The sequence below is a fragment of the Hermetia illucens genome, chromosome 1, assembly GCF_905115235.1.
Source record: "Hermetia illucens chromosome 1, iHerIll2.2.curated.20191125, whole genome shotgun sequence".
Classification (NCBI taxonomy): Eukaryota; Metazoa; Arthropoda; class Insecta; order Diptera; family Stratiomyidae; genus Hermetia; species Hermetia illucens.
In genome coordinates, this window is record NC_051849.1 from 108389159 (window position 1) to 108446239 (window position 57081).

The 57081-nt window shown below is 42.3% G+C and overlaps 1 protein-coding gene across 1 annotated transcript; it reads left to right on the top strand.

The window, feature by feature from the left end:
- The first annotated feature begins 12278 nt into the window (after nucleotides 1-12278).
- On the top strand, nucleotides 12279-43798 carry LOC119647240 (xanthine dehydrogenase-like). Its single transcript, XM_038048103.1, is given in 10 exon segments — nucleotides 12279-12394; nucleotides 12450-12622; nucleotides 23715-24440; nucleotides 40603-40836; nucleotides 40924-41031; nucleotides 41033-41128; nucleotides 41130-41375; nucleotides 41377-42864; nucleotides 42942-43419; nucleotides 43482-43798. Coding segments are annotated over 10 exon segments (3771 nt in total). The 5' UTR covers nucleotides 12279-12354; the 3' UTR covers nucleotides 43664-43798.
- Nucleotides 43799-57081: the final 13283 nt, after the last annotated feature.

The window sequence follows — 57081 nt, forward strand, 5'->3', positions numbered from 1 at the left end:
TCTCGAGACGGTTGTTGATGTCGAATGGTCTTGAGAGTGATCCTGCTGCTTTTATCCCGCCTCGCACATTGGTCAGGGTTGGCCTAGTCAGTCTTATCAATTTCGTCGGGATACCGAATTCTCTCATGGCCATGTACAGTTTTACCCTTGCTATACTATTATAGGCGGCTTTAAAGTCGATAAAGAGATGGTGCAACTGGTGTCCATATTTCAACAGTTTTTCCATCGCTTGCCGCACAGAGAAAATCTGTTGCTGATTTGCCTGGAGTGAAGCCTCTTTGGTATGGACCAATGATGTCCTGGGCATATGGGGTTATCCGGCCTAGCAAGATAGTGGAGAATATCTTATAGATAGTACTCAGCAACGTGATACCTCTATAATTGCTGCACAGTGTGATATCTCCCTTTTTATGTATGAGGCAGATAATGCCTTTTTGCCAATCGTCAGGCATTGATTCGCTGTCCCATACCTTGCGCGCAAGTTGATGAACCACTTGTTGTAACTGATCGCCTCCATATTTAATACGTACATATGCGAAATTGGAACGTAATACATAATAATACATAGTACGTTTTTATTTTCCATATCTATACCTGTTTAAATAAAGTTAATAAAAGTATATGACCATATCCAATATAAGTATAATTTAAAGGAATTGTCTGGGAACCCCATTAAATTTATTTTAGAATCTTGAAGTTTTGCAGTAAGATGGGCTATACTATAGGGCACGATATTGTCAAAGTTGTATTGAAACCGCCCTATTACTAGCAGAGTTATAATAGGTCAACTTTGTCACTCTTGTGCAAATTCATTGCATTCAAAAACTTTGAATGTTAGTATCATGCTACGTTAAAGTGAATATTCTGACAAACTAAATGCATACACATAAGGGGCTAGGTACAAATTCGAAGATATTTTCGCTAATGACGGAAATCACTTCTATGGTGTCATCTAATCAAATCCTCAAAGAGCGTTTTTGAAAGAAAAAACTGAATTTTTGAAATTATTATAATTATTTCGACAAAATTCAAACAGACTGAAAAGCCCGCTCCATGTTGTGTGACGTCACACTCGACCCAAGAAACTTGAGTAACTCGGCAACTGGCAGTTACTCATATATAAAACTGTCAATGTTAATTTCCCGTATGAAATGCTACGGAGGACGATGCAAGATTGTTTCGTGCCTTGCTGCACAAATAACTCCATAAAATCCCGCAGAAAGCTTTTTGACTGTTCCGAAAGGAGATTTTTGGAAGACGTGGATCGCCCAGTCCAGTTTCTTTGGAGTAGAGTTTAAATTGTGAGGATCATTTCAATGTGAATTAACGTGTTTTAAACATTAACTCTTATCTTAATCGATACGTTGGAATTTTGTGACATTGTTATTCAAATTCAAATCAAGTCACAAGAATATTCAACGTGCCTAAGTTTCGAAACCCGCCCAGGTTTTTCTTGTGGCTTGTGAATTTTTCAGAAACGTACGTTTTACTATCGTGCAGGTAAAAATGTGAGAATTTGCTATATAGCTTGTTACCAAGGAATGCCCATTCACATGTCAAATTGAAAAGTAACAAGTAACAAATACTAAACTAATCAAATTGCTCGCTCTATGAGCTCAAAGTGTCTTCTTTTCCGCCTTGTGAGAATTCAATTTTTAAGCTATTATAATTAACAAATGGGCATTGCGAAAATTTTATTCATCGAATAGAGTCATGTGAGGTATCAAATGAAAGGTCTCAATTAGTGCTTTCGGAATCTGATATTAGTTTTGCCGTGAATTGCAAAATACATGAGTGAGGAGTCAAAATGTGCAGTCTTAAAGTGAGACAGGACTCAATTTCGGAAACTACCCAACCCAACAATCCGAAAAAAACCAGAAATCTAAGCCTCAACAGATGTCCCATTCAGATATCTTTTCAAATAAACTTACTAATAGTATATTACCAACTTTTAGAAATTGGCTGAAAAACTTCCCTGAAGTTAATCTTAGCAGCACCAAATTTTGCACAGGCATGGAATATCGTGCATATGCGTGCTAAGTTTCATGAAAATCCGGCTATTAATGTCAAAGTTATAGCAGTTCAAACTTCAATGTGCATGAATTTACCACATCCTAAGCTACACAAATAAGATGCTAACGTCATAATTAACGAGAATAATTGACATTCGAGTAAAATATAAAAATTCCATTCATGAGGAATCTACTACGCAGCCCGTTTTTGTACCTAGTGTAGGTTAAATTTACATGATAATGATATTAAATTCCGAGTGTGAAGCGTATGGGGTTGACTATTATCAATGCAGTGCATTCCATCAAATGATTTATTTTAATTGCTTTCTACAAAATAGAGGGAAATGGGATTTTTAATTATGTGACACACTGTCACACTGTCATGCACTCATCGCTTCTTACATCTTTTACTTGTTCTTCAGTCTTTGTCCCGTTCGGGGGCTCGGCATGATCGGTTTCGCTACTTTATTTTATCAGATGCCAGATCTGGATTCAATTTCGAGGCTTTTAAATCGCTCGGCCTTTTGATCGCTTACAATTGACTTTGATGTTCATAGCAATCTTAGGTAAGTGAATTCTCAGTTAACGCGAATTACTTGGCCATACCAACGAAGACGCCTTCCTCGGTGTTTCTCCACGATCGGTGCAACCCCATATCGATCGCGGATATCCTCATTTCGGATGTAATAAAAATGTGTCTCGCCACCAGTCCAATGCAGCATCTTCGTCTTCATTACCGCAAGACGCCGTTCATTGTCTTTTATAGTCGGCCAACACTCAGAACCATAGAGGGCGGCAAATGGACGACATTTTAGATTTGAGACGTTCGCCGAAACGTCGATGACAAAGAACACCAGTTGTGGAATGCTACTTCATCCAGGTCGCATTAATGTGTGAAACAATTTCACTACGCAGTCTTCCATTAGCTGATAGCAATTGAACCGAGATATTTAATTCCTCAGTTCTGGACAGGTTACTGCAGCTGACAGCACTGAGCAATTTAAATATCTCGAGTCAAGCTTTCCGGTTTCCCGACTTGTTTTTTCAAATCTCAAAAAATCGAGAGAGAAGGGAAAAAACGAAAATGCAAAAATGTGGCCTTTCTCTCACTTAAATATTAAGTAACCAGTTTTTCACTATCATTTTTAAGGATGTGTTTGCAAAACAAAACTTTATTAAAATCAGTTCAATGTCTGTCCGTCTGTCTGTCGCCGGCACTTTTCTCGGAAACAGCTATTCCGATTGACACGAAATTCGGTGAGAAGATGGGAATTGTGAACGCCCAGACATGCGATGAGTGATATCCTTCTATGTTGAGATTTAGAGGTGGCCCCATATATGCAAAAGGGGGGTGCACAATTTTTTTTCACCGAATGTAGTCATGTGGGTATCAAATGAAAGATCTCGACTGGTACTTTTCGAAGCCGGTATTAGTTTTGATATTTGTTAGAAAAGTGGGAAGTGGGAGGAGTGCAAATTGATGATTTCTTTAACGGACCCATTCTCGGAAACTACCCAATCAACAAATCTGAAAAAAATCATGAAGCTGCCTCTATATGATGTCCTACGCCTCAAAATTCTCTCCATATCGATATCTGCTCAAATTAAATTGGAAAATTGAGAAAAACCCCCCTTAAGTTTATCCCTAGAGTTATAAAAGTTGGTGTGTGTGTCTGTATGGTGGGGGAGAAGCTACAGCTTCTGATCACTCAGGCCGTGTTGGCCCATTGTACTCGCCTCCCCCGTCTAACGGAATATTCCAGATTCGTTAACGTATCGCAGAATTTCCGTTAGTGGATGTGATGCTACCCGTCGCAAGTGGAGAACATCGGCACCAAAAATCTGATGCCTGATGCGTCCATAGGACGGGGCATTCACATAGGAAATGCTCCGTGGATTCCGCTTCCTCACTACAGGAGGGACACGCATCATCTTCGGTAATTCCTATTCTGAACATATGCCCAGCTAGTGAATTGTGGCCTGTCAGAATGCCCACAATACATCTGCAAGTCCTCCTGCTTTTCGACAGATAAACTATGCGGTACGTATGTTCGGTTCTGGCAGGGAAAAGTTTGGTGTGCCGAGCAGCATTTAGGTTCTGCAACCTGTCATTATGGGAAAAATTGTTCTCAGTGTTTGAAAACAGATTTAGTCAATGCTACTGATACTCCAATTGCTGGCTCCGGTCCCGGCATAGAGGAGATTGACCCCTATTTCGCTAAAGCGTCCGAGATTTCATTTCCCTCTATGCGACAGTGACCAGGTACCCAGAGTAGTTCCACCGTATTGAATCGAGACATAGAGTTCAAACGGTTTCTGCATTCCTGAACGATTTTCGAGGTGATCAAAGGACTGGCTCAATGCCCTCAACGCAGCTTGGTTGCCACTGCAGATTGCGTTGCGCCTGCCCTTCAACCGCTCGTCAATCACCCGGTTTGCCACCCTTAGGATCGCATAAACTTCGGCTTGAAAAACCGTTGCATATTGTCCCAAAGGAAAAGTCCACGTCTCGTTTTTATTGGAGAGGTAGACTCCGGCTCCAGAACCCTCTTCTGTTTTTGAAGCCATCGGTGTAGAAGACTTCCGTATCTCCCGCCACGCATTTCCCCTGGGTCTTCCCAGTCCTCTCTACGTTTCAGGGTAACTTCATATCTTCTACCAAACAGATGTATGGGGACACGAGAATCGGAAGGCATTGTAAGAATTGGATTCAGTCCTCCCAGTAACTCTTCCAATGCTCTGTGGCCCCGACATCCGTTGTTTTCCCATAGATCTAATCGAATTAGTCTATGAGCTGCTCTCATTTCAGTACTTTGAATACATATATTCAGGGGCTGCAAAATGAGTAGTATATTCAGAGCTGCGCCGGATGTCGTGCTCATGGCACCAGTGATACCCAGACACAGAGTTCTTTGCAGTGCGGCTAGTTTACGGCGAAAGCCTTTTTGTCTCACCTTAACCCACCACACTACGGATGCATATGCGAACATCAGCCTAATGATGGCAACGTATATCCACATTACCACATGAGGCCTGAGTCCCCAAGTCGAGGCAAAGGTCCGTCTGCACAGCCCATAGGCTGTGAGAGCTCGTTTCATCTTTACCTCTACATGTTTGTTCCAAAGAAGTTTTTTATCTGGAGTGACTCCCAGATATTTCACTTCTTCGAAGAGTTGAAGGGTAGTACCTCTTATCTCAGGGAGGCAAAGTCAATCCAGTTTTCTCCTTTTTGTGAATAAAACCATTTTGGTTTTATTTGGATTAACTGACAGACCATGTCTGAGGCACCAGCTGTCTATCAAATCAACGGCACGTTGTATATTCCTACACACCGTCCCAAGAGCCCGATCAACAACAAGCACAGCCACGTCATCAGCATAACCTTGAGCGTGTATTGGCAAATTTTCCAGTTCGCATTGTAGTAAGTCGATCAGCATACTCCACAGAAGCGGCGATAGCACACCTCCTTGGGAGCATCCCTTCGCTGCTTCTGCAGTCAGGTAGCGATCGACCCCACCTCAGCGCACAGCAATCTCTGCGCTAGCATAGCATAGATCCACTTAATTAAAGCATCATCAATACCATGCGTTCTGGCGGCATCACAAAGTTTTTGAAAAGGCGCGGAGTCAAAAGCCCCTTCAATGTCCACGAACACCCCCATCGCGTACTCACCATTCAAAGCTGCATCCTCTATCTTTGTGACCAAAGAATGAAGAGCAGACTCACAGGACTTTCCACGTTGGTAAGCATGTTGGTTTTCACTAAGTGGGTGTGACCTAAGTGCGTTTCCACGAATGTGACGCTCCACCAGTCTCTCCAAACCTTTCAGCAAGAATGAAGTCAAGCTGATCTGTCTGAAGTTCTTTGGATTAGAATAGTCATCTATCCCAGGTTTTGGTATGAAAACTAGCTTAACCTGTTGCCAAGAAGAAGGCACGTAGCCCAGAGCAAGACATCCTAGAAAAATATTTCTTAGAGGTCGCTCTAAATGCTCCATACCCTCCTTTAGCATTGCCGGATAGATACCATCCATGCCAGGTGCTTTGAAATGTCCAAAGGGACAGTATGGCAGCTTTCACCTTTTCATGGGTAACAACCTGCTTTCGCAGTGTTCCAGTTCCCCTTGCAGCAGCTACGTGTTGAAGGGGCTTGCAAGAACCGTCAACTCTCCCCCTACCACTTCTCTCACCCGTTCTCCGGGGTGGTGTACTCCCAGGAGGGTCTGTACTGAATCCAGTCTGGAGCTCGTCAAAGTACCGTCGTGTTTTCTAAGAGAATCCAACTTGGCTGACTCATCCCTTTTGTAGGACTCTGCACAGCTTTGAAGTTTCTCTTTCGCCTTCCAGTTTATTTATTATTTATGCTGCTCACAGTATACTCTAAACGAGTCTCGTTTCGAACACCTAACGAGCCTCTTATATTCACTGTTGTGAGTTCCTGAAATTTAGCCAGTCTTCGTTCTTGTTACTTTTGCAAGCATGGTCTAGAAGTCGCCTGGTTGATTTCCTGAGTTTTTGCAGTTCTCGGTTCCACCAAGGACCCGTCTTACCGCTTTGGCCTCGGGAAATAGGACAAGCCTCTTGATAGCACTCTAAAAGTGTGCAGTTCAGAGTTTTCAATTCATTTTCCAGCACCAAAGGAGTCCTTAGTCACCTAGGGCAACTGTACTTTATTGCCAAGAAGTTCATTGAACTTTGCCCAATCCTTTTCCTTAGAGTTCCGTCTTTGTACTGCAGACTGTTCGCTCGCAATAGTCAGATTGAATTCTAGATATCGGTGATCTGACAGTGAGACCTCGTCTAGTACTCGGCCAGTGTGTAATCAACTCTAACAATTTTGGGGTGCAGATTGTAAGGTCAATTACTTCGCTTCTTCTCGGTCCCACGAATGTAGGGACGCAGCCCTACATTTGCAGGTCATAAGACCAGCTGAAGTGATGATATCAAATAGCTTCTCTCCTCTTGGACTGCATTTGCTACTGCTCCAACAAATATGTTGAGCATTCGCATCGCAACCTATTAAGAGTTCGAGACCACTTGATTCTGCATACGCCACCAGATCCCTAAGCTCTTGCGTCGGTGGAGGATACAATGAATCATAGGGTAAATAAGCGGAGGCAACTATGATGTTTTTCCTCTCGCCATTTATTTGGTATTGTATGATGACCGTAGCTAAGTCCTGGGAAAAATATTGTCTCAGCATAGTTGCCTCTAACCGTCTTGACATCAGGACGCAAGCTCTCGGTCTTATGGATATTTCGTCGTAGAAGATTCTAGCCCCCTTTACTGATCCAATGCCAGAGATTCTGTTAAATCGAACCCACGGTTCTTGCACCAGAAAGATATAGGGGAAATCCTGTAGCTTTGTCATTCTCGCTGCCAACAGGTAGGAGGGAGCTTTGGCATGCTGCAGGTTGATTTGACCAATCTTTATGTTTTTCGACATAAACTTAGTCTGTTGTTTTATGGAAAACAGTTAGAAGCGAATGCGGCAGTCCGCGTATGACGGGGTTGCCCCCACACCGTACCGCCAGAGACTCGATCCCCTCGTGATTGATTTCTCTGAGAAAAGCCGTACTTGGAAGTACCGCAGTTTCCATGTTCTCATCCACGAAAGATCTCATCTCATCCCGCAGAGCATTCGTCTGTTTTCCACTTAGCACCTCAATTGGTTTGCGATGTCCGGGTTGCATAGATTCGATCACTCGAACTGGCATCAAGTCAGTTCCGTTCACGTTTCTTTCTTCTCTTCCTTCCGCCTGTTCCTTGGAAGGTGTAGGAGAAGTTACTAGCAGGTAGGATTCACTCTGTAGTCCCTTCCCCAGTGCGAGCCCCCATACGTGGGCTCCGCCCCTGTATGTACTATCCTCCGCGCACCTAAGATGCTGCAATTTGCTCTATGTTGTGTGAGCCGAAGACCATCATTGTTCTTCGCTCTCAAAATGAGATGATGCCCTACAGTTTCTGATATGACTGAATTTCAGTCTATATAGGAAAAAGTGGAGCACCATATGGTGACTTCCCCTGAGCACATTCAGACTCCGTTGGTCCAGTTCGAATACTAAGTTGAAACCCTCCACGTTTGTAGATTTGTCCTTCCTGGCATTCATGAGTGCCCAAAGAACATGTCCGGGTTCTGTTCACCCAGCATGCAGATGATGTCCTCTGTCTTCCTTCGAGGACCCGGTAGCCAACATCCGACATATTCTGTCCTCCGTAGCTCAGTGTTCACAATAGTGAACTTGGGCCGACCGCCGGAACTCAAAGTTGGGATTACCTGCAGGAGCCACTTTAAGGCAGCCTCGTCAGCGCACTCCAAATGGAGAAGCCCATCACAAAAACCTTGATTGTTAAATCGTGGCTTCGTTCCAGGCTCCTGCATTTTTTATCACAGGCGTTCCCGGAGGGTGGTAAATTGTCCCTCTGACATTTTGCCATCCTTGGAGAAAACTCCCACGGCAGCAGTCAGAACAGAGGCTGCAGCTTGCGCATACGTCCTCTTCCTTCCCGCCTTCGTGTTCGTATTCCTGTGGGGGGACCAACGTCATTGAGATCTCTCTCGCTGATTTGATCACCTCCCGGCACACCGATCCTAATCCCCGCGAGACGCGTGGATATAAGCCCTGGTGCGGAGCACAATAAAGCGTTGGCCACAGGAGATGTGTTGGTCTTACGTTTCTTGCGCGCATTACCGCTGACAGATGAGTCTGGTGCGTCCAGTGTGGATCTTACCGGGGTTTCCAGTTTATCCCCACCCTCCGCAGGAGATTCCGTTTCCTTGCGTCGGATTTCTCTGGGCGTCACCGCGCCTAGTGGTACAACACGTCCATGTCCTCATTCCCAAGGTACTTCATCTTCCTTCGCAGTGCTCCTGTTTTGCCGTCGGCTTAGGGCCTTTCCAGGTTCACGGTGTCCGGACCGCTTGAATCCATTTCCACATACTGGCGTTAAACCAGTAGCGTACACGTCACCAGCTTCCCGTTCTTCCCCTCTTCCCGGTAAGGATGAAGGAGAAGTTTCTGACAGGCAGGATTCAGCCTGTAGTCCCCCCTCCTTGGTGGCGGAAGTTCCCTTCTGCCGGGCCTTCCTCTTCCGTTTGCGGGTAGATTTAGGCTGTAGTACCGCGGACGGGCCGGCGTAGTTGGATTTCCAGTTTCTCCCAATTTGAGAGTTTCCGTACTTTCCTTTCTTGCTAACTTCGCCGTAGGCAGAAAGCAGGCCTTCTACAGATTGATCTATAGGCGAGTATGAATGTGGTGAGGCCTCCAAAATCCGCGCCCCGGTCGCGACATGATTGCTCATGGTCGCGGGTGGATTCAGTCTGTGACTTCTTACCACTTGGAGAGTTTATATCCTTCGTTTCCATATTCATATTTTGGACACCCTTAGTGTAGTAGTAAACTACTACAGGCTCCCCCACCACGACGAAGTGGTGTCCGAGGGGGAGCTAAAAGTTGGTAGTAGTATAAAATATAATATGAAGCACATTATCTCAAGTTTGATCAAAATTGCACTATTACTAACAAAGTTGCAGTAGCTCAAAGTTGACTTTGCCATGTAAATTTACTGCAACCAAATGTCAATATCACACTAAAGTGAGTAGTCAGACATGATAGATGCATATACATAATGGGCTACGTACAAATGGGATAGTTCTGCACTCAAATATACTCACAGAAGAAGCAAACAAAACCTTTCATACCTGAAGCGCCGAGCTTCCGATTTCCCGACTTGTTATTTTTTGAAGTAGTTTTGAAGAAGTCGGGAAATCGGAAACTGCGCGCTTCAGGTATGAAAGTTTTGTTTGTTTCTTGTGTGAGTATATTTGAGTACAGAACTATCCCATTTGTATGTAGCCCATTATGAATATGCATTTAGCATATCACATTTAGTACTTCGGGTTATAAATTTACACGGTAAGGCAACTTTGAGCTACTGTAACTTTGTTAATAATAGTATGATTTTGATCAAACTTGGAGATAATATGCTTCATATTACATTTTATACTACTAACAGCTTTTTTAACTCTGACATAAACTTACTTTTACGTTTTACTCAATTTATCCACAAATACGGTAATATACTATTATTAACTTAATTTGAACAGATATCGATATGGAGAGTATTCTGAGGCATGGGTACCGTATAGAGGCAGCTTCATGATTTGTTTCAGATTTTTCGGTTGGGTAGTTTCTCCGATATGGCTCCGTTAAAGAAATCATCACTTTGCACCCTCTCCCAATCCCCACCTTTTTAACAACTCTCAAAACTAAGACCGGCTTCGAAAAGTACTAATCGAGACCTTTCATTTGATACACCACATGACTATATTTGGTGAGAAAAGTTTTTACACCCCCCTTTTACATGTATGGGGACCCCCCCCCCCCCTAAATCTCAACGTAGGAGGATATTACTCACGGCATATCTGGCGGTCCACAGTTCCCACCTTCTCATCATATTTCATGTCAATCGGTATAGCCGTTTTTGAGGAAAGTGCGAGTGACAGACAGACAGACGGACAGACAGACAAACAGTCCACGGGGCTTGGGGGGAGTCGGGGGTGGTTTTAGTGGGTAAGAATCACCACACGCTGGCGTGTCCAGGCCAGTGTCTTTTGAAGATTACCACCTGCTCCAAAAAAAAAAAAAGACAGACAGACAGACGGACAAACAGACAGACAGATAGACATTGAACCGATTTTAATAAGGTTTTGTTTTACAAGCAAAACCTTAAAAACGATTTTTTTCTGTAAAAATAAAAAAAAATTGGGGTGAATCACTACGCTCTATATCCACCAAATCTTTAGGATTTATTACAAGGGGTTAAATACATCCTCAAACCCTCAAAGGCTTCGACTTATCTTCAATTTATATGCGAAAACCAGGTTTTGCTGTTATTGATTTTTGTATCAAAAACTCAGGTAATTCCATTATTTTGCTCACAGATCCGTTATTATTTACCCCACTGACTTCAATCATACCTTTGAAAGCCTTTTAAAGCATTTTAAAAGACGTTGAGATCGATTTCCACCAAAAGTTACTGATTTTGCATTATTTGACCTTGAAAATATTAATTTTTATAAACGTTACGAATTTATGTTCGACGAATCATAACACTGTTCACCATTTCAACATAAAATGTATGGTTTTCGAGGTATTTGCGAAAAACCATTGAAAACATGAATTTTTTCGATGAAAAAAAAACGGCAATAGGAAATGAACATGAATAACTGGAAAACTATTACTTGTAGGAAAAATTTTCACTAAACATTTTTTGCTTACAATCGATCATTTAATCGATTTCTGTGATTATATTGAAAAAAAAATAAATGTCCACCCCGGTGGAAGGGAGGCTTGCGCCCAATAGCCCTATACAACTTTTGCTTCTTGTGCCATCTTCTATCCCCACCCCAAATTTCATGTCAATCGATCTTGACTGAAAGAATTCGGATGTCGCACCCGATTTTAGGTTTAAATGACTGGGACTAATACCACGAACAAGGACGGGTATGACAAAAAACAGCAACGGACGGACAGACAGATATCGAATCGATTTCAATACGACTCTGTTTTGTACAAAACCTTGAAAATAGCAACAGGTACCTTAGTTCTAGGCACCAAAGCCACTAGTTGCCGTAAACCCTGCTCTTTTAAAAGTTAACATATTATACTTTTCTTGATATATTATTTGAAAATCGAATTAGTTAGACAGAAATTTGATAATATTACCTATTTCTTTAAATAAGTTGGTATGTGGCTCTTCGCCCTTTTGGCGTTGCAGGTACTAAGATAAACTTAACGCTTATGAGTTCTTTAGTTTTTACAAGGATTGAGACCGAAGTCAAATTTTTGTCAATTATAGGTTAAACTTGGTTAAAAAAATCTAACGATTTTCAAACTATTCAAACTAATCATTATTCCAACCAGTGATTACATCCATATATCTTTCCAACTTTAACTCAACTCAGAAGTTGATTATAAGAAAGGCTGGAACATGAATTACGCAAAGGTACTTACCGGCCTATTGATTTCAATTTTTTACTTACAGGTATAATGTATACATATGCACATAGATATATTTCGACAATGGTCGCAGTTTTCATTGCAGTGAGTGAAACTGCTGCTATGTCATTAAAGTAATTGTATATGATCTTCTCCCCAAACTGCAGAAAGATGCCGAAAAATAGATAATAAACAATAAATTGGGCATTTGTTCAGCGACAGACTCATGATCCACTGTTGACCGAAATGTTGGATCAGTATTGAAACTTATTTCACCGTGTCCAGTAGAATTCGGTTGCACTTTAGTTTAGTCAGTGGTTGAGCGCACTTAGAGCCCCAAAAATGTCCATCGACTTCAAAATTAATGGAAAGTTCTACAAAGGTGAGGAAGTCTAATGATCCCAAAGTTACAAATTTTATCAAATTTCTCACTGTAGTTTCGCTGCAGAACTATCCAGTGGACATAACGCTCAACACGTTCATTCGGCAGCATGCAAAGTTATCAGGAACGAAGTTCATGTGCTTAGAAGGTGGTTGTGGGGCATGCATTTGTGTTATTAAAGGACGTCATCCAGATACTAAGGAAATGAAAATGTGGGCAACTAATTCTGTGAGTACAAGTTTACATCATATACATATGTAGTTCTTTTTTGAGTCAAGTCAAGTACGATGTCATAATAGTTTTCTCGATAGAGAAAATCTATAAAGCATGCATTAAATTCGCAATCAGATATTGAGAACTAAATTATGTTGATTGAAATTTTATGTCAGCTTGCTAAAACTCGACTCAGGCTTTTTAGGGGAAAGGGTCATCCCGATGAATGCTGTTCTTTCGCATTTTTGGGAATTTTGGTTTAGAAGAACTGAATAAAGATGCAAATGCGAATGTTTCCCCATATAGTATATTTATTATTATTTATTTTGGGCATACGTAAAAGTTTTTTCAGTCTGATATCATCGCTCATTATTGAAGTACATGATAACTTATCCACCCATCTCCAAAAAAGTGTTTTTCGGGTACCACGCTTGAGGGTTCATTCTAAAGGAAAGAAGTCGGGAAACCGGACACTCGGCGCTTCAGGTATGAAAGGTTTTGTTTGCTTCTTCTGTGAGTATATTTGAGTGTAGAACTATCACATTTGTACACATTTGTATATGCATTTAGCATGTCTGACTACCGACTTTAGTGTGATATTGATATTTAATTGCAGTAAATTTACACGGTAAAGTCAACTTTGAGCTACTGTAACTTTGTTACTAATAGTATGATTTTGATCAAACTGGCGATAATATGCTTCATATTATATTTGATACTACTACCAACTTTTATAACTCTGGGATAAACTTAAGGGGGGTTTTACTCAATTTCCTCAAAAATATGGTAATATACTATTATTAACTTAATTTGAACGGATATCGATATGGAGAGTATTTTGAGGCATGGGCACCATATAGATGCAGCTTCATGATTTTTTTAGATTTTTCGGTTGGGTAGTTTCTGAGAATGGGTCCGTTAAAGAAATCATCAATTTCCGCCCTTCCCACTCCCCGCCATTCTAACAAATTTCAAAACTAATACCGGCTTCGAAAATCACTAATCGAGACCTTTCACTTGATACCCCACACAACTATATTTGGTGAAACAAAAATTTACACCCCTTTTGCATGTATGAGGAGCGCCCGTAAATCTCAATGTACAACGATATCACTCACTGCATGTCTGGGCGTTTATAGTTTCCACCTTCTCCCCAATTTTCGTGTCAATCGTTATAACCGTTTCTGAGAAAAGTGCGTGTGACGGACAGACAGAGAGACTTTGAACCGATTTTACTAAGGTTTTGTTTTGCAAACAAAACCTTAAAAATAAGCGGCATTTAGACGTGCGGAGCATATCCCGGTTCGTGAACTAAGATTATTAAAAAATGTCGAAAGTAAAGCTTGTTGAACTTTTTTTAAACAGCATTTGTTTGGTGTTTTTGTTTTTAGAGTATCGAAAAATCACACATTGAGCATATTACTAAATGGAAGGTTCCAATTAGCACTTTCCGAAATGAATATCGCTTCTGAAATGTTTTCTAAAAAATGCTCCTCGAGGAATTTAAAGCGTAAAATACTATACTCGCCATCACTAAATATCGAAAATCAATAAATAATGGTTTCGTCCAGGGGAAAAGAAGTTCATTATCGAGGTGATTGAAGGTGGTCACTAGGCATTTGTTGCTCTCTTGACAAGCAGTTGAAAGAAACAAGACTTCATTGAACTCGGGAAATTGTCTACTTGCATGTTTGTCTATTTTTTGTCTGTGTGCCCGTCTGTCTTATATAATATATAATCATGCACGGTATCAAATGAAATGGTTTGTGTACTTTCTAGAATATCAGATTATGAAGAGAAGTAGTGCGGGTATTAAAAATTGATCATGTTTTCAAAGACCTATTCTGTGAAGCTACTCAATAAAAAAAGTTGAAAACAATCATGGAGCCGCTTCTCTCAACTGTTCAAATCAAGGTTTACGATCTAATATTATGCAGGGGTGGAGCCCCAATTCAATCGTTTTAATGATAATTTCCTATTATTTCGATTTTTCATAAATACTCGTCTTGGTCTCATTAGATTCACTCGGCCGACTCGCTTTCATTTAGAATTTCCTTTCATGGAACCACACATTGTTGTGTTCGCTGCGCGCTCTTAATATTAATATTAATATTTAATGCCTTCTAGATAATTACTTTGATATAACCATATTATTCAGTTCAGCTAAAATAATAATCCAATCCAATTGGATCAGGGCCTTGAAGGGTGTTAGAGCATCACTACATTCAAGGCTGTCACGGTACACTACAGGATTTCCAGTACTCTATAAGGCGATGAGGTTAGTATTGCACTCGCTCGAGTTTATTACCTTATTTTGACTTAGGTACTCATTCACAGCTGAGTCCATTGGTATTCGGAGTCAAATTACGATACAAATCCTACTGTCATCAGGGAGATTTGATTTGCGACACTAAGTTATCCGGGCAATACCAAAAGAGAAATAATCATTTATGTGGTTGAAAAGACAGACGGCAACAGGTGCTCTTGGGGAAAAAATTGGGAGCACACAAGAACGGTGAAGAGCGCATAGTCGATTTTATGAACGCTCACGACCTTGCCAATACATGGTTTATCAAACAATTGTCTCATTTTCCCATATTTTATCGTGGGAACAGTAATAAGCGAATCGACTATATCCTCATAAGACTCAGGCATTTTAACAGCGTCACTGCAGCAAACCCGTTGTTTTTGAGACCATTGGACTTTAACATCGCTCGTTGCTCGCTCGTTTGTGAATCAATTCACCTATGAAACAACGTGAGAACCGCACTGACCTGCCCCGAATTATGGTAAACGGTACTGATTTTGTAAGAAAATTGAAGAAATGGTTTCAGTTAAGCCATCGATCATTACAAACATCAAACAAATCTAGCATCTAGCTAAAAGTCAGAGCGGCACAACCTGATAGACATTATATCAACTGAAATTCCTGGCTTTGGAGAAACGATGTCCAAATGAAGGTATTTCTGAAGAAACGCCTCTACCGTGAATTTTTCGTTGATAAAACACTGGCCAATTGGTAAATTATAAGAATGTCAGCCGGGAGACAACGAAAGCGATTGCTGTTACCCGAGCACTGTAAAGATACTTACGATAAACTGGATATTCGGGATGTCGAGAGAGATCTCCCGTCATGTAGTTTTTCCACTTGCCAAACGCACATAAGACATCGAACACTTCCGTTGGTTTAATGTCAAGAAAGGTGTCTTGTATTCCGATAACCGAGGCGCAATGGATAGATGGCGAGAATATTTCGAAGCAGCTTTCAACGGAAGAATTCACTCAATTCCACCTGTCAGCACCACTGATGTCGGCAGGAGCAGTCAAAGAAGTGAAATTGGAGAAAGCAACAGAACCTGACGACATCACAGATGAGTTCTGGAGAGCCAAGTGCCGGGCTCCAAACACTGTAATCTTTGAATTGAATTATTGAGGACAGAACACTATTTGACTGGAAAAAACATAATAATTTGAGTATGGAAAATGAAAAGCAGTCTGGCAGAATGTTCAAATTACCATCCGGTAAAGTTGCAGCGCCATTAAGTATTCTTGACAACCCGACGAAATCGTTTAAATAACAGCGACCAAGCTGGTTACTCAAGGAGAAATACCGTGAGACGCGTCTCATTCTCTATAATTTCCCATTTTTGCATCTTGAGGAGATGTTTGACAGTGTGCCACCGAAATTTCTCTGGCATACTCTACGGCATCAGCTAATGTCAGAGGAACTAATGCGCGGTGAATTGCTCTATCTCGAACTGGAAAGTGAAAACCGAAATATTTTCTTTGTGTCAAGCTAATTTCAAGCAACATTTCAACAAAATAGAGTGATCGCCTCATCTAACACCTTCCCAGACTGAATCTAAATAAAACTATCAGTGGCAGTCAATGCTATCAGCCAATGGTAATGTGAGTTATGAAATTACTTCACTCATTAACGCAACTTATATGAAGTGGCTTTTCAGAACTGACGTTTTTAGTGATCAATGTATCAATCAAAGTCACAAACTCAAATTTAGCGCAATGTCGTTCGCCCTGTCACGGTTCTGTATGTTAGCCGACTATCAAATGCAATGAACGGACCTCACGGCAGTGAAGACGAAGATGCTGTGTTGGACCAATAGCCACATACGCCATGATCACATCCGAAATGAGAATATCCGCGATCAATACAGGGTTCAGCCGATGATGAAAAAAGTACAAACGAGGCGTCTTCGATGGTATAGAGATTTATTTAGCCCTGATAAAAACTCACTTGCCAAGATTAGTCTGAACATGCAGGTCGATGCAAAGCGACCGAAAGGCCACTGGATGATGGTTTGGAAGTGTCGCGACTCCATCCAGATCAGAACAAGCAAAATAGCGAAACCAACTACGGCGAGCTGGCTCCGCTTCTGAACGAACTGAACGAACCAAAGGCAGATAAAGGAAAAGAAGAAACAGTAGATCACAACTGCATATCTACGAAAATTTACTACACTTTAAGATATTATGTAGAGATATAAGTACCACATTAAACTGTATAGCCTGGCTTACCTTTTTAAGGTTTTGTGTGAAACAAAACCTTATTAGAATCGAGACGGTGTCTGTCTGTCCGTCTGTCTGTCTGTCTGTCTGTCTGTCTGTCTGTCTGTCACACCCGATTTATTCGGAAACGGCTAGACCGATTATTACGAAAATTGGTGAGAGTATGTAATCTGGTGTTCCCTTTACATGCAGTAAGTGGCGCCATCTAGAGTTAAGTTTAAGGGGGGCTCCCCATACATGTGAATGGAGGGTGCAAATTTTTTTTTCACAGAATGTAGCCATGTGGGGTATCAAATGAAAGGCCTCAATTAGTACTTTTCGAAACTGGTTCAATATTTGATATTAGGTGAAACATAGGGGAGTGAGGGCTCAAAATATGACCCCCAAAAAGTGTAACAGGTCTCGTTCTCAGAACCTATCCAACCGAAAAATCTGAAAAAAATCACAGTGGTGCATCTGTACCAAATCTAGGCCTCAAAATATATCCGGTTCCGATATCTGCACAAATAAAGTTAATAATAGTATATTTCCACATTTCAGAAATTTACCCGGCACCCTCCTTATGTTCATCTCAGAAGTACAAAATTTGGCATGCATATAATAAAGAACATAGTGCACAGTTTGGTCAAGTTTGAAGAAAATCCGATTATTACTAACAAAGTTATAGGGGGTAAAACTTTACCATTTTTTGTGAATTTCGTGCACTCTACAACCCGCATGACGTCATGATCACATATCATTTCGTCAATACCACAACGAAATAAATTGTTATGGATGGGGTTGCAAAGAATTATTTTGTTTTAGTTTTTTAATCATTTGTATGTGAATATCAATTATTCCAACCAGACATGTGTATATGTAGGTATATAGTATATGCGTGCTAATGAACTTTGCGGATAGTGCCTAATTCAGATAGATATAAGAAGTAAATCCGAAATATGGGTACGATCAATTGATATACGTGCATATATGTGTATAGTATTCGGAAATAGGCAGTTTGTTTGTTTAGGGTGAGCGTAATATGTACGTATGTCTCGTAGTTTGGAAAAATGTGAAGGATTATGTTGGATTTGTAGCTATATACGGATAGAGAAATGTGCGTTGAAATTTCTTACATAAGATGAACACAAAACCTTTATACCCGAAGCGCGAGCTTCCGGTATTCCGACTTGTTTCTTTTTGATCAGCCTTTGTCCCATTCACAAGCGGGGTCATTAGCTTATCAAAAGCCTAATGCGGACACAATCGTGCACACCAATCTTGACAAATGGATTCTCTTTAGCGCGAATTACGTCACCATACCATCGAACACGCCATCATGTAATTTTTCCACAATCGGTGGAACGCCATATCGATCGCGAATATCTTCATTTCGTATGTGATCAAAACGCGGCACGCCCCTAATATCTTCGTCTCCATTACCGCAAGACGCCGTTCACTGTATTTTACCATATAGTCGGCCAACAATCAGAACCATAGAGGGTGACAGTACAGACAACGTTGCGGCAAATTTTAGATTTGAGACGTTTGTTGATACGTCGATGACAAAGAACACCAGTTGTGATACGCCCCTTGGCTGATAGCACTGAAGCCGGCATCCATCTGAATTTTCTTATATGAGAAATCTACACAACTTTCCTCCGGTTCCCAATTTGTTGTGGGTGTGTGATATCGTGTTCGTGTCACCCAGAGCTACAGTTCTGTGCAGTGTGACTAGTTTTCAGTGAAACTCCTTTTGTTTTGCTTTAACCCACCACAATTCAGATAATTATAATCATTGGCGTAACAATCCATATTTGATCAGGTCCTTGAAGTGTCTTAGAATACTTCATTCAAAACCGTAACGGCACACTACAACACACTTCAGAAGCGAATCTTCGATTAATGATATAAACATATATTCACATTTCCACCTCAGATGTAAGTCCCCTGGTCGAGGCAAAGGTCGATCTGAACAGCCCATAAGCTGTGAGAGCTCATCTTATCTTTGCATGTTTTTTCCAAAGAAATTTTTGTCTAAGAAACTCCCAGATATTTCACTTCTTCCGAGTGCTGAAGGGTCGTGCTGCTCATCTCTGGAACGCAAAGACCATTCAGTTTCCTCTGGCATTATCCTAGGAATGCACGTTCCGAGAGCTCGCCGAACGGCTAGCACAGCCACGTCATCAGCATAAATTTGGGCCTGTATTAACAAATTTGTCAGCTCGGATATTAGTGATCAACATATTCCAAAGGTAATAGCACACTTTCTTGGATGCAGCCTTTCGTTGATTTTGTTGTCAGGTAGCGATCCACTTCAGCAGACAATAATCAATAATCTCATCGTAAGCATAGCATAGACCCACCTAATTAAAGTTGCATCGATTCTCTGACGATATCACAAAGCGTATAGTTAGAAGACCATAATATCCTCGAAAACGGCCATCGCGTACTCGCCTTTCACAATTGTATTTGCTGTCATTAAAACCAAAGAGTGGAGAGATAGAGAGAGGCTTACTGGACTTTCCACGATGGAGAGCATGCCGTTTTTTATTTAGTGGGTGCGAACTTCTTATATTTTCATGATCGTTAGTTTAACCAGTTTCTAAAAACATTTCAGTAAGACTGATTTTTAGCTGATTTGCCAAAATTTCTTTGGATTTGCATAGTCGTCTGGTGGTGGTCAAAGGGTAGTATAGCTTCTAGGGCGAAACGTGGATTCGTACCCACGATGGAGCATAAAACCTGGGAAACGTCTTCTGATCTAACACCAACAGCCCTACTACCAATCCCTATCTCCACCTCCTCGTGGTGACCGCTGGGAGCTCTTTCTTAACGAAAAGCTGTAGACGGAGAAGTATGAAGGCGAGTCTCCCGCGCGTAAAAACGAGACAAATTGTACCAACTGGTCCTCCAGGTTGGCGGTTGGCTACAGGGACAACAACTTGTTACGAAGCCCCAACAGGAGCCTCGGACTGGACGGATACCATAACGAAGAACCCGGCAACGACAAAGGAATAACGATTTGCGTATTTTCTCATGAAATGTACGGTCCCTGTACAGGGATGAAGCTGCCGAGCAGCTAGCCGATACCCTGTCCCAATATAAGGCTGATGTAGCAACGTTACATGAGATGCGTTGGACATTGACCGGTTTCCTGGAGAAGAGTCGCTACATATACGGATACGGATACCATAACGAAGAACCCGGCAACGACAAAGGAATAACGATTTGCGTATTTTCTCATGAAATGTACGGTCCCTGTACAGGGATGAAGCTGCCGAGCAGCTAGCCGATACCCTGTCCCAATATAAGGCTGATGTAGCAACGTTACAGGAGATGCGTTGGAAATTGACCGGTTTCCTGGAGAAGAGTCGCTACATATATAGATATTATAGTGGCCATCCAGTAAACCATGTGCTCGGAGTAAGTTTCTTAATCAGGCAAAAAATAAAACCTGCTGTTACCGGCTTTGAAAACATAAGCGAACGGCTATGCACTCTGAGTTTGCGAGGCGAGTTCAGAAATATAAGCCTCATTGACGTTCACGGCCTTACAGAGGAGACTGCAGACTTGGAGGAGGATACCTTCTACGAGACAGTTGAGCGGACCGTCGAAGCTTGTCCCAAGTATGACATCAAAATCATACTTCAGGATTTTAACAGTCAACTAGCGAAGCAGCCCGTACTCAGGTGATACGTTGGCTTCCATAATTTACATCAAAATACAAATGATAACGGACTGTAGATTATTCAATTAGCAGTATCGCATGCAATGGTTGTTGAAAGTACCTGGTTTGCGCGGAAACCGGTCCACAAACATACATGGGCCTCTGCTGACGAGACCACTTTCAACCAAATTGACCACGTGTTGATCGAACGTCGCCATCTCTCAGCCCTGATGAATGTCAGAACATATAGGGGGCCAATATCATTGGATCACTCTCGTTGGCATGGTGCTTCAAACTCGGCTAGTAACACCACCCAAAATCCCCTCTGACAATCAGGTGATAGTCAACACTGAAGCCATCTACAACACAGCCCTCCGCAACATCTATAATGCTGCATACCGAGTAATGGTCCATTCTCGAAGAACGCGGACACGCGCTCAAGGTGTGGGATAGCGAATCAATGCCTGACGATTGGCAAAGAGGCATTATGTGTCTCATACACAAAAAGGGAGATATCATACCGTGCATCAATTATAGAGGTATCACGTTGCTGAGTACCATCTATAAGATAATCTCCCCTATCTTGCTAGGTGGGATAGCCCCATACGGCCAGAACATCATCATCATCATCATACCAAAGAGGCTTCACTCCAGGCAAATCAGCAACAGATCAGATTTTCTCTCTGCGGTAAGCAATGAAAAAACTGTTGGAATATGAACAATAGTTGCACCATCTCTTCATCGACTTTAAAACCGCCTATGATAGCATAGCCAGAGGAAAACTGTACACGGCCATGAGGGAATTCGGTATACAGAAGAAGTTGGTAAGACTGACTAGGTTGACCCTGACTGATGTGCGAGGCCAGATAAAAGCAGCAGGATCACTCTCAAGACCATTCGACATCAACAACCGTCTCGAGAAAGTGATCCCTGATGCTGAGGTAAATTGAAGAGGTGCGATCCTCCTAAGTCCACCCAACTACTGGCGGAGACGTACAAACTAGCTTTATCTATATCGAGCAGGCGGCGCAAGATCTAGGGCTACACATCAATGAAGGCAAGACAAAGTATATGGTGGACAGCGTCAGCACCAAAAACCAACCAACCAACAACATCAAACCGCACTGGTCAAACGGGAAAAATAAAGATCGGAGATTACAACTTTGAGGCCGTTGATAATTTCTCCTATCTAGGGTCGAAAATCACAACTGATAACAATTACGATGATGAAATCCGCGCATGGTTGTTGGCAGCCAACAGAGCCTATTTCACCTTACAAAAACTGTTCCGCTCGAAATGTCTCACCATAGGGTCAAAGCTCTTACTCTACAAGACTATGATCTTGCCAGTCCTTATGTATTTTTCGGAAACTTGGGTTCTTAACAAGAAAAATTGGGAACTCTTGACCGCGTTCGAGAGAAGAATCATATGAAGAATTTTTAGCCCCCTACATGAGAATGGCCGATTCCGTACCTAGATAAAAACGAAATCTATGAGCGATACCATAACCGTCAAGTTGTGGATAAAATCCGGCTCAATAGGGTACGGTGGGCAGGGTCACTTAATCCGTATGGATGAGGAATGATCCAGCCCGGAAAGTCTATAAGGGCAATATCTATGGTAGAAAAAATAGACGAGGCAGACCCTGCCAAAGATGGAGCAATGGCGTAGGTCAGGACGCCAGACAGCTTTTAGAGATATCGAATTGGTGGACCTCGGCGCAAAACCGGGATGTCTAGAGTTCCTTATTAAGGCAGGCGTAGACCCGATACCGGTTGTAGCGCCGTTGATGATGATAGTCTTCTTTCCCAGGCTCAGGTATAAAGACCACCTTAACCTTTTGCCAAGAGATAGGCACGTAACCCAGGGCAAGACTCTTTCACTATTAAAATTCGTTACTGACATCTTCACTTACTTTAGACACCAAAGTAGTGAGCTGCCACCACCATGAGAGCGTGGTGTCGAAGGGCAACTCCCTCTTGTTAGTGATAGACTTTTTACCGCCAAGTTTTCCAGCGATGTACTCTATATTCTAGCTTATATTGCAGTCATGAACTTTTAAGAAAATCTGCAAATATACTAAGTATTTCTCAAACAAGGATAGGCCCCAGCTTCAAGCAATATTGAATGCTAAACTTAAGATTAGAGTCCTTTTTATACTATTCAGTAGCCAATGTGTCCACTACAGAACGTACGAAAGAATCCACACCATCCAGCACGTTCGCGAAATTACAAATCAAATATAAATTCGCATGTCACTCCTCATGTGGAGCTACTTGATAATTGCAAAAATTATCCTTGAATTCTTGAGAGGTACATTTTTAATTTAGTGTATTATAGATTGTCTTTTAACCGTACAATTCCTAAGAAAATGCATGCACATGTCTATAGTTGTTCGCTTCGGCCAATCGAGTCCCTTTTCAAGTTCCCTACTGGGACACTTCCAACACGGGAAAAATATTGTTTGGAGAAACTATGACCTGTGTGATGCAGTGTCGGGGCGGATACCAACGCCTACTGCTGTTTAGTATGAATACTTTCATAGTGAATGTATGGAAGAATTCTTTTGTGTCTGATATGTTACGTGTTGAACATGTCTATACTGTGCACAAGCTGTGGGCTGGATACGGAACACCTGCTACTTCATCATATGAACATTCTCATAGTAAACACATGCAAGAAGAAGAGTTAAAGTCACTCCATCGTACGGAAAAGGTTTCACAAGCTGTAAATATTGAATTCTATCAAATTTTTTAGCGATGTTTTCAAATAAATTGAGCGTGACCCTAAGAGAGACAGATGAACGCACAGGCAGATATCGAGCTGGTTTCAATGTTCTGTGTTAAATATACTACTAATTATAAATGTTAAAAAATATTCATTCGTTTTAAGCGTCGGTAAACGTCTTTTTTCATTTGCTCTTTCTTTCAGTGTCTAACTTTACTAAACACATGCGATGGCTGGGAGGTTACTACTGTTGAAGGGATCGGAAACAAGAAAGATGGATACCACCCTATCCAGACCCGTTTGGCCCACCTAAATGGTACACAATGCGGATACTGTTCACCCGGAATGGTAATGAACATGTACGGGTTGCTGGAATCCAGTGGCGGAAAAGTCTACACGGATGAAATAGAAAACTCTTTTGGGGGAAATATTTGTCGCTGCACTGGCTATCGACCAATTCTAGATGCAATGAAATCTTTCGGAGCTGATTCCACGTACTGTAGTGATATTGAAGATCTAAAGAAAATTTGTTATAAAACAGGCGACCAGTGCTCCAAGATATGTTCCAGGCCAAATAAGAAGGTGCATGTGATATTTGATGATAATGTCGAATGGGTAAAAGCCTATTCTGTTGATGATATTCTGGAGGTGCTCGATAAAATTGGGAGCAAAAGCTACATGCTGGTTGCAGGGAACACAGCGCATGGCGTTTATCGACGATCCCGTGATATACAAGTCTTCATCGACGTCAACCATATTCCCGAATTGCATGCCCATCACATTGATAAGGACGAGCTTGTGTTGGGTGGAAACTTAAGCCTCACTGAAACTATGGACATATTACGGAAGGCTTCCTCGAAGCCTGCTTTCGAATTCTGTAAGAAAGTTTGGCATCATATGGATTTGATTGCAAACGTGCCTGTTCGAAACGTAAGTATAAAATGTTTATCTACAACCATTACTGTGTGGACGAAAAAAATCGCCGTAAATGCTGTTAGAAAAGAGAACTCAAGTGCTACCGTGAAAACTTAGATACAACAAAATTGTTATATTTTACGATTTCTATTCAATTAGATGGACTGTTAACTGCTCACACCTAATTTCACAGCATGCGAATTATTTCGTTTCTCATTTGCCCTATAATGAGCTGAAGCGAAAATCCATTGACGTGTATGCAGCATTTTCCTTCCCTTTCATCAAACATCCTCTAACACCTCCTCTTCTCAAATTCCTAATATCCTTGATGTGGTCATATTACACTACAAATGGTATTTTAAAAGTAATTGATAAACGATAAATTTAATTCTTTTTAAGGTTTTGTGCTTGTCAAACTCACTTTTCCCCAAAACGACTACATCGATCCAAACAAAACTTGCTAGACATATAGGAACTGTGAAATCTCACCTATGCACCTTCTTCTTTTTCTTCAGCCTTTGTCCCGTTTACAAGCGGGGTCGGCTCGTCGTGATCGGTTTCGCCATATGGCTCTATCGAATGCCTGATCTGGGTGCAATCTCGAGGCTTTCAAATCCCCATCTAGCGTATCAAGTCACCGTTGTATAGGTCTGCCTTTTGGTCGTTTTTCATCGACTTCGATGTTCAAACCAATCTTGGCAAGTGAATTCTCGTTTGCACGAATTGCGTGACCATACCATCGAAGACGCCTCTCTCGCAACTTTTCCACGATCGGTGCAACCCCATAACGATCGCGGATATCCTCATTTCGGATGTGATCTAAACGTGTCACGCCACTAGTCCAATGTAGCATCTTCGTCCCCATTACCGCAAGACGCCGTTCATTGTCTTTTATGGTCGGCTAACACTCAGAACCAATTTTGCCTTTAATTTTAGATTCGTTCGTTGATACGTCGATCACAAAGAACTCCAGTTGTGGAACGCCACTTCATCCAGGTTGCGTTTATGCGTAAGCAATTTCATAACGCAGTTCTCCATTGGCTGATAGCGTTGACCCGAGGTATTTAAATCGCTCAGTTCTGAGCAGATCACTGCCGCTGACAGTGATTGTGCCTGTTTCATGGGGATCGGTCGTCAAAAATTCAGTTTTGTTTAAATTCAATCTGAGACCGTGTTGCATGACGCGATCATTCCATTTTTGAACAAGTTGCTCGAGACCAGTTTTGCTATCAGATACTAGGAAAACATCATCTGCATAAAGCAGTGTGTAGGGCGCTGGACGTTGAATATCCCGTGTGACGGTGTCCATAACAAGGACAAAGAGGAGTGGTGGAGGGGCGCTTCCTTGATGAACACCAACAGAAACACGAAGCGGTTTTGATACACCCGCCATACTTCCAACTTTACTTTTCGGATCAGTGGTAGAGCAATTGAACCCAGCGCACGAGTTCTTTTGGCACGAAGTGTTGTCGTAAAGCATACCAGATGAGTTCGTGTGGTACACTGTCAAACGCTTTCTCTAGATCCAGAAATGCAATGTAAAGAGGGCGATGCTTCTCACGGTGTTTCTCCATGAGTAACTGCGCAGCGTGTATTCCGTCAGTAGTTCCGCAGTTCTTGACAAATCCGGCTTGATTCACGGTTATTTCAACGATTTCGCGAATACGGTTGAAATCTCACCTATACACCGAGTGGCATAAATTAAGGTGGAGTTTAAAATTATTACGAAATTTGGTGAGAACATGTGGTCATGTGTGCTCCTTTATATGCAGCGAGTGATGCTTTTTCGTGTTGAATTTTAAGGGGGGGGTCCCCAGTACATGCAAAAAGAGGTATCAAATGAGAGGGCTCAATTAGTACTTTTCGAAACTGATCTTTTTCTGATAAAAGGTGAAACCTAGGGGAGGTAGGACACGGAATATGTACCCCGAAAAGTGAAACAGGTCTCGTTCTCAGAACCTACCCAAACGAAAATCTGAAAAAAAATCTCATTGGTGCAACTATAAGAAATCTAGGCCTTAAAATACATCCGATTCCGATATCTGCACAAATAAAGTTAATAATAGAATATTACCATGTTTTTGAAATTTACCGGAAGGGACCCCTTAAGTTCACCCCAGGAGTACAAAATTGACATCAGCAAAGACGATAATATAGGACATAGTCCTAAAAATTTGAAGGCAATCCAACTAATCTTAACAAAACAGCGGGGTTTTGGGAAACGTTTTAGTTTTTTTTTTTTACTTTTTTTAGTTATTTGCATTTCAGTGTCAATTACTTCAGGTAAACATGTGTACGCATATGTATATGCTAATAAAGCTTGCGGGTAATAACCAATATAATAGACATATGTGTTCTGGTTACGAGTGGTTTTTAATTTATGTGCCTAACATATATGCATATGTATGCTTTAGTGCAAGGAGTAAAATGGAAATGCATGAAAATGCATTATATCAATTTAAATGCGCACATATATATGTACATGCATCGCCATGCGGTAATAGACAATGTTTGTTTATTTAGGGTGAACACAGTATTTATGTCGTTGACTTGTATGTACATATGCGTAACTTGGGGGGTTTGGCAAAATATGACGGAGTATTTTGTATTCTTAGCTATGTACAAATAGAAAATCGTATATAGCGAGTTTCTCAGATAAGAAGATCACAAAACCTTACACCCAAAGAGCCTGGCTTCCGGTATCCCGATTTGTTACCTTTCTTTAGTTGTTTGTATATCACTTTCAATTATACTCGAGACAGGAGTGTTTGCGTATATATACTGTGAGCGTCAAAAATAAGTAAACACTTAATTTTTTCGTATTTAAGCTTTAATTTCATAGCAGTTACTGATAAAAATTAACATGTTTCATCACCGGTTAAAAGTATTATATAATAGAAGTTTAAATCTGAAAAAAAGTTAAACAAAACAAAATACCGTTTCAAAAAATTATTAATGCTTCAAAATACTGCTGATTTTACGCGTCAAAAGAAAGTATACAGAATTTACTTCTCTAAGAAATAATATCCAATAATTAATTAGAAATAATTTTTAATATTTAGTTTGTTTTCCATGTGACTTTAGAACAGCATTCAGTCTTTTAGGCATTGATTTGACAAGATTTTTTGTAATATCTGGAGAAATGTTGTTCCATTCTTCGATTAAAGCCCTTTTTAGGTCGTCCTTGTTGGAAATGCTTCTTTGTCTGATTTTCCTGTCAAGGTGCTCCCACAAATGCTCGATAGGATTAAGGTCTGGGGACTGCGGTGGGTGATCAAGGGTTTTTGGCGTTCGGTATAACAACCATTCCTTAACAATGTGGGACGTATGTTTCGGATCGTTATCGTGCTGAAAGATCCAGTTTTCCGACAGCCCCAATTTGTCAGCACTAGGAGTGATATTGTCCCTCAGTATATTTAAATAGTCTATTTTAGTCATTTTAGACTCGATGAAAACTAGACTTCCAACTCCGGATGCCGCCATACATCCCCAGACCATAACTGAGCCTCCACCGTGCTTTATGGTGCTTGTAACGCACTTGTCGAGAAATGCTTCATTTTTCGCTCGCCATATTTTTGGTGGCTTTTTCGCCCCAAATTATTCAAATTTACTCTCATCGGAGTATAAAATGTTTTCCCAAAAGTGTGGAGCCTCATTTTGGTACTTTCTGGCGAATTTTATATGCTTCTTTTGATTCGCTTTAGAAATATAGGGTTTCTTACGTGGCACTCTGCCATGTAGACCATTTTTGTGGAGCGCTCTTCGAATTGTGCTTGCACTCACTGATTTGCCTGAAGTCTCAGCTATTTTCTTTGATATGTTTACTGCACTTGAAACTGGATTATTCCTTACTTCTCGTACAATTGTCCGCACTTCGGAGTCAGTAAGCTTCTTAGGTCGCCCAGACCGCGGTAAATTTTCAATAGTATGACGAGTCGTATATTTATCTATAATTTTTTTTATCGTACAATGATTCCTTCTAACGTTTTTTCCAATTTCACGCAAAGATTTCTTTTCTTTATGTAAATCTAAAATTATTTTTCGTGTTTCGTTTGTGGTTTGCTTACCCATTATCTTAAATGTTATACTTTTGCACTTATTCAAACAAAAACAAAGAAAATCTACGAAAAATATTAGTGCACTATATTTGCTTACTTCACTTATAAACAGTTTCAAAGAAATTTGTGTGATTCCCGGAAATAATTAAAAACAAAACGAGAAGTGTTGCCACTGTATACTTTCTTTTGACGCGTAAATTCATGAGTATTTTAAGACAAGATGAATTATTTTTGAAAATGTTTTGTTTTGTTTAAGTGTTTGTGCTGACATAAACTTCTATTATATGAGCCTTTCAAGCTATGATAAAACATTTTAATTTCTATCAATAAACATTGTGCAATAAAAGTTTAAATACAAAAAAGATGGGTGTTTACTTATTTTTGACGCTCACAGTATGTGCTAATGGAATTTGTGGATAGTGTTCAATAAGATGGACACGTGTGTATGTTAGTACCAGCGGCATTTAATTCCCATAGTAATATGTACGTTTTTGTGCACAATGAAAAAAGGAAATGCGTGAAGATGGGTTAGATCAATTTAAATTCGTACATGTACGCATCAGTAAGCGGTAGGGCAGTATTTGTTTGTTTCTGATGAGCATAATCTTTATGTTTTTACACATGTATACTTTCACGAATGAAGTTTTGGCATTCTTAGCTAGTATGTACGAATGGTACAACGAACATACAGAATTGCTTACATAAGATGAACACAAAACCTTTACATCCAAAGCGTGGTGTTTGCGGTATCTCCACTTGTTTGAAATGTTCATCACAAATTCCCTCCCTATCTTGAAATCCTAAAATCTGTTTGAATACTATTCAATATAAATATTTAACAAGTCGGAATACAGAAGCTGAATGCTTCGAGTATAAAGGTTTTAAGTGAGAAATTTGTTATGCACATTTCTCCATTTGTACTTAGCAAAATTTACAAAATATTCTTTGATATATTCATCTCCGCCGTGCATATGATTTCACTTTATGTGATGATGGCCTGATACACCTCTAAGATTGCGATAAATCCACGTGAAATTTAAGTTTTCACCTTCTATAACTTTGTTAATTTCCTTCAAACTCTCCAAAATTGTGTAATTTATTATTCCCTATAATGGTATCTGTGGTTATACTGTTAGGATGAATTTAAGCCGGGTATATTAATAAAATATGGTATCATGCTATTATCAACTTTATTTGAGCAGGTATTGGAATGGGATGTATTGAGACCTAGATTTTATATAGATGCGTTATTGGGCACTTTTTCAGACTTTTGGTTGATAGGTTCTGAGAACAAGACCTGTTGCACTTTTTTCACTTGAAGTAGAAACTGTTGACCTACCAGCTAGCTAACTAGCTTTGTTCATAATGGTAGGATTTACATCAAATCGTCCTTATTATGCTTTTTGTCCATTATGCTCATGTTATCGAATGGACATCGAGGAGTTTTTCGACAAATTTCAAAAAATTAATAATGGAACATTATTAACTATGTATGAGTAGATATTGGAATGGGATATATTTATTTTATATATAGGGGAGAACCAACAAATCTGTGAACTTACAAGTCAGCAGGATGAAGCCTTATACACTTCGATGCTCATCCTGCCGAGACAAAAAGGGGAATCTGATTTCCGACAGAATGGGCGTATTAGCAGCGATGGGTTGAGTGAGCTACTGAACAACCAAAACATCGGCGAGTTGGAGGTCCCGCCAACTGAAGACGACGGACAAATACTGCCACCACCAAGTTTAGGAGAAACAGTCCATGCAATTCATCGGCTAAAAAATCATAAGTCGCCAGGAGCCGATGGAATTACAGCCGAATTGGTTAAATATGGAGGCGAGCAGTTACAACAAGTGGTTCATCAACTTGTGCTCAAGGTATGGGACAGCGAATCAATGCCTGACGATTGGCAACGAGGCATTATCTGTCTCATACATAAAAAGGGAGATATCACACAGTGCAGCAATTATAGAGGTATCACGTTCCTGAGTACCATCTATAAGATATTCTCCACTATCTTGCTAGGCCGGAGAGCCCCATATACCCAGAACATCATTAGCCCATACCAAAGATGCTTCACTCCAGGCAAATGAGCAACAAATCAGATTTTCTCTGTAGCCAGGGTAAAACTGTACACGGCCATGAGAGAATTCGGTATCCCGACGAAATTAATAAGACTGACTAGGCTGACCCTGACCAATGTGCGAGGCCAGATAAAAGCAGCAGGATCACTCTCAAGACCATTCGACATCAACAACGGTCTACGACAAGGGGATGCCCTGTCATGCGTCCTCTTTAACCTGGCCCTCGAGAAAGTGATCCGTGATGCTGAGGTACATGCATGAGGTACGATCCTCTTCAAGTCCACCCAACTACTGGCCTATGCTGACGATATCGACATCATGGGAAGAACCACCCGAGACGTACAAACTGTCTTCATCCAGATCGAGCAGGCGGCGCGAGATCTTGGGCTGCACATCAATGAAAGGCAGGACAAAATATATGGTGGCAATGTCAGCACCGAAGACGAATCAACCAACAACATCAAACCGCACTGGTCAAACACAAACACGAAGAAGAATAAGGATAGGAGAATACAACTTTGAGACCGTTGACAATTTCTCCTATCTAGGATCGAAAATCACAACCGATAGCAGCTACGATGATAAATCCGCGCACAGTTGTTGTCAACCAACAGAGTCTATTTCAGCTTACAAAGACTGTTCCGCTCGAAACGTCTCACCATAGGGTCAAAGCTCTTACTGTACAAGACTATGATCTAGTCTGCGAGTCCTCATGTATTCCTCGGAAACTTGAGTTCTTAGAAAGAAAAATTGCGAACTCTTGGCCACGTTCGAGAGAAGAATCCTCCGAAGAATGTTGGCCCCCTATATGAGGATGGACGATTCCGTAGCCTACACAATGACGAAATCTATGAGCGATACCATGACCGCCCGGTTGTGGATAAAATCCGGCTCAATAGATTACGGTGGGCGGGTGACTTAATCCGTATGGATGAGGATGGATCCCACCCGAAAAGTCTATAAGGGCAATATCTATGGTAGAAAAAGAAGACGAGGCAGACCCTGCTTAAGATGGAGCGATGGCGTAGGTCAGGACGCCAGACAGCTTTTGGGGATATTGAATTGGTGGACCTCGGCGCAAAACCGGGATGTCTGGAGTTCTTTATTAAGGCAGGCCTAGATCGGATACCGGTTGTAGCGCCGTTGATGATATATTTTGAAGCTAACATTTTATATACATATTTGAAATTTCGAATATTTCGACATTCGATGTTTTTTGGTCCATGTCGTTTCATCAATGAACATTTCTTTGCACGAATTTTGTTAATTACATTTTTATATGGACATACATTTACTCTCATCATTTTTGCACCAGAATAATATTGTGCATTGCATTTAAACGTATTATGTATGGTTGCCATTCACCCTTTGGTGGGGTAATTCCTTCCAAGAGTTCACGAGACGCTTGACCTCCTCCGACCAGCGTATTAGTCGTAGGCAGGTGTTGATGAAGGCTTGGAGGTTTCGAATGATAGAGGTGGTCACTTTCTATGTGCTCCGTCCATATAGCAGCACAAAAATGATACTAGCAAGAAACAGTCTCAGCTTGATCTTGATGTTGAAAGCGGATCTAGTGCTGTTAATGGGTCAATCGATATAAAGTTCTGTACCACCTTCGACAGAAACCACACTTCCCCGATATTCAAATTGATCAATATTTACGATGCTCTGCCTATTAAAGAAAATAGGGTGATTACTAGGACCACTCATCTGGGAGACAGTTTTATATTTCTATTAGTAACTGCCAGTTGCCGGGCTACTGAAGTTTCTTGGCTCGAGCTGTGACGCCATCAGAACATGGTGCGCGCTTTTCAGTTTGTTTGAATTTGGTTGAAATTTAAAATGCTGATAATTTCAAAAATTCAGTTTATTTTCAAAAGTGGTCTTTGAAAATTTTGTTAGATTGCACCATAGAAGTGATTTCCGTCATTAGCGAAAATAGGGACGAAAAGTGAAAATATGCAACGAAATTCTTTGAAATTGATACGACTTAAGGTACGATCGTATATACGCTACGTGAGGCTACACTACACTCAGCACAACTGCCGCAGCATGTCTATATTGCGCTAGCGTGACAGCCAACAACAAAGAACTACATATGTTGGCAATTTAATAGATGTCTGCAAATGAAAACTGAAAAATCGTAGCAGTCAACTGAGTTCATTATATTTAAATGACACCCAACACTGCAAAATATTTCTGCAGACAAGTAGGCCGCGTCGCGTCATTTGGCTGAATGTCGCATCGCGCAAATTTGTATTGCTAGCCTTCAACATCATATAAGGACATTTTGACAAGCAGTGCAGTTTGTGGCTGCATTTACTCAGAACAGATTTCTACGGTTCTTGCAACTAGGATAATTGCAATTCATCAGGATCGTTTTTAAGGTTTGGTGTGAAACAAAACCTTATTAAAATTTTGTGTAAAACAAAATTTTATTAAAATCGGTTCACTGTCTGTCTGTCTTTTCTGGTGCCAGCACCTCTCCTAGAGTTTCCTCTAGATTCCCCCTTTCTTCCACAAATCTCGGACAGTGGAAGAATACATGCTCTGAGTCCTCTGGGACTCCATCGCAATTTGGACAATCGGGTGATATCTCCAATTTAAACCTCTGCAAGTATTGGCGATATCCTCCGTGTCCCATGAGAAACTGAGTGAGATTATAATCAGTCTCGCCGTGTCGTCTCTCCAGCCACTCCTTGATGGGCGTTACTACCGCTCTTGCCATTTATTTATGCATCTCTCCCTCTCAGCGTCCTTCGCCTGCGATAAGGGAGATATTGTCTTCGCATTGTATATATTCGCCATCTCATCTGCCAAGATGTCAATCGGCATCATTCCAGAGATGACGAATGCTGCATCATCCGAGACAGTCCTGAAGGCAGAGCATACCCTCAGATCGTCAGTTTGTTCGTGTTAACTGACATACGCAACGCCTCCCTCTGAACTGGGGTTGCATAGAGCATGATTGAGGTCACCACCTTGGCTATAAGCAATCTAGAGGTATGCCTTGGCCCTCCCATGTTCGGCATCATCCTCGCCAGAGCCATACTAGCAGTGGATGACTTATCGCAAACATACTGCACGAGTTGCCTATGGCTGAGCTTCCTGTCAATCACCACCCCTAGGTATTTGAGGGTCATACCAGAGCTCTCTAGCCCACTTCCGCCATGCTATTAACATAGTATGCTGGTCCCAAGCCCAGGTAAAGGAGGAGGGTTTGAGGCAACGTACTCTGTACTATCCACAGTAAAACAAAAATAAAATTTTGAGATCAGGCAAAGAGATAAATAGAGTATAGATGGAGTTATTCTACTATGCTAAATCCTACCTGATCTCTCTTGGTGACAGGCCCCGCGACAGGTCGACCAAGAAAATGCAAACAATGTCGTTACAAACATGATGATCGGATTGAGTCACAAGCCTCGGAGAAATGCTAGGGCGTCCACCTCAGTCAACGCGGCAGGACGGGCCCCGGTCCCCTCGAGAAATGGGCAAGGGTTCTTGACGCATGGACGGCGTCAGGACGTAAGCAAGTTAGTCCGCACACAACGAACAAAACAAATACGTGTCTGCACGCTAAATGTTGGTTCCCTAACTGGAAAGACCGAGGAACTCGCAAGAGCCCTTCGGAAAAGATGCATTGACATCTGCGCTCTGCAAGAAACCCGATGGTCTGGTGCGAAAAGCTGCGACATTGAACGCGAACGCGGTAAAAATGGCTACAAACTTCTCTATTTTGGTAACCCACACACTCAGTATGGTGTTGGCATTGCCATCTCAGAGGGTTTCCGTGATGCCATTAAAGAAGTCGAACGATTTGATGATCGGCTGATGAAGCTCACCCTTATATCAGCTGATCGCACTATTCACTTCTTCACCGCGTATGCACCACAGACAGGTCGACCTGATGCGGAGAAAGATGCCTTCTGGCAACTTCTCGATGAAAAGACTTGTCACGTGCCTGCTGACGAGTATGTAATCATTGCCGGCGACCTTAATGGTCATGTGGGCGAAAAGGCAGATGGTAACAGGTGCCATGGGGGAAAGGGTAGCGAGCGTATAACGTTCCCTATGAGACCATCGCACCTCAACATCGGCCGTTGATTGCCGTCCTGCGAATTAAGCGACCGATAAAACAGCGTGATGAACGCACTGGCCCGCCGCACATTAAATGGTGGCGATTTGGTGAGAAGAAAGAAGAAACGGTCTCACTCATACGATTGCCGACCATTACGAATGTGGAAGAATCATGGAACCAAATGAAAGACACGATCCACAAAGCGGCCTCTGCAACCCTCGGGGTCACCAAGCCGGGTAAGCGGTACATCAACCGAGATACTTGGCTTTGGTATGATGATGTCGAAATGAAGGTCGGTGAAAAGAAACGCCTCTACAACAAATTTCTCGACGATAAAACGTCTGCTTAGTGGCAAATTTATAAGAATGCCATTCGGGAAGCAAAGAAAGCGGTCGCTGTCACCCGAGCGAACCATTTCAAAAATCTTTACGATAAACTGGACACTCGGGACGGCGAGAGAGATCTGTATCGACTTGCTAAAAGCCGTACTTTGCTTACCAACCGTCGAGTCGCGACGGATATATGGCGAGAATACTTCGAGCAGATTTCAACTGAAGAATTTGCTCATCCTCCACTTCCACAATCATTGCCGACATTTGGAGCAATTCCACCAGTCAGCGCAACTGAAGTCGAGGAGGCAATAAAACAAATGAAATCTGGGAAAGCAACAGGACCTGACGAAATCGCATCTGAACTCTGGAAAGCAAAGATCTGGGACCCAACACTGTGGCTCAGTGAATTCTTTAACCGGGTTATTCAGGAAGGAAGAACACCATCTGACTGGCAAGAAAGTACCACTGTTCCAATATGGAAAAAGAAAGGTAGTCCAGCAGAATGTTCAAATTACCGTCCGATCCGGTTACTTTCCCATACCATGAAGATTTTTGAACGCATTCTTGACAACCGTATTCGCGAAATCGTTGAAATAATTGTCAATCAAGCCGGATTTGTCAAAAACTGCGGAACTACTGACGGAATACAGATTCAGATTGAAATTAAACAAAACTGAATTTTTGACGACCGATGCCCATGAAACAGGCGCAATCACTGTCAGCGGCAGTGATCTGCTCAGAACTGAGCGATTTAAATACCTCGGATCAACGCTATCAGCCAATATCAGCATAAACGCAACCTGGATGAAGTGGCGTTCGACAACTGGAGTTCTTTGTGATCGACGTATCAACGAACGTCTCAAATCTAAAATTAAAGGCCATGTCGTCCGTCCAGTCGCTCTCTATGGTTCTGAGTGTTGGCCGACCATAAAAGACAATGAACGGCGTCTTGCGGTAATGGAGACGAAGATGCTACGTTGGACTAGTGGCGTGACACGTTTAGATCACATCCGAAATGAGGATATCCGCGATCGTTATGGGGTTGCAGCGATCGTGGAAAAGTTACGGGAGAGGCGTCTTCGATGGTATGGTCACGCAATTCGTGCAAACGAGAATTCACTTGCCAAGATTGGTGGATGGTCTGAGCATCGAAGTCGATGGTAAACGACCAAAAGGCAGACCTAAACAACGGTGGCTTGATACGCTGGATGGGGATTTGAAAGCCTAGAGATTGCACCCAGATCAGGCATTCGATAGAGCCAAATGGCGAAACCGATCACGACGAGCCGACCCCGCTTGTAAACGGGACAAAGGCTGAAGAAAAAAAAGAACACCAGAGCTCTCTAGCCAACTTTTAACAGCACTGATTGCTTCGCTTGAGTATAACTCAGCATCTTCGAGTTGCGTTGCAACAACAGCGCTATGTCGTCAGCGTTATCCACCACTGTGGCTTCTTCAGAAGATTAAGTACATCATTGTACATGATGTTCCACAGTAGTGGGCGCAATGCGGAGCCCTGCGGGACACCCGCGACAACAACGTACACCTGGGGTTTGCCATCAGAGGCATACCAGAGCCTCCTTTCAGTTAAATAACTATCGACGATAGCAGCGGGATAGACGGGAATACCAACCTTCGCTAGGGATTTCCGTATTAGATTCCATTTGGCCGAATTGAATGCATTTTTCACGTCCAGGGTTATTACCACGCAATATTTGCTTGTACTAACCTTTTCATGAATTGCATCTTCGGCCAAGCCAGTAACCAATTTGATGGTAATCAATGGTTGATCTGGCTTTACGGAACCCATACTGCCGATCTGAAAGGCCGCCTTGGCTCTCAACAGCCGGCAGTAATCTATTATAGATTACCCGCTAGTGTCTAAAAGACATATGGTTCGGTATGAGGATGGTTCAGCCAGAGGTTTACCAGCCTTTGGCAAAAGTACCAACTTGTACCACTTCCATGCCGCTGGAAATATCTCCTCGGACATGCACGCTTCGCACAACTCAGCGAACATGCCCGGTCTGGAATGCCATGGTAAGCTTAAGGACCGTTTTTCTTCACTTTTTTGAGAATTTTTTTGTGAAAGACTGGTGAAAGTTACAAACACGAATTTGAGTATGTGTAGCAATTTTTCCAACACGATAGCATAGTTCATTGTTGAAATGCAGAACAACTTATACACCCATCTCCAAAAAAGGTGTTTTTCTAATGTAAATGTAAACGACCTTTTAACGTGACGGACTGAACCACAGTCTGCAAACTAGGATTATTAAAAAGATACTGAAAACTAAATTAGTGGTGCCTTGTTAGACTTTTTTTTCGTAAATTTTGGTGTTTTTTCGAGGATTCCATAATGAATAAAAAAAACCACCGAATGAATCGCAATAATCCGCAATAATCTTAACTGACCATTAATCTGCTATACCTAGTCCATAAACCTTAGGTTTCTTGAAGAAACACAAGTTAAGCCTTGGCTTCAATTCTTGTCCGTTGAGCGAAGTCATTCGAACGTCATTCAGACCGATAAATAGGCGCTTTATTACGGCGATCGACACAAACCTGACATGTGACATTTTACTTGTTTAACACTGTAATTTCCAAACTACTTCTAATATCAAAAAATCACTTTGTCCATATATTCTAAACTACATCTAGATACAATTGATTCATGAAAAAAATCGATTCCTCAGACCGCACACACGAGATGACCCCTTCAAGGGCCTTATTCGGTACTGCCGTCCGAGCCCGATATTAGGTTAGGATCTACAAGCGAGCCTGATTCCCTTTCTGGAAAGTGTTTACATCATCTTCGTTAGCCAAAACTATGTCCATCTACGCAAAAGCTTCAAATAAACTGTGCCCCCAAACATTTGATTCTCTGCTACCACACTCAAGCGTCCAGAAGTTGAAATCACCAGCAATCACCTTCAGACTCCGTCTCCTTGCGTCGAGAACAAGATTATCAAGCATTTGTTCGAATTCAGACGGCTGTATAGATATACACCACTTATTTTCGCCCACACAAAGCCACTGGCTGCCTGACTTCCAGCACATTGTATGGGCTGTTGACCGCAAGCCCATATAGCCGCTCCCCCAATGATTGAGTTTTATTTGAATAAACCTCATTTGCTCATGCGATCTATGCCACTGGTGCATACCTTCGCGAAGTGCCCAAAGATGAGGCATTTGCAGCACCTCTGCAGGTTCTGTAGAGGTGTTGGTCTTGTTACTGGTGTCCTCAGTAAGGTCGTACTCTGCTTGAACACCTCCTTCCCCAGATCTAAATCACTTGTAGCATTATATGCCACCGTGGCCAAGTTGGCCACCACCGAGGCACTATCTGTCATTATTATTATTCTGTTAAGGAAAAATCGCACCGCGTCCTTGAAGAACTATTGTGCCCCTTTTACTGGTTATAGTGTACCTATTGATCATAGTATCTCAAGCAGACCTGTAACCGTTAGGAACTTTAGTATGTTCCCCACTTCCAGATGTTTCAGCTTTGCATCTGGTATTAAGTGTTCTCCCAGATGTATCAACCTACTTTGTACAAGTGCCGGACACTGTCCCAGGACGTGCATAGAGGTTTCGTCCTCCTCCTCACAGAACCTGCAGGCAGTGTCCGTAGATATCCCTAGCTTCCCTAGGTGATAGTTCCGCCGACAATGACCAGTGAGAATTCCCACTATGATTTGGAGGTTCTGTCTGTCAGTCACACGCATTTTTATCGGAGACGGTTATAGCTATTGACACCAAATTTGGTGAAAAGGTGGGAACTGTAGACGCTCACGCGTACAGTAAGCACCATAACTCTACGTCGAATTTAAAGGGGAGTCCTAATACGTGCAAAAGGGGGTCTAAATTAAATTAATTAAATGTGGGGTATCAAATGAAAGGTCTCGGTTAGTAGTTTCCTAAACCCTTCTTAGTGTTGACATCTGTTGGAAAGGTGGGGAGTGTTGGAGTACTGATGACCACAGGAGAACTCTGTTACGATTGTTGTACAGGGTGCGGCAGCATAACTTCCTTTTTTCAAAACTCAATAAAAACTATTGTATGCATCAGAAAATATTTATTAATTTTTTATAATGTAGGTACATGTCTAAAGTTTTTACTTACATTGTTATGAAGATCAAATCTGTTAGGTGACGTCCCCCATTCTCCATACATTGCATAAGCCGATTCTCTGGCGTTTGTCATGACTCTTGTTAGCATAGCAGGTGTTATGTTGGCAATTTATTCTTGGATGTTTGTCTTCAAATCTTGTAGGCTCCTTGGACGGTTCACATAAACACGGGATTTTAAAAGACCCCATAGAAAAAAATCACAAGGGGACAGATCGGAGACCGTGCCGGCCTATTCCAAATCGCCTCTAATTGAGATAAGGTGCTCTGGAAAGTATTCACTCAAAACAGCCATCGATGCTCTTGAAGTGTGTGCTGTTGCACCGTCTTGTTGGAACCAAGTGTCCCCCAAATACAAATTTTCTAGCCGAAGGAAAAACAATTCTGTAACATGTTTACATACCGGTCCGAATTCACTGTCACTTTCCTCAAAAAACCAGGGACCAATAATTCCAGCTGACGAAATTGCACACCACACTGTGACTTTGGGTGAATGCAAAGGCTTTTGATGCAATTCTCGAGGGTTGGTGTCAGCCCAGTAGCGCATGTTTTGTTTGTTAACCGACAAAAACAATAGCACCCTCGGGAACGACATCAAGAAGAAGCTCACACGCGTTCATCCGAGAATTGAAGTCAAGTTCTGAAAGTTCCTGCACTAGCGCCATCTTATAGGGAGGAAAATGAAGATCATCACGAAGAATTCTTCTCACAGAACGATCGGATAGTCCAAGGGCAGATGCGTGTTTGCGCGCAGAACGCCGTGGCGATCGCAACATTGACGCTCTCACTTCTTCAATGTTCTCAGGTGATCTAACGGGCCGAGGGACTCCAGTTCTTCCTTTTGTCGCACTTGCAGTTTGTCTGAATGTAGTGACCCATGTAACAATTGATTTGCGGTCAGGGACGGAAGCCAACGGGGTTAAATTAAAGCGATTCCGAAATGCACGCTGTGTTGCAATAATCGAACATCCGCTTGAAAAGTAGACCTCAACGGCAAAGGCACGCTCCTCACTATTTCAACGCATGATGGCGACTGAACCGTGTCGGGACAAAACTTTATAGTATCCCCTCTTGAACGAGACCACTAGCGCTCCGCTATGACATCAACTAACTGAGTGGCGCGCATTTTAAAAAAGGAAGTTATGCTGCTACACCCTGTATAAGCGTCGAATCCAAGTCACCCGCAAGGGCCATTACGAGGCGCATGCCGGACATAGCATTGATGACCTCCACATCCAAGCTATGACCGAGACAGACTTCTACAAATTGTGCACGGAACCCATGCTCGAGTTGGTGATCTGAAAGATGCTTTGATCAAAGTCAGCGTATTTTCCTGTAAAATGTTCATGTGTTTGCAAGCTTAGATTAACACCTTCGTCTGGCACTTTTGTAACCAAATTGACTAACCTATGGAGCCACTATTTAACAAACCCCAAACTAAACTAACATTGGTATGCAATGCAAGTAACATATTTATATTTATTGCAGATGGGTACTCTAGCCGGAAATTTATCAATCAAGCATGGACGCAATGAATTCCCATCCGATATTTTTATATTCCTTGAAGCACTTGATGCCAAAATCGTTGTTATGGGCACTAATTCCAAGCTTTCCAAGGTCTCTGTTATGGATTATTTGCAGATGGATATGCAGAAAAAGGTCATAATCAAACTAATACTTCCTGCGAGACCAGTGACGGAATACATTTTCAATTCGTATAAGGTATTTTTTAGAAAAACAAATATTTACACTAAAGAACTTATCTGATTTTGAAATTTTGCTGTTTAAATTTTAAACCCACATATATAGATAATGCCTCGTGCCCAGAATGCTCATGCTTACGTGAACGCTGGCTTCCTTATGCAGATGTCAGGGGATACAGTGAAATCTGCACGAGTGTGTTTCGGGGGCATCAATCCCCGAGTTTACGCATGCCGCCGACACTGAGAAGTTCCTGGCAGGAAAAAAACTTTTTTCTAATGAAACAATTCAAGGAGCAATAGCATTATTAACGAAAGGAAATCAATCCTGACTGGGTTCTCCCTGATGCATCACCTGAATTCCGTCGAACTCTAGCTTGTGGGCTCTTCTTTAAATTTATCCTAAGTGCTGCTCCCGAAGAAAGTGTAAGGGATGAATTCAAATCTGGTGGAGATATACTGCTTAGACCACTCTCAAATGGTATCCAGACTTTCGAAACTCGCAAAGATATGTATCCAGTAACTAAACCGATTGCTAAAATTGAGGCTCTAGCGCAAGTGCTCAGGTGAAGCCTTCTATATGAACGATTTACCTCCAACGCCAGGAGAAGCGTGGGCCGCTTTTGTTCATGCGACTCAAGCTAACTCGAAAATTGCGAATATTGATCCAACCGATGCCCTCAAAATTCCAGGGGCTATTGCTTTCTACTGCGCTAAAGATATCCCCGGAGAGAACACTTTTATGATAAAAGGTCTAATGGGAATTATGGAAGACGAGGAAATATTTTGCAGTGACACAGTTAAGTATCATTCACAGCCACTTGGTGTCATGATTGCTGAAACTCCAGAAATAGCTAAAATAGCTGGCGATAAAGTTAAAGTAATTTATGAAAAAATGGATGGTTTGATTATGCCTACAATGGCAGACGTTTTTGAAAATAAGGCATTTCACAGAATCCACAGTAGCAAAGTATTCAAGCGAATAAACAATAACGAGGAGATTATCTTGAAGGAATCCAAACATATCCAGGGATTTTTCGATTTAGGAAGTCAATACCATTATACTATGGAACCACAAACTTGTGTTTGTGTTCCCAAAGAGGATGGCATGGATGTGTACTCGGCTTCGCAATGGATGACATTGACACAGTCTGCTATCTCAAATGCCCTTAATATTAACAACTCCAAACTATTTTTACAAGTGCGACGTCTAGGCGGCGGTTATGGGTCAAAAACTTCGCGGAACGTTCAAATTGCATGCGCATGCGCTTTAGCCTGCTTGCTGCTAAACCGCCCTGTCAGATTCGTTCAGAGTCTGGAGTCTATGATGAATTCTTTGGGAAAACGATTTGCGTGCCACTCCGACTATGAAGTAGATGTTGATGACAAAGGCAAGATTTTGAAACTGCAGAATGTATTTTATGAGGATTGCGGATCAAGTATGAATGAGAGTCCCGTCCAATTTCTATCCACCTTGACTGCATCCAATTGCTACGATGTCAATGAAAATTGGAAAATCGAAGGCAAAGTTGTAAAAACTGATGCACCAAGCCATACATGGTGCCGGGCACCAGGGCCACTAGAGGGAATCGCTATGACAGAGAATATTATGGAACATATTGCGTATGAAACTAAACAAGATCCGGCTGAAGTCAGATCTACAAACATGAAACCGAACAGTAAGATGGAAACATTACTTCCCGATTTTCTCAAATCAACTGAGTACCAGACGCGGAACAAAGATATAATAGATTTTAGCAAGAAGAATAGATGGCGGAAACGTGGTCTTGGTTTATCTATAATGAAGTATCCTATGCATTACTTTGGAATGCAACCAGCAACAGTTGCTATTTACCAGGGTGATGGAAGCGTCTCAGTAAGCCATGGAGGTATCGAAATGGGTCAAGGATTAAACACCAAAGTAGCCCAGGTTGCAGCTTATACTCTTGGCCTTCCATTAGAAAAAATCCGAATTCATCCGACAGACTCCTTCAATGGTGCAAATGCAATGGCTTCCGGTGGTAGTTTTGCTAGCGAAACTGTTTGCTATGTAAGTGTTATCCGCTTATTTGAATTGTGAGTGTACATGAATATACTTTTACTGATTCAATTCATATAATAATGTAGGCAGTCAAGAAAGCTTGTGAAGAATTACTCGAGAGGATGGAACCTTTCCGTGAAACCCTTACAGATTCGTCGTGGTTAGAGTTAGTTCAGAAATGCTTCCAGTCACAAGTGTCACTTACAGCAACTCAGACGTGCAAAGCGGGTGATTTACAGGTGTACGACGTTTGGGGTTTGTGTTTATCTGAAGTTGAAGTAGATATTTTGACTGGCAACTTGCTCATAACGCGGGTGGATATTTTGGAGGATACGGGCGAAAGTTTGAGCCCATCTATTGACGTTGGTCAAATCGAAGGTGCCTTTATAATGGGAGTGGGCTATTGGTTAACAGAAAAATTGGTCTTTAATCGTCAGACGGGCGAACTTCTTACAAATCGAACATGGAATTACAAACCCCCTGGAGTAAAAGACATACCAGTAGATTTCAGAATTACACTATTGCAAAACAGCCCTAATCCCGCCGGCTTTTTGAGATCTAAAGGTAAAGTTCCGAAAGTAATATATCACTCTTATTTAAATCTCAATTATTTCTATTCATTTTAGCGACTGGTGAACCTGCTATATGTCTCTCTGTAGCGGTTCTTTTCGCCTTAAGGCGTGCATTGGAGTCGTCCAGAGCAGATGCCGGTTTACCAGAAAATTGGTTTCATCTAGGTGCGCCAACATCTCCAGAAGAAACACTCCTGAACTCAGGAACGTCTGTAGAAATGTTCAGTTTACAATGAATTATTTTCATAATTTTAATTTCAAACTTTTTCCAATATAGTTGTATTTCACACTTCAATCCCTCCTTAGCTACATCATGGTATTGGTATGTTTGTATGATTTCAAATTTACAGAGAAAGTTTGCACATACTGTGAAGAAATTATAGCGAAATGGCACGATAATAATGATGATTAAAAAAAATAAAGAAAACTTCTGTAAATAAGCCTTTTGATGTCAAAACATCAGTAATCTCTATGATGTTGCCACGGGGTCCTCATTTTATAAGTAAGCCTTTTGGAATAGTGGAATTCACAGGATTCACTGGAGTAATTGAGTGCCATGCCTAGTCTGACTGAGAACATTCTTTTTTGCTAGTGTTCACATTCAGATCATTCGACTTGCCAACGCCATTTGGTCAAGATCCATGAGTTGGGGAGATAGCAATCAGATATCATCTGCGTAGTTAAGTTATTTGAGGAAAGGCATGACCTCGGTCGATTAAATCCCTCCACGTCCTTCGGATACGCCTGCATAGACAACGTCACGAATACAAGAGCAAATAACAGCTTTGGAAAGATAAACCCAAGCACACTCTATATTCGCTCTGAAAATTTACTTCAATACAGCGTTGGCCTGATAATATTTATCTATTCTTCCAAAATGCCCCTCCTGGTAGAGCACTCCAAACATACTTCTTGTTCATTTATTAATGAAGAGTATGGGGAGCAGTGATCCAAACTACGCATACTTCTCCATAATGATCCGCAGGGTGTATGGTCGTAATTAGCCTATTAGCCCATTTTCGGTCGATCAAGTTTCCGTGATGTTACTTGATGTAGAAACAAATGAATACGTTAGCTTTTGCTGAGAAAATCTTTAATTCTCAACATTTACAGATTTCGAAAACGCAAATTATGACTGTCGGAGATCATTCGAAGAAAGTCCATAACGGGTTAGATAGGTAGATCCTAGTCACATCTAAACGATGAGGAACCCTTAGTCCCGCCACGGTTAACATGTGCCAGTGGAGGAGTGCAATCAATGTGCTAGGACAATGTTTACACGGCTTTCGCGGAAATTCTGCCCTAACAACGGTGCATATGAAATTTGACTCACATCTTTACCTGGGCGCCGATAAAACATATGTTTCCGGACGATTCGCAGCTTGCAAGAATAATGGATTTGCACTGAGCGGGATTCAAATCTTGGGCCAGTTGAAGATTCTGCGGAATCTCTTCTCTTGTGACTTAATTTGGGTTTGAATAATAGTGACACAAAAATCTAACGCGGTCATCTAATATATTATCAATTAAGCTTGTGGTTAAAGTTTAAGAAATGTTAACTCACATTGAAATGATCCTCGCAATTAAAACCTGACTCCAAAGAAACTGGATCCCGTCGGGCGATGGCGATGCACTTCTTACGAATATTTCTTTTGGAGACAGCTAGAAAAGCTTTCAGCTTTCAGCTTTTAAAAGGCGACCTAAACCCAACCACGGTCTCCAATTCTCCGAGCATACTAGTGCCTAATAAAACACAGGGGAGCCTGTCTTATACTGATGCTCTGATATTCTATTGTCCTGACTCAACACAATGTACTGAATGGTCATTTAATCTAATGTCTATATTGTTCCAACTCATTATATGCATGACTCCAATTAGGAGCTCAATGCAAAAGAAACAAGTCGGAATACCGGAAACTCGCGCTTCGGGTATAAAGGTTTTGTGTTCATCTTATGTAAGAAATTTCAACGCACATTTTTCTATCCGTACAACAACATATTGCTTCATATTTTTCCAAACAACGAGACATACGTACATATTACAGCCATAGATATTACGCTCACCCTAAACAAACAAACTGCCTATTTCCGAATACCGTACACATATATGCACGTATATAAATTGATCGTACCCATATTTCCGATTTACTTCTTATATCTATCTGAATAGGCACTACTCACAAAGTTCATTAGCACGCATATATTATATACCTACATACACAGTTGATATTCATATACAAATGACTAAAAAACTAAAACAAAATAATTCTTTGGGACCCCATTCATAAGAACTCATTTGGTTGTGGTATTGACGAATTGATATGTGATGATGACGTCATGCAGTCATGCATGAAGAGTGCCCGAAATTCACAAAAAATGGTAAAGTTTTACCCCCTATAACTTTGTCAATAATAGTTGGATTTTCTTCAAACTTGACTAGCTTGTGCATTATGTTCTTTATTATACGCATGCCAAATTTTGTACTTCTGGGATGAATATAAGGGGGGTTGCCGGGTAAATTTCTAAAATGTGGAAATATACTATTATTAACTTTATTTGTGCAGATATCGGAACCGGATATATTTTGAGGCCTAGATTTCGTAGAGATGCACTATTGAGATTTTTTTCAGATTTTTCGGTTGGATAGGTTCTGAGAACGAGACCTGTTACACTTTTTGGGGGTCATATTTTGAGCCCTCACTCTCCTATGTTTCACCCAATATCAAATATTGAACCAGTTTCGAAAAGTACTAGTTGAGACCTTTCATTTGATACCCCACATGGCCACATTTTATGAAAAAAAATTTTGCACCCTCCTTTCACATGTATGGGGAGCCCCCCCTTAAACTTAACACAAAATGGCGTCAGTTGCTGCATGTAAAGGGAACGGCAGATTACATACTCCTACCAATTTTCGTGACAATCGGTTCAGCCGTTTCCGAATAAATCGGGTGTGACAGACAGACAGACAGACAGACAGACAGACAGACGGACAGACAGACATCGAATCGATTCTAATAAGGTTTTGTTCACAAAACCTTAAAAAAAATGAGCTCTGCTACAATCTAACACTGGAATGCGAATGATATTAACCAACATAAAATGCAACGCAAATTGAATTGTAAGTATTCCTCCTCAACAGTGTGAACGATATCCTCCTTATATTGGAGACTCATCTCACCGACAAATATAATTTTACAAATTCTGCGATACTAAGCATCCTGATGGTCATGGAGGTTTAGGAATCCTCATTAAAAATCGTATGAAACACTACGTCATGGAACATGACACATGCTAAGATATAGCAAGTGTTTCATCATGCGGAGCAGAATGTTTCATCATGCGGAGCAAAATGAGGCCATCCTGTCACAATTTCTACTGTACAATTGAGATTTAATTTCTCTACAGAACAGTTTCCTAGTCCTATACCAAACACACGTATTGGGCTTGAGACTGATCTCGCCTAAAGGCTAAAATCCTCGGGGCTACCATATCGACCAACTGTGAATTCCATATATTATCGAGCTACCATCAAATCAACTAAGTGATCGCCGTAAAATACCTGACCTATCGACTTTGGCATAGCGAGAAATATAAAGAGAATCCAACTATCTGCGCAACCGTCCTTTGATCTAATTTCCGATCATCCGCCGGTTCTTATAACTTTTTCAAATCTCCAATCAATTCTTACCGACCCTACCAAACTGACGGCAAAGCAGACAGCTTGGCTTAACTATCGCAAATACATCTCTCCGCATTAAAAGATAAATGTGTCCTTAAAATCAAACCTGGCACTCGACCAGGCTGTACATTGTTTCACAGAAATATTGACATCAGCTGGCCAGCATGTAATGCTGAAGTCCCAATGTGTTTCAGTTCATACAAAGTATTCAAAAATAATAAATAACAATAATCAATCAAGACCGTAGCGATACACTTCAAAAATAATAGAGCAGCTTATAAGAAAACAAGTCAAACGTTTTGTCTTCATCTTATGTAAGGAACTTCTATGGGCATATATCTTTCCCGAGTTAGCTACAAATTCAAAATATTTCTTCATATCTTTCCAAACTTGCTAGTATATGTACATATTGAAGACATAAATAGCATGCTTATCCTAAACAACCGATTTTACGTTGCGTAGGTTTTGAGAACGAAACCTATTTCACATTTTGGGTCCTCACTCCCCTATGTTCAATTTAGGAAAGCAGACCTTTAATTTGACACCACACATGCTATATTTTGTGCAAAAAAAATGTACACCTTCCTTTCCCCCTCAATCCCAACGAAAAATCATGTCATTCGTTTCACATGTAACATAAAAGGACACACAGTTCACATGTTCTCACCAAATTTCGTGACCACCGGTTCAGCCGTTTGCCAGTAAGTCGGGTATGACAGATGGATGGACAGACGGACGGACAAACGGGCAGACAAGCAGATGGACAGACGAAGCCGACGACGGCCAGCAAATTAATCAAGGCGCATCGGTGAAGGATGCGAATAGTAAATTTGAGGCGATAAAAAAACTTGCTCATTATGGCTGGATTCTTAGAAGTAGAGGATGGACTGAAGATATTTAAAGAAGGGCGAAAACTAGCAAGAAGAGGACTCTTATCTAAGTGAAGCTCCAGCACTATTGTAGATGCAAATTACATCAGGTAGGGACGAAACTGCGGAGCTCCGTGAAATAGTGAGAGAGGCTAACAGAGAAGTAGAATCTCCATCACGAAGCCGAAAGCAAGAAACTAAAAAAACGCCTCCAGGTAAAGCAAGAAATTTGTTCAACAGAAGACTACAGGTTCCCATGCAAAAGACGGCGAGAGCATTGAACGTTCCACTTGAACTAAAATCAAACACAGGAGGAAGCTGCAGAAAAGAAGTCGATCCGATGCGCTTATCACAACGAAAAAAAGCGATCTTCGTACATCGACATTCTGCACAGGATCAAAACCGATACCTCGTTGGCGGGTCTAGGTGAAAGTGTGAACCGTATTAGGCAAACACAGAGGGGTGACTTACTGCTTGAATTTAAAAATGCAGAACAAATTGAGTCGTCACTCGGAGAAACGCAGCACTTAGAAACTTAGAAGAAATCAAGTAGTCATTGAATGTAAGGACATAGGCGAGATTACTACACAGGAGGAAATTTGCCAAGTTCTACGGTCCCAACTAGGTGTACCGTCAATTCAGGAGACTAATATTTTCCGACTATGGAAGGCGTATGGCCAAAAGGAGCTGTCACCGACAGCAAAGTCCAGATCGGTTGCCAGCTACGAGAGCATATTTCACTGAAAATATGATTTAGGAATCTCGAGTTTGAGCGCATGGCCAAAAACTGTACAAGTGTACACGACAGGTCCAAGCTGTGCCGTAAATGGCGAAAAAAAGTGACATTGTAATGGTTTGTAATGAAAGGCCCAATTGTCTGTCCTGTAGAAAAATAAATGACATCAATAGCCCCAAATCTCAGGCAGCAGCATAAGTCCTGTGTTTAAAAAAAGCAATCAACACTATGCGCAAATGAGGTTCTTAGAAACAAATTTCAACCATTGCCAAGCAGTTTAGGACCTGCTTTCCCAGACGATAATTGAAAGTAAAATTGACGAGGAATTTGCGGATAAAAGCAGAAAAACGACGATATAGTCAAGCGGAAATCGGAGCAATTAAGATCCTCGAGAGTAACTTCACGCGAACCAAAATACGTGGTACATCCGTCTACAGCTGCAATGCGGCACCAAGTCTCAAGGGAGGAGTTCCAATCAATAGTAGAGAGGATAGTGAAGAATTCAAAATCATGGCCGGCGACTTTAATGCATGGGCTGAAAAATGGGGCAGCCGAGAAACGAATGTAAGAGGACGTGTATTACTTGAAGCTCTTTCTGGTTTGAATCTTGTTCTAGCGAAGATGAAGAAGGGAACTGGGTTCAGCGATAGATGTCACAATCGTTAGAGACACTTCAACCAAGGATCTCCAGTGACATGTTAGTGAAACTTACTCACACAGCGATCATTAGGCTATAATTATCGAAATCAAGCAACATACAAAACTCAATTGCTTGGAGAAGACAGCTGTCAAATGGTCAGTCAACAGGTGTGACAAGGAAACTTTCAAAGAGGTCCTGCTGCAAACAGAACGCTAGAAGGAAAGGCAAATGATAAGGCTTCCCAAATTGGCGAATAGTAAAGAAGAGTATGCGACGCATCCATGACAAGGTATATTGGTTTTCAGAAACGAGTACCGAACTTTTGCTGGAACCTTGAAATCGAAGAATGCCGCAGGATCAGCCTCAAGGCCAGAACACGCAGTCAACGAAACAGAAACCGATCTCCCGCAATTCCAATGGTAAGCGGTGAAGAGTTTCTGAAAATTCCAAAAAAAATGAGCAGAAAGTAAGGATAGTATCCCCAACAAAGCACTTAAGTCGGCAGTGAATATAGAGCCAAATATATTTGCCGAAGTATTTACCACATGTCTCAAGGAAGAAGCACTTCCTACAGAGTGGAAAAAGCAGAGACTGATTCTCATACCTAAACCAGACAAGCCTCTGGGTGAAACCGAGGTGGTTAACCTAGTGGCTAACATAGTTAAAGCCGCCCTCGGGTAGGTGAATGCCCGGTAGGGTAGGTGAATGCATTCACGCACACATTGTTGGATTCTTGGTTTGGTACGTCGTCGGACTACCAACTAAACGCCTCCCCATCGTCACATAGTTAGCCTGGAACCGTTTGTCACATTACTTCGGGCTAGTTCCCGAATCAGGGAATTCCTTTCACCAACAGGAGGGGAGAGGAGGAAGGGAACTGTCAATTCAAGGAACCCCCTGCCATCCCGCTCCTCCACCGGTCGAGTTCTATCTTCTTAGCAACGAGAAGGGCCCGAACGTAATGGGCAACACGGCTCTACCTGTCAGCTGTCCTCAGCATCTCTCCGACAATGTTGTCTGGAGAGAGATCCCCTGTATTTAAATAGAGCTGCTGACGGACCCCATCCCACCTTCTACAAGAAATGTTGTTCGACAATGTTGTCTGGAGAGAGATCCCTTGTATTTAAATAGGGCTGCTGACGAACCCCATCCCACCTTCCACAAGAAAAAAAAGTGTGGTGGGTGTCGTCCACAAATCCATTGCAAAACACACAATCCGGAGATGGCGCCCACTTAAAAATTGGGTAAGGAAATAGTCAGTCTCACCATGCTTCCGATTCAGCCACGCACCTAAGTTGCCGATGAGCCGCGCAGTCCATCTGCGTCTAGTTTCATCTTGCCACGAGAGCTGCTGGTCGTCTAGAGTGCGTTGCCGTTCTTCGCGAGCAACCACCGCCCTTGGCTCATCTCCCTTGCGCTTGTAAATGGCTTGACGCTCCTTAGCAAGAAGGACAATGGGGATGATTCCCGCGATCACCATCACGGCCGGTTCAGGGACAGTGCGGTATGCAGACGCCATCCGCAAAGCTCCCGTCTCTGTACTTGCGCGAGGCGTTTACGATATACCTCCTTGTTAAGAGCGCCAGTCTATACCTCTGCTCCGTAGAGCAGGACAGACTGCGTTGAACTCATCAGAAGACGTCGTGCTAGATGCAGGACCCCCAATGTTCGCCATTAACCTACTTAACGCCGAAACTCCAGCTTGTTCACTGCTGCTTTGATTTGCTCAAAAAAGCTCATCTTTGAGTCAAGAGTAAAGCCGAGGCACTTTACCGCTGATTTTGACTCGATTATCGACTCGCCGAGCTATATGGGACGCAGGGTTGGCCCACCGATATTGGGCTGACGGGTGTTGCACGCCTGCTTAATGAGTTCGAGATGTAGGCCAATGAAACCGTTTGCGAGATTAAGTCCTGGCTGGAGAATGATTTCCGACAGAATGGGCATATTAGAGGGATGGGTTGAGTACTTTGATGAGCTACTGAACAACCAGAACATCGGCGAGTTGGAGGTCCCGCCAACTGAAGACGACGGACAAATACTGCCACCACCAAGTTTAGGAGAAACAGTCCGTGCAATTCATCGGCTAAAAAATCATAAGTCGCCAGGAGCCGATGGAATTACAGCCGAATTGGTTAAATATGGAGGCGACCAGTTACACCAAGTGGTTCATCAACTTGTGCTCAAGGTATGGGACAGCGAATCAATGCCTGACGATTGGCAGCGGGGCATTATCTGTCTCATACATAAAAAGGGAGATATCACACAGTGCAGCAATTATAGAGGTATCACGTTGCTGAGTACCATCTATAAGATATTCTCCACTATCTTGCTAGGCCGGATAGCCCCATACGCCCAGAACATCATTGGCCCATACCAAAGAGGCTTCACTCCAGGCAAATCAGAAACAGATCAGATTTTCTCTCTGCGGCAGGCGATGGAAAAACTGTTGGAATATGGACAACAGTTGCACCATCTGTTCATCGACTTTAAAGCCGCCTATGATAGCATAGCCAGGGTAAAACTGTACACGGCCATGAGGGAATTCGGTATCCCGACGAAATTAATAAGACTGACTAGGCTGACCCTGACCAATGTGCGAGGCCAGATAAAAGCAGCAGGATCACTCTCAAGACCATTCGACATCAACAACGGTCTATGACAAGGGGATGCGCTATCATGCGTCCTCTTTAACCTGGCCCTCGAGAAAGTGATCCGTGATGCTGAGGTGAATGCAAGAGGTACGATCCTCTTCAAGTCCACCCAACTACTGGCCTATGCTGACGATATCGACATCATGGGAAGAACCACCCGAGACATACAAACTGCCTTCATCCAGATCGAGCAGGCGGCGTGAGATCTTGGGCTACACATCAATGAAGGCAAGACAAAATATATGGTGGCAACGTCAGCACCGAAGACGAATCAACCAACAACATCAAACCGCACTGGTCAAACACGAAGAAGAATAAGGATAGGAGAATACAACTTTGAGACCGTTGACAATTTCTCCTATCTAGGGTCGAAAATCACAACCGATAACAACTACGATGATGAAATCCGCGCACGGTTGTTGTCAGCCAACAGAGCCTATTTCAGCTTACAAAGACTGTTCCGCTCGAAACGTCTCACCATAGGATCAAAGCTCTTACTATACAAGACTATGATCTTGCCAGTCCTCATGTATTCCTCGGAAACTTGGGTTCTTAGCAAGAAAAATTGCGAACTCTTGGCCGCGTTCGAGAGAAGAATCCTCCGAAGAATTTTTGGCCCCCTACATGAGGATGGACGATTCCGTAGCCTACACAATGACGAAATCTATGAGCGATACCATGACCGTCCGGTTGTGGATAAAATCCGGCTCAATAGGTTACGGTGGGCGGGTCACTTAATCCGTATGGATGAAGATGATCCCACCCGGAAAGTCTATAAGGGCAATATCTATGGTAGGAAAAGAAGACGAGGCAGACCCTGCCTAAGATGGAGCGATGGCGTGGGCCAGGACGCCAGACAGCTTTTAGGGATATCGAATTGGTGGACCTCGGCGCAAAACCGGGATGTCTGGAGTTCCTTATTAAGGCAGGCCTAGACCGGATACCGGTTGTTGCGCCGTTGATGATGATGATGATGATGGAGAATGCAGTGGTACTTATCACTAGGCGAAGGAAGAGTATATCTACGAAGATCAAATTTGGGGCACAGATAGTATATTTCCAGTCTGCGCCCAATTGTTTAGGCGTAATGATCCACTAAGTTAAAAACTGCATGTGGAGAGTGGAGCAACTAGAACGATTCGCAAGGTGGGCAGATGCACTTGAAAATAAAGTAAATACATTAGAAGAAAACTGACATTGTGGCGAGAGAAAGATAACCCCTTTGTGATCGAACGTACACCGGAGAACCTTGTACCCGTGGACGGCCGTCCGCGCGAAGTGAAACTATCGCCGAGTGACAGAAGAGGTGGAACAAATCAAAGAAAGGCCAATGAATACAGAAAATCATATGGGATATTCAGAGATGGATAGAACGACCCTACGCGAAGGAGGTTTCGACCTAACGCAAGCTTTGAGCGGACCCGGAGGTTATCGAGCATACCGGTATCGACTTGGACATAATGACTGGCCATATTATCTAATGTGCCCGGACATTGCAGGGGATACACCACATGTGCCCGAGGTTTCCAGTTAAAAGAACCGTATTAGAAGCTAATACCGGGGAACAATTCACTCAGTTGAGTCATACGTTGAAATCGATGGAAATATGGACTGCAGCAAAAGACGTGATCGAAATTATCCGCAGGAAGCTTAGACTGAAGCAAGTCAGCCGGAAAAAGGAGCAGGCGAGAGGCGCTAGCGCGAACACCAGTGCGTGATAAATTCTGATCCAGCCCAGGGACGTAATATCACAGGTGGTGGTCTTAGTAGGTAGAGTCCCACATAACCTTCTGGCTGTAGCCAACGGTATCTTTTGAAACTGTTCCCCTTCAAAAAAAGACGGGCAGACGGACAGACGGATAATACCAAAGTCGGGAAAAGAGAAAGCTCATGGGAGCTCAGCAATTGAAAAAGGTGAAGGAGTCAGTGAAAGGAGTAATCTGGCCAGGACTCACCGAGAACAGAGCCCTGACCCAGAAGAACTACCTTTAATGCAGCTTGGGACTAAAATAGTTGAGATGTTTGAATTCATCATGGATAAGCACAACGTGTCACAAGCCATTGAGAACACGGTCGCAGGAAGAAGTAAGAAAGCTTAAGGAAAAGCCGGACATTCCAGCTCCAACAGTGTCACAGGCGACCCAAGTGACACCAAAGCACAAAGTCATCGACTTTCGCTCAAATAAGAGAGTGCGAGACAAAGACTGGGAAGCTTTGTGGAATCACCAGGCACCAAAAAGATAAAAAGGGGTTTTGACCAGTCCAATAAATGGAACTAAAAGTTCAGAAGGGACCAAAGTGCCCAAAGCAGGAATGCCGGCTAGTAAAGCGAAACTGAAGGAAAATAAGAACGGCGGTTGGACTGAAGGTGCGAATTCGCCCAGAGGCAATTGTAATCTCGAGCAGAGGACATCTAACATACGCGAAGATACTGCAGAAGGTGAAATCTGAGGAGGAGGACCCAGAGGGGATTTCATATTTGAGCTGAAAGCGAAGCGTAGGTAAAACTGACGACCTTTGTAACCAAGTTATAAACTCACTTGGGGAGAATGTCGCGGTTCGTTCCCAAAAACATGAGATCTATTTACAGTGCAAGGATCTGGATGAGGGAACATCCAGAGAAGGATTCAGCGTAGAATCTATCTTGAGACTAAGAAAAGCTTATGGCGGTACTCAAACGGCCACAACGCGACTGCTAGTGGAGTCAGTGCAGTGGTTGTTGGCCGTGGGGAAGGTTCGGATTGCATGGGTTGTTTGCCGACTAAGAGAATAGATCTCTTTAAAAAGGTGGTTCAAATGCTTAATGTTTGGACACTTCGCAAAGGCAGGCACTAGCACCGGTCAGTCCGATCGATGTCAAAGGTGTGGGGGAAAAGGATATATTGTCAAGGAGTGCTATAGAGACCCCAAATGCATTTTGTGCGAAGGAAATGCGCGGAATTCAGGAAGGCGTTAACTGCTTTGAAAAAATGAGGTTAATACAAATAATCCTCACTAATTGCAGGGTCGCACAAGATTTGCTTGCGCAGACCACTTACGAATCCGCGATGGAGATTGGTATCGTTAGTGAACCGTACAGAAATCTCCACGGTGGTGTATGGGTCACAGATTCGACTGTTGGGAAGGTCATATGGGCGTGTGGTCGTGAAGCTATACAATATAGCATGAGCCAGATGGCTAGTGGCTTTGTGTGGGCAAAAATAAGCGGTATATTCGTATATAGCTGTTACGCCCCACTGACCCTCACACTGCCTGAGTTTGAAGATCTGTTCACGACGCAAGAGGATTAGGTCCAAAGGTGATAGTCAGTGACTTTAATGCGTGGGCTATCACGTGGGGCAGCAAAGAGACTAACGCAAGGATGTAGTTCTGGCCAACGAAGGCCAGATGTAAACACTTATCTGAAAGGGAGAACTGGTTCAATTTTAGATCAGACTTTTGTCAGCCCTGCGTTAGCACGCGACATCTCCTGGCATGTTAGCGAGAACTTCACGTAGAGCGACTACCAGACAATCACCTTTGAACTAAGGACGGAACCACAAGGCAGGAGACCCGCACCCCGGAAGCCGAAATCCAAAAGAACACCAGGATGGTCTGCAAAAGCAATGGATGAGCAAACATTCATAGAGGTGTGGCTAGACTTGTCTAGCTAAGCAGACACCTCCACGGATAGAGCTCTCCATGTCATATAGAGCATCTCTAAATCATGTGACGAGTCGATGCCTAGGAGATGCTCATTCCCCACTAGAAGACAGAAGGCAATAGGTAGGATCGATCAAGGGCAAAATGAGTATGCATATAGGGAAGCCCGCCATCCAGCGGAGTAAGAGGGAATGTTTTAAGGAACTCTGCTTAGAAACGGATATAAATCCGTGGGGTAGCGCCTATAAAATCGTGACAGGACGATTCAGAGGCCGATCATCTCCGCAGAACACGTGCCCTATGCTCTTGTTGAAAATAATCCAGGGGTTATTTCCCCAACAAGAGGGGGGTATTGACACCTTCCAGCGCCCCCGAAATGTGACACCGATTTCACCAGTCACCAAGGACGAGCTACGGGAGATCTGCAGTCGAATAGGCGACAGCAAAGCCCTGGGTCTGGACGGCATACCGAATAAGGAAAATGCGGGAGCGGGTTATTTATAATAGTTTACTCCCAGTCGTCGAGAGCCAACGGAGTCTTTCAGATAGGCAGTGTGGGTTCTGTAAAGCCAGATGAACCATTGATGCCATCAAAATGGTTGCTGGCTTGGCCGAAAATGCAATTCACGGAAGGGGTTGTACCACCAAATATTGTGTGGTGACCCTGGATGTGCGAAATGCATTCAGCTCGGCCAATTGGAACCTTATAAGAAAGTTTCTAACGACCATTGGTGTTCCCACTTACCTCGTCCCTATTTTCGATAGCTACTTGCATGAGCGGACACTTTGGTATAATGCCGGTGAGTACGTTGTCTCCGCGGACGTCGCACACGCTCTGTACTGGGACTACTACTGTGGAACATCATGTATAAAGATGTACTTAACCTTCCGGTTGCGCAAGAGGCCACGGCGGTGGGTTACGCCGATGACATAACACTGGTTGCGATCGCAAAGTATCTCGAGGATGCTGGGTTGTACTCAAGCGAAGCAATCAGTGTTGTTAAGGCTTGGCTAGGGAGTGCTGGACTGGGACTCGCGGAGGAAAAGACGGAAGCGGTCCTCATCAGTAAGCGCCGCAAAAGAAATTACGCCTGCCTTAGAATCGGGAATCGTATAATCACTTTCAAGCCGGCCATCAAATGCTTGGGGTGATGCTAGACGGAAAACTCAATTTTAAGCAGCACATAGAGCATACTAGTAAAAAAGCATCCACCAGCATGGCTCTCGCAAAGATGATGCCGGACGTAGGGGGACCGCGGCGTACTTGCAGGCTGCTCATAGCAGCTACAGAATGGTGAGTTCTATCATACTGTATGCAGTCCCAGTTTGGGAAAAAGCGCTGGAGGTTTAAGGCAATGTACATAAACTAAGCACTGGTTACAGAGGAACAGCCTTAAGGGTGTGTTCTGGCTTCAGGACCGTATAACGTTC